Source organism: Bufo gargarizans, chromosome 2, assembly GCF_014858855.1.
Source record: "Bufo gargarizans isolate SCDJY-AF-19 chromosome 2, ASM1485885v1, whole genome shotgun sequence".
NCBI classification, from domain to species: domain Eukaryota; kingdom Metazoa; phylum Chordata; class Amphibia; order Anura; family Bufonidae; genus Bufo; species Bufo gargarizans.
Genome location: NC_058081.1, coordinates 492391683 through 492463771, shown reverse-complemented (window position 1 = coordinate 492463771; position 72089 = coordinate 492391683).

The window sequence follows — 72089 nt, the reverse complement described above, 5'->3', positions numbered from 1 at the left end:
CGCCTGTCTCTCAGAAAGGGGCATATCGCCTAAACGGATTTTAACCCCTTGTCTGCTGAAACGGTCCGTTACATGAGGTAGTCCACTATGTCGTAAGCAGGGCGAGTGCGCTTATCGGTCACGATCTCCCCTGCTGCGCTGAACGTCCTTTCGGACAGGACACTCGACAAGGGGCAAGCCAAGAGTTCCATGGCAAATTGCGCCAGCTCTGGCCACAGGTCAAGCCTGCACACCCAGTTGTCAAGGGGTTCCTTGCTTCTCAGAGCGTCCACATCGGCCGTTAACCCAATGTAGTCGGACACCTTTCGGTCTAGGCGTTCCCTGAGGCTGGATCCGGAGGGCAGCTGTCGATGGGTTGGCTGCAACAATGATCTCATATCTGAAGTGACCAAGACATCTTCAAACCGTCCTCTTCTTGCATGCGCTGTAGGATTAGTACGCGCAACTGTTTCTCTGTGGGTGGAAATTCCTCTGCCAGTGCCCACAACAGCAGAATGCAGCATCTCTCGAAGCAAAGCCTGGAAATGCTGCATTCTGACACCCCTCTGTGATGCTGGTAACATGTCCACCATTTTGTGTTTGAACCGGGGGCCTAAGTACATTGCCACCCAGTACTGGTCCTTGCCCTTTATGCTTTTTATACGATTTTATACTAGATTTTCCTAGTCTGCTGCAAGACGTCCTGGACCCCGGGGTATTTGGCAACGAATCGCTGCATGACTAAGTTCAGGACGTGTGCTATGCACGGCACATGTGTCATTTTGCCCTGTTTCAGCGCGCTCAGCAGATTGGCACCGTTGTCACACACAACTTTACCAACTTTCAAATTGAGCGGGGTTAGCCACTGATCAGCCTGTGACCGCAGAGCTGAAAGGAGTGCAGCACCAGTGTGACTCTTGGCTTCCAGGCACAACAGCCGCATCACAGAAGGTTCACCCAATGGGCAGTAAAAGTTATGTACCTTCCCTGCCTGTGCTTGCTAGACCACGTGTCTGTGGTCAGATGTATCTTGGCACCGACACTGTGTGCCAGAGATACATTCATTTGTCGCTGTGCCAATGGCCACAAATTTTCTAAAGACCTTCGAGTCCACCAGTTTATATGGCAGTAGTTAGCGTGCTAGCAGTTCGGACAAGCCGGCGGTCAGCTGTTGGGCAAGAGGGTTATCCGGCGTCATCAACTTTTTACGTTTGAACATTTGGGCCATGGGAGCCTGCCTTTTGCCAGATGAATGCGGAGACAGCACGGTGGAAGGTGGAGTGGAGGAGAGAGGAGAAGAGGCAGGATGTGGAGCGCCAGGAGTGTGGCTTTGTGGGTTCCGACGGTGTTGCTCCCACTGGGCTTGGTGATGGGAGACCAGGTGCATTCTTAAGGTGGTCATCCCTAGGTGAGTTTTGGGCTTACTGTGATTTATGCTTTGACATCACAGGCTGCAAATTGCAACACTATTGCCGGCAGTTGACACGTTAAAAAAAGCCCACACTGCGGAGCCATGTGTCGGCGGCCTGGGAGCGCAAGATGTTACCTTGCATGGTGGATGGCTCGCTCCAGATACATTTGCAGTCTGCTTTTTGCCTCCTGTGCACTGCAAGTTCTGCCTGTGTCTCCTCCTTCTCCCTATCTGCTGCTCCGTTTCTCCCTCTGAACTCCCCTCCTCTTCCTCTCTTGTGGGCAACCACGTGACGTCCATCGACACGTCATCATCGTCACCTTCACCACCACAGACATTAGAGATCTCAGAGTAGGCAGAAACAGTGGGGAACACCCTCCTTGGGCTGATCTGGGTACTGTCATCAGATCGCTGGGTGGTGGCTGTTGCTACCTCCTCTTCCTTATCCGATGCCAAGAACGGCTGTGCATTAGTAAGGTCTGGGAATGGATGGGAAAATAATTCCTATGACTTGAGTGGAGGGGCTATGGTGGTGGTGGTGTCTTTGGGGATGCACACAGCGGAGAGTGAGGAGGGTGCAGAAGCGGAAGGCTGAGTAAGCCTCAATCAGTATTTTGTGGAAGCAGGTATATCAAACCCCTTAATCAGTATTTTGTGGAAGCAGGTATATCGCACCCCTCAATCAGTATTTTGTGGAAGCAGGTATATAGAACCCATTGGGTGCTACCTACTCTTCCTGATTCGATGCCAAGAATGGCTGCACATCGGTAAGATCTGGGAATTGATGGGAAAATAATTCCTCTGACTCGAGTGGAGGGGCTATGGTGGTGGTGGTGTCTTTGGGGGTGCACACAGCAGAGAGTGAGGATGGTGCTGATACAGAGGATGAAGATGGTGCAGAAGCGGAAGGCTGAGTGAGCCACTCAACCAACTCCGTCCTTTGACGTAATCGCACGCACCTTCTCCAACTTCCCATCTCAGCAGAACTGCTCACAACTGCTGCACAATACAAATGCACTTTATAGAAATTATATTATAGGTATATCACACCCATGCCGTAATCAGTTTTTTTGGGGGGGCAACTGGTATATCACACCAGTTGCAATTAGTTGTTTCAATAGCATTTGTCCCTCTGTATAGCTACGGTATCTCAGCAGAACCGCACACAACTGCTGCACAATACAAATGCACTATATAGAAAGTATATTATAGGTATATTACACCCCTGTCTCAATTTGTTTTTTTTTTTGGGGGGGGGGGGGGGGGACTGGTATATCACACCAGTTGCAATTAGTTATTCCAATAGCGTTTTTCTCTCTGTATAGCTGCAGTATCGCAGCAGAACCACACACAACTGCTGCACAATACAAATGCACTGTAATATACTTTCTATGTTAGAAAGCATATTATAAGTATATCACACCCCTCTGTATGTCACACCTATCGATAGCACACCTATACCAGTCCTTAAAAGGACTTTTGTGGCCCTATTAGCTAGCGTTTAGTGTCCCTAACAGTCTGTCTCTGCTCCACACAGCAACCTCTCCCTACACTGGCAAAAGACTGAATGTAAAATGGCGGCCAGATCAGATTTATTTATAGGTTAGGGGGTGTGTCCATGTGCTGAAACATCTCAATTGGCTGCCCTGTCCCACCTGATGGATGTGTCATGGGTCAAAATTCTGCAGCGCCGGCGGACACCGACATATGTTCGCCTGTTCGGCGAATCACCACAAAACGACCGCCGGGCGAACCGCAAGGCCATCTCTACTCAGCAATAGTAGGCATTATCACAGACGAGGATGACATGGAATACAGAGAACTGACCTGGAAATTTGTGGATTGGTGCCAGCAGAACCACCTTAGGATCAATGCCAGGAAGACTAAGGAGATGGTTGTGGACTTCCGTAAGCACAGACATCCTCCTAAACCAGTGGAAATCCAGGGTATGGACATTGAGATAGTGAATACTTATAGGTACCTAGGTGTACTCCTCAACAATAAGCTGGATTGGGCAGATAACATGGACACAATATACAGAAAGGGCCACAGCAGGATTTACCTGCTTAGAAGGCACTTCTTAGTTCCTTTTTCAACTATGTGGTCGCATCAGCCATCTTCTCCTTTCAAACTGATTAGAAAGGCCAGTTCTCTCCTGGGGAGCCCCCTAAAACCAGTGCAGGTGGTAGGTAAGAGAAGGATACTATTCAAGCTGATCTCCATGCTGGAGTATAACTTCCATCCCATGCATGAGATGGTGATAGCATTGGGCAGTACCGTCAGTGACCAACTGCTTCACCCCAAGTGTGAGAACGAGCACTATTGGAAGACATGCCTCCCTGCTGCTGTTAGGCTGAACAACCAATACCGACTCAAGCGGTGATAGACTGCACTTATCGTCTATAGGTTCCTGTGGATATCACTCCATCCAGAGACTGAATTGTATAAGCTGTGATGTCTATATCCCTTTTACCATTTATTTTTAAAAATCTGTAATCTACTGTAATGCCTTTATTTTGGAGTTTTTGTATTCTCTGTGCTGCTGTAACACTGTGAATTTCTCCATGGTGGGACTATTAAAGGATTATCTTATTTTATAAGGTGTGCTTATTACCTATCCCTTGCTACTGTCGGGTGAAAGGGGCGATTTATAAGAGTTGCAAAAAGGTATGACTATTGTCTTTCAGGCCAAAAGTATTTCTGATATTGTGCAGTTTGTGAACTGTTTGTGTACTGCTGTGGTAAAAGTGTATCGTGAGTGGACAAATGGCATAATTGTCAATAAGCAACGTGAAAATAGCAGAGCCCCACGTGCTATTTGTGTGTGAATTAACACGAAAGACTGCAAAGTGCCATATTGTTTTATGCAACTGCCGCAAGTGTAAATAACCACTGAAGTTTGAGTTAAGAACTTGTATTTTGCCTCTGTACTGCGTCCGCGTACCCTTGTGAAGGCTAACCTGCAGCGGCGGACGATCAAGCGGACGATTACCTGACAGTAAAGGGTGAGATTCTGGCAAGACTGGGGGTGAATGTGTTGGTCCGGGCCCAGGGGGTGCATCAGTGGGAGTTTAACCCGGCTGAACCCACAAGACCTCAGTATTATGATCTATTACACCTATCTACATCTGTTTCAAAAAGGAGTTAATGGAATTTTTTTCCCCGAGTAGGACTACCTAAAGATGTTCTGACCGACCAGGGGACCCCTTTTATGTACAAGGTGATGAGGGAACTCTGTAAGTTGCTGCACATAAAACAAATACGGACGTCCGTTTACTATCCGCAAACAGACAGTCTGGTAGAAAGGTTTAACCAAACATAAAAAAGTATGTTGAAAAGGGTAGTGTCTAAAGACGGGAAGGACTGGGACCTCCTTCTGCCCTATCTTATGTTCGCAGTGCGAGAGGTACCCCAGGCCTCTACTGGTTTCTCGCCCTTTGAACTGCTATATGGCAGACACCCTTGCGGTCATTGGATATGGCCAAAGAGGCGTGGGAACAACAACCCACTCCACATAAAAGTGTCATTGAGTAGGTTACCCAGATGCAAGATCGGATAGAGACAGTGTTGCCTCTTGTTAGGGAGCATATGGAGGCAGCTCAGCGAGCCCAGAGTCGGGTCTATATTTATCTTTAATCCGGGTGATCAGGTTTTGGTCCTGGTGCTGACCATGGGCATTAAATTCCTGGCTAGGTGGCAGGGGCCCTACGAGGTACTCGAGAAAATTGGAGATGTAAACTACAAGGTACACCCGCCAGGGCGGCGAAAGCCGGAGCAGGTTTACCATGTGAATTTACTCAAACCATGGAAAGATAGGGAAACCTGTACTCAAGACAGCCCGCAGCCGGGTTTTCTAGGAGAAGAGGTTCTGGCCCCTCTGTCTGATGCAAGAGAAGCGGCTGCCACAGTAAAAATTGCCAACAGCCTCTCCTCTAAACAGCCTCAGGAGGCCAGGGAGTTCGTTAGTCGGAACATGGATGTGTTCTCGGACCTCCCTGGACACACTTCCATAATCCAGCATGACATTGTCACTGAGCCTCAGGCAAAAGTCCGGTTAAAACCATATCGGAGGAGGTACAGCTAATGTTGCAGTTAGACCAGGGGCGTAGCTAGAAATGACTGGGCCCCATAGCAAAAATAATTATGGGCCCCCCCTCCCGGATCTCCCACCCCCACATACCTATTGGACCTCCCACCCCTTCCAGAGCTCCCACCCAAACACCCCTCCAGGACCTCCCACCCCAACATCCCCCCCAAGTGTCGTCCACAGATCCCCCCTTAAGTGTCGTCCACAGATTCCCCCCCTTCAGTGTCGTCCACAGATCCCCCCTTTAGTGTTCTCCACAGATCCCCCCTTTAGTGTCGTCCACAGATCCCCCCTTTAGTGTCGTCCACAGATCCCCCCTTTAGTGTCGTCCACAGATCCCCCCTTTAGTGTCGTCCACAGATCCCCCCTTTAGTGTCCTCCACAGATCCCCCCTTTAGTGTCGGCCACAGATCCCCCCTTTAGTGTCGTCCACAGATCCCCCCTTTAGTGTCGTCCACAGATCCCCCCTTAGTGTCGTCCACAGATCCCCCCTTTAGTGTCGTCCACAGATCCCCCCTTTAGTGTCGTCCACAGATCCCCCCTTTAGTGTCGTCCACAGATCCCCCCTTTAGTGTCGTCCACAGATCCCCCCTTTAGTGTCGTCCACACATCCCCCCTTTAGTGTCGTCCACAGATCCCCTTTAGTGTCGTCCACAGATCCCCCCTTTAGTGTCGTCCACAGATCCCCCCTTTAGTGTCCTCCACAGATCCCCCTTTAGTGCTTTAGTGTCCTCCACAGATCCCCCTTCAGTGTCCTCCACAGATCCCCCCCCTTCAGTGTCCTCCACAGATCCCCCCCCAGTGTCCTCCACAGATCCCCCCTTTAGTGTCGTCCACAGATCCCCCCTTCAGTGTCCTCCACAGATCCCCCCTTTAGTGTCCTCCACAGATCCCCCCTTCAGTGTCCTCCACAGATCCCCCCCCTTCAGTGTCCTCCACAGATCCCCCCCAGTGTCCTCCACAGATCCCCCCTTCACTGGCCTACCTCATCTTCTGCTCGTGCAGCAGTGCGCCTCGGGCCCGCCTACTCCAGTCCTGACCTGACTACTCCTTCCTTGGCTTTCCCCCAGCCAGGCCCGAGCCGCCGACCACCCAAGCCCCGCCCACTACAGCCGCGGACCGCCCAAGCCCCGCCCACCTGGCTGCCTGGCTGTGTAAAAAAAAAAAGAAAGAAAAATGAATGCAGTCCGGGACGGGCCCCCAGTGGCGTAGGGCCCCATAGCCACTGCTATGGTTGCTATGGCTATCCCTACGCCACTGAGTTAGACGTCATTGAGGAGTGAACGGGACGTTGCGGTTTTGTAACGTCTTTCGTAAACTTAAAGGGGTTGTCCGGATTCAGAGCTGATCCCGGACATACCTCTATTTTCACCCCGGCAGCCCCCCTGACTTGAGCATCGGAGCAGTTCATGCTCCGATGCTCTAATTTGCCCTACGCTAAATCGCGCAGGGCAAAGGCATTTTTTGGAGATCCGGTGAGCTACCGGGCACTCTATGGGGCTGCCAGGAAGCCCGGTAAAGTCACTGGCACTGATGGGCGAGCTTTGGCTCTGCCCTAGCCAGTAGAACAGCTAGGGCAGTGCTAAAGCACGGCCATTAGAGCTGGTGACTTCACCGAACACACTGCCAAGTGGATGCTTCCGCCCGGCAGTGTGTGATCGTAAACAAAAGAGCCCTTGCCCTGCGCGATTTAGCGCAGGGCAAAGGAGAGCATCGGAGCATCAACTGCTCCAATATTCAAGTAAGGAGGGCTGCCGGGTGAAATTATGGGTATGTCTGGGTTCCGCTCTGAACCCGGACAACCCCTTTAATGATATTTCTAAGTTTGACGCACATTAGTCGAGAAGTTAGGACAAGCACGGTACTTTTCTGTTTTGGACCTCACAAAAGGGTACTGACAGGTGCCCTTAACGGAGGCTGCCAAAGAGAAAACTGCCATTGTCACACCTGAGGGGCTGTATCACTATAAGATGTTACCCTTTGGTCTGCATGGCGCCCTGGCCACTTTTCAGCGACTTATGGACATTGTGCTTCGTCCACATCGTCGGTATGCTTCAGCTTACCTGGATGATATTGTCATCCACAGTTCCAACTGGGAAAATCACCTACCTAAAGTGCAGGCTGTAGTGGACTCCCTTCGGAAGGCTGATATAACCGCTAACCTGAAAAAATGTGCGATAGGGTTAGAGGAGACTAAGTACCTGGGGTATGTCATTTGGCATGGAGTCATCAAACCCGAAGTAAACAAAATAGAGGCGATAAGAAATTGGCCTCGATATGTCACCACCTAGGCATGTAAAGTCATTCCTAGGAATAGTGGGCTATTACATGAGGTTTGTTCCCCACTTTGCTACGGTGGCCGCGCCATTGACAGGGCTCTTGAAGGGACACAAGTCAGTGATGGTTCACTGGGATGATCGGGCGGAATAGGCTTTCTCCGCTTTGAAGTCAGCCCTGTGTGGGTCCCTGATTTTGGTGACGCCTGACTTTAAAAGGGAGTTTATAGTACAGACTGATGCCTCAGAAGTAGGCCTTGGTGCTGTACTGTCTCAGGAAGTCAACGGGGAGGAGCATCCCATTGTCTTCCTCAGCTTTAAGCTCACCCCAGCATGTCCAAGTATAGTATAGTGGAGAGAGAGTGCCTGGCCATCAAGTGGGCACTCGAGACTCTCCACTATTATTTGTTGGGGAGAAAGTTCCGCCTGGTGACTGACCACTCCCCTCTCAAATGGATGAGCCTGGCCAAGGAGAGAAATGCCCGGGTCACCCGATGGTTTCTGTCCTTACAAAACTTTAAGTTTTCAGTGGAACACAGGGCAGATCGGTTGCAGGGAAACACGGATGCCCTGTCCTGTGTACACTGTCTGGCGTGTGTTCACCCCCTCGGGGTTGAACAAAGAGGTAGGATATGTGACACATTGAGGGGTTTTGTCTGGGAAGGCAGGTATTTTCCTCCCGACATGTGCGGCTGGGCTGGTTTCTAGCCAGGTGAGGTCAAATACCGGACCAGAGTTTAAGTGCTGGTCCGGGTTTTTGGCAGCACCTGGCTGTCCTTAAATAGGTAGCTGGGCTCAGCAGCTGAGTCTCTGTGTTGAGAACTGAGGACTGGATGGCTGAGACCCATGTGCAGGGGGAACAGGCCCCCTAAAGCCTGCTGTGGACTACTGGAGGCAGAACTGCTAACAAGATGACATGTGTCACGGCTGTTTGAGGGTAACAAGAGCAAACACGGTAAAAAGAGCTACTGACCGGACCCAAACTAGGGAAGATAAGGGGTGACCCCTGTCAGACCCTCAAAGCTCTCCCTATGCTGCTAAAGCACATGCCTGGATCCAAATGGTGGAAGGAGGCATGCCCACGTACCTCAGACTGATGGCCACTGTAACCCCTACAATAGTGGAAGGGGCACGGCCACCGGTGCCCTACTCAGTATATGGAGGGAACCGTGGCCACCTCAGATCCAGTCAGAAAATAATCAGGTAAACAACAATATCTGCACACTTAGCTGAAGGAGATGCAGCCGCAGAGAAGACGGATCCAAGGACAGCTGGCAATATCCGGAGTGCTTGCTGCAGCAGAAACCAGGTCCAGTGAACTGATAGCTTACAAGTGAAGTTACTCAAGCCAGAGCTACAACTGAAATGAGAAATATAATCCACGCCCTGCAACAGGAGGAGGGGTGATTTAAAGGCAGGAAAATCAACTGCAGGAGAAACAGCTGAGAGTAAAGACCTCATCCCAGGGGCGGAGAAACAGAACAGTGAGAACACCTCCAAGCTCTAAGTGACATCATCGCAGGGGTGGAGATACAGAGCTGTGAGAACTTCTCAAAGCTCTGGTAGTGACAGTACCCCCCCCTCTACGGGTGGACTCCGGACACCCAGGACTCACCTTCCCAGGATGAGCCCTATGAAATGCCCTGATGAGGCGAGTGGCTTTAATGTCCGACACCGGAACCCACATCCTCTCCTCAGGACCATAACCCTTCCAATGAACGAGGTACTGAAGAGAACCGCGGACAATGCGAGAGTCCACAATTCTGGAAACCTCAAACTCCAGATTGCCATCAACCAAAATCGGAGGAGGAGGCAAAGAGGAGGGTACCGGGGGCTGGACATATGGTTTTAAGAGAGATCTGTGAAATACATTATGTATCTTCCAAACCCGTGGAAGATCAAGACGGAAGGCAACCGGATTGATGACTGACAAAATTTTATAAGGCCCAATAAACTTGGGACCCAATTTCCAGGAGGGAACCTTCAGTTTAATATTTTTAGTAGACAACCACACCAGATCACCCACATTCAGGTCCGGACCAGGCACACGTCTCTTATCAGCCACACGCTTATACTTCTCACTCATCTTTCTAAGATTACTCTGAATCTTTTGCCAAATGGTAGACAAAGACGAGGAAAATCTCTCCTCCTCAGGTAAACCCGAAAGAGCCCCTCCCGAGAATGTCCCAAACTGCGGATGGAACCCATATGCACCAAAGAATGGTGACTTATCAGAAGATTCCTGACGACGGTTGTTCAAAGCAAACTCAGCAAGAGGGAGAAAAGAACACCAATCCTCCTGGTTCTCTGCCACAAAACAGCGCAAATATGTCTCCAGATTCTGATTGAGGCGCTCAGTCTGACCATTCGACTGCGGGTGAAAAGCAGAAGAGAAGGACAGCCGAACCCCCAGGCGAGAACAGAAAGCCTTCCAGAACCTGGACACAAACTGCGAGCCTCTATCGGAAACAATATCAGAGGGAATGCCATGCAATTTAACAATATGGTCGATAAAAGCTTGCGCCAACGTTTTAGCATTGGGTAAACCAGGGAAAGGAACGAAATGAGCCATCTTGCTAAAACGGTCCACGACCACCAGGATCACCGACTTCCCCGAGGAACGAGGAAGATCCGTGATAAAGTCCATGGACAGGTGTGTCCAAGGACGGGAAGGTATGGGTAACGGGAGAAGGGAACCTGAAGGTCGTGAACGAGGGACCTTAGCGCGAGCGCACGTCTCACAAGCAGCCACAAAACCCTCCACCGACTTACGAAGAGCCGGCCACCAAAATCTCCGAGCAATGAGATCAACCGTGGCTCTACTCCCGGGGTGACCAGCAAGAACCGTATCATGATGCTCCTTAAAGAGTTTGTGACGTAGCTCAGGAGGCACAAACAACTTCCCGGAAGGACAACGGGCAGGTGCCTCAGTCTGGGCAGCCTGGACCTCGGCCTCCAAATCGGAATAAAGAGCAGAAACAACTACCCCCTCCGCCAAAATGGGACCCGGGTCCTCGGAGTTTCCTCCTCCCGGAAAACAGCGAGAGAGAGCATCAGCCTTCACATTTTGATCCCAGGGCGGAATGTAACGACAAAATTGAATCTGGAGAAGAACAGAGACCATCTGGCCTGTCTCGGATTCATACGCCTGGCCGACTCCAAGTATGCCAGATTCTTATGGTCGGTAAAAACGGTGACAGGGTGTCTGGCCCCCTCCAACCAATGACGCCATTCCTCGAAAGCCAACTTGATGGCCAACAACTCCCTATCTCCCACATCATAGTTTCTCTCTGCCGGGGAGAGTTTTTAGAGAAAAAGGCACAGGGTCGCCATTTGGCAGGAGAAGGGCCCTGGGACAAAACTGCACCCACACCCACCTCGGAAGCATCCACCTCAACAATAAAAGGTAAGGAAACATCGGGATGCACCAAGATGGGAGCAGACGCAAAACTCTCTTTAATCTTAGAAAAGGCTGCAAGCGCCTCCTCCGACCAAGAGGAAAAATCCGCCCCCTTTTTTGTCATATCAGTAAGGGGTTTGACAACAGAGGAATAATTCAAAATGAACTTTCTGTAATAGTTAGCAAAACCCAGAAAGCGCATCAATGCCTTCTGATTCTCAGGAAGCTCCCACTCAAGTACAGCACGGACCTTCTCAGGATCCATGCGAAAACCAGAAGCAGAGAGGAGAAAACCAAGAAATTGAATCTCCGATACCATAAAAAGACATTTCTCTAGCTTGGCATACAGTTTATTCTCCCGCAGTATCTGCAGAACCTGAAAAAGATGATCCTGATGGGTCTGAACATCAGGGGAAAAAATCAAAATATCGTCAAGATACACCAAAACAAATTTCCCCATTAAGTGGTAGAAAATACTATTAACAAAATGCTGAAAGACGGCCGGAGCATTCATCAGGCCGAAAGGCATAACGAGATTCTCGAAATGCCCGTTAGGGGTATTAAAAGCCGTTTCCATTCATCCCCCTCTCTGACCCTGACCAGGTTGTACGCGCCTCTCAGATCCAATTTGGAAAACACCTTGGCTCCAACAATTTGGTTGAAGAGGTCCGGGATCAGAGGGAGGGGATAGGGATCGCGAATCGTGATACGGTTCAGCTCCCTAAAATCTAAGCAAGGTCTCAGAGAGCCATCTTTTTTTTTAACAAAAAAAAAACCCGCGGCAACAGGTGACTTTGAGGGACGAATATGCCCCTTCTCGAGACTCTCGGAGATATAGGTTCGCATTGCGATTCTTTCCGGTTGTGAGAGATTGTAGAGGCGTGCTTTTGGCAGCTTGGCGCCGGGAATGAGGTTAATGGGACAGTCAAACTCCCGGTGAGGAGGTAGCTCCTGAACACCGCTCTCGGAAAACACGTCCGAGAAATCAGAGAGAAATGATGGCACAGTTTTAGTAGACACCTCTGCAAAAGTCGCTGTGAGACAATTCTCTCTACAAAAGTCACTCCACTCATTTATTTGCCTTCCTTGCCAATCAATGGTGGGGTTATGTCTAGTGAGCCAGGGTAACCCCAAAACTAGAGGAGAAGGCAATCCGTTAAGGACAAAACAAGATATCTCCTCCACATGAGTGTCACCTACAGCTAGCCGGATATTGTGAACAATGCCTTTCAGAGATCTCTGCGAGAGTGGAGCAGAGTCAATGGCAAAAACAGGTATATCCTTTTCCAATGTGCAAACCTGAAAACCATGCATGGCTACAAATTGAGTGTCAATAAGATTGACGGCCGCTCCACTATCGACAAAAATCTCACAAGAAATGACTTTGCTCTCTAGCGCCACCCTGGCAGACAGGAGAAAACGGGAACTGCAGGTCAGAGGAAAAGCATCAATTCCCACATCAAGTTTGCCTAAAGTAGCAGATGAAGTAGAACTTGATGATCTACCTCTTGAGGTTTTTCTCTTATTATCGCTCTTAGTACAGTTCAGGAATCTCCTAGACGGACAAACATTTGCCAAATGACCTATGCCCCCACAACAAAAACACACCATATTCTGAGGACTAAATCCTCTTTTATCAGGGGCAAGTCGGCCTAGCTGCATGGGCTCCTCCTCAGAGGGGAGCGAGACAGGATGAGGCCCCTGCACACTGAATGAGTCCGCACCATTGCCCCAAGACTGACAATGGCTGGACAGAGAGGTCTTGTTTCTTTCTCTTAGACGTCTGTCAAGGCGTACCGCCAATGACATGGCAGACTCTAAGGACGTTGGTCTCTCATGGAAAGCAAACGCATCTTTCAATCTCTCTGAGAGACCATGACAGAACTGACTCCGGAGTGCAGCATCATTCCAACCTGAATCAGCTGCCCATCTCCGAAATTCAGAACAATAAAGCTCCGCAGACAGTTTGTTCTGGCATAAAGCACGTAAGTTCGATTCGGCCAGAGCAACACGATCCGGGTCATCATATATTTGCCCCAGGGCCACAAAAAATCTTTCCACGGATCGAAGGGAGGGATCCCCTGATGGCAGCGAAAAAGCCCAAGTCTGAGCATTGCCCCTGAGCAGGGAGATGACAATCCTCACCCTCTGTTCCTCATTACCAGAGGAAAGGGGACACAAGCAAAAATGGAGTTTGCATGCCTCTCTGAAGCGAACAAAATTCTCACTGCCCCCGGAGAACGTCTCCGGAAGTGAGACCTTTGGCTCGCAACAGACTCCATGAGGCGGAGCAGAGCCTAATGCTTGTAACTGAGTCATAGATTGACGGAGATCCGCTACTTCCAAAGAAAGACCCTGCATGCGGTCAACCAGGCCAGAAAGCGGATCCATGTCAAAAAAGGACGGTTTTGGTGGATTATAATGTCACGGCTGTTTGAGGGTAACAAGAGCAAACACGGTAAAAAGAGCTACTGACCGGACCCAAACTAGGGAAGATAAGGGGTGACCCCTGTCAGACCCTCAAAGCTCTCCCTATGCTGCTAAAGCACATGCCTGGATCCAAATGGTGGAAGGAGGCATGCCCACGTACCTCAGACTGATGGCCACTGTAACCCCTACAATAGTGGAAGGGGCACGGCCACCGGTGCCCTACTCAGTATATGGAGGGAACCGTGGCCACCTCAGATCCAGTCAGAAAATAATCAGGTAAACAACAATATCTGCACACTTAGCTGAAGGAGATGCAGCCGCAGAGAAGACGGATCCAAGGACAGCTGGCAATATCCGGAGTGCTTGCTGCAGCAGAAACCAGGTCCAGTGAACTGATAGCTTACAAGTGAAGTTACTCAAGCCAGAGCTACAACTGAAATGAGAAATATAATCCACGCCCTGCAACAGGAGGAGGGGTGATTTAAAGGCAGGAAAATCAACTGCAGGAGAAACAGCTGAGAGTAAAGACCTCATCCCAGGGGCGGAGAAACAGAACAGTGAGAACACCTCCAAGCTCTAAGTGACATCATCGCAGGGGTGGAGATACAGAGCTGTGAGAACTTCTCAAAGCTCTGGTAGTGACAACATGTTGTTCTGTGCCAATTAAACTTTCCATTTGTGTGTGAATTAACACGAAAGACTGCAAAGTGACGTTTTGTTTTATGCAACTGCTGCAAGTGTGAATACTGAAGTTTGATTTAAGAACTTGTATTTTGCCTCTGTACTGCGTCTGCTTACCCTATCTACCAGAGCGAAACCCCACAATACATGCACATGCTATTGAGCAAAAACAAAATCCATTCTGATGCCAGAATATGATTTAATAAATTTTGGCACTAGATTGCAGGAATGACTTTGACAAATGCTTTTTGTCAAGGGAATTAATATATCTTTCTTTCTGTCATCTCCTGCAGCCAATGACTGCAGCTGTTACACTTGCAGCTTCATAGAAATCTAACCCGCTCCCCCCGCTCCTAGGTCCCTGGTGTCAACATCGATGTCTGATGCTCATTTGTCATCTGCAATAAATCTGGGGAAGTGCGGTATGAGGAGACTATGTAGCTATGCTATTATGCCGTATTTGCAGTTATACTATTACTGGCACTGTATCCTCTTAAAAAATGTGCTGTACTATTGCATGTACTAGGGACTGCTGGTAGTATAAGTACATAGGGGATGCTAGGAGTTGCAGTCCTAGGTACTACTACTCCTAGCATCCCATATGTACTTATACTACCAGCAGTCCCTATGCAATAGTAAATTGGGACTGCGGGAAGTATAAGTACATAGGGGATGGTAGGCATTGCAGTCCTGGGTACTACTACTCCTAGCATCACCTATGTACTTATAACATATGCAGCGTCCCACTACATGTGTGTGGGCACTGCTTAAAAGCATTTTTTATATTATTACAAGCACTAGGTTGTCATGTGTAATTTTGCATTTGTGTAACTGCAAAATCCCTGTTAACAGGCCTATTAGGTGAAATTTATACATCCCACCACTAGATGGGGATAAAGTTCAGGTCATATATATATACTCAGGTCAGGCCTAGTAAGACAGATTAGTCAAGGCAGATCAAATTAACTAGGATGTAGTTCAGAAGTGAGCATATCTGAGGTAGTCAGATCAAGTTAGTGTTTAGTTAGTGTTTACTCAGATGTTAGGAGCAGAAGAGCGTTTTCCTTCTGTAGCTGGACTATAGACTTGCATCCCTGACCAGTGGGAGAAGAGTTCGCCTCCCTGAAAAAGAAACAAGCATTCCTAGGAATTCATCAGTAATAAGAGCCATTATTAAGGGCCACAGACACCTTTGCATGGTGGAGGTTTATAGCTTCAGGCAGCCACACCAACCTTCTGAGGGACGGTTGAGTTTTCCTGTGTACACATATTCAGCTTGTAGGGAAAGTCAAGGAATAGGATCCAAAGCATCTAAAAGAACCAGGTACACCTAACCCACTGCTCCGAAACCAACCAAAAACCTGACAAGCCTTAAACAGTGGATTTGCAGTATTGTCTCTGTACCATCTAAAGACTGCATAATTGTACTACAGCAACTGAAAAACCTCTAAAGTAAAAGTTGTGAGTTGCATCTTACCACTGTCTACCTCATTATTACTACCTATGGCTGTACCACCATTAACGGTACTGGCATCACGACAAAAACCATCAAAGGACTCAGCTGCAACAAGCACCCTAAGCACCCTTAACATCAAGGGCACATCAACCACCATCTTGGCTGATGCTTCCCTACCACAGAGTGTGCCCCGGAGGATTTTGTGCTGTCCACCTCAACACTGTGCTGCCGGCCCAGGGAGGCTATCTGCTAACCGTGAGTAAACTGATGAACTGTGTGTTATATCATTTGACCCCTCATCAGTCTACCGCGAACCTCACGTGTACCCCCTGCGACTGGCTGGCTGCACATACAGCATCTATGTATAAGTACATAGGAGCTGCTCATAATTATTGTTTTTTATTGCTGCACTATAAAAAAAAATTATACTCACCTTCAATGGAGTGCTGCCGACTCCCTCGCAGGCTGGCAGAATAAGGAGCAAACAGGAAGCTGCGAAACCAGCTCCTCCTATATCCAGGCACAGACCGGAAACCGGATCCAGCGACGCAGCAATTTCCAGAACACTTGGTAATGGATCTGGCATTAATACATCTCAATGGGTATTGTTCCGGAATTTTGGCCGGAGAAAAAAATGCAGCAAGCTGTGGTATTTTGTCCGGTCAAATACCGTACAAGTGACGGAACGGAAGACATCCTGATGCATGCTGAACGGATTGCTTTCCATTCAGAATGCATTAGGACAAAACAGATGCGTTTTTTACGTTATTGATACCCTTTACCGGATTTAAATACCGGAAAAGAATAACACTAGTGTGAAAGTAGCCTTAGCGCGTTAGGGCAGCACGGCTCAGTGGTTAGCACCGGTGCTTTGCAGTGCTGGGATCATAGGTTCAAATCCGACCAAGCACAACATCTGCATGGAATTTGTAAGTTCCCCCCGTGTTTCCTCCCACACTCCAAAGACATACTGATAGGGAACTTAGATTGTGAGCCCCAATGGGGACAGCGAGTGAGTGATGACAATGTCTGTAAAGTGCTTTGGAATATGTCAGCACTTTAGTAGTGTGTAAAATAAATAAATAAAATAGGGTTAGTGGGTTAGGATTCAGACTTGATTACTGACTCCAGAGGGACCAGCTCCATTCTATCTGTTATGCCAAATAATGCATGCAGTTTTTACAGATATATCAGTACACTACTGAATATGCTATATATCTGTTGTCAGGGATCGCCTTCTTCTCAGGGGGTCACTGAAAGGACCTCTACTACAACCTTGGTTTGAGACACTGACGTCAGGAGAGATGTTTCTCAGTTGGCAATAACAGAAACACACAGGTATCACTGAGAAATACTCTAACTTTATTATGCTATCACTTGGCCTTATATAGGCAGTAGAAAAGTTTGCATAACAACAGCGTTAAACCAATCATAAAAGATAAACATTGGTGCTCATACAGATACTACTGGAACATCCTTATATGGTATGTGTACGTGCAGTAAGCAAAAAGAATAGGTTTTAATCAGTCACATATAAGAATGTACGCAGTTGTGCCGAATGACCCTGAATAAGGCAAGAACGTTTGTACTAGGTCTAGGATATTCCCAGAATCTGTCCTGGGACAGATAAGCGAACCTAACTTCCAGCGGGGGAACTTGAAACAGTGCGTGGGTGAGATGTTATAACAATTCTTTACACATTTAGAGAAGACAAGATGGAGTCACATTTCTCTTCAGTCACACTCACATATATCTTCACAGACACCAGGATTTAAGGGCCAAACTGTGTTTTATTGCGGCACATCCGCGTAAACATAAACAGTTATACAAAATAAACTCCTGCCCGGCTGTGCTCTACCTAAACAGAATTATGATTTCCCTGACCCACCTATAATCTCATATTTATGCTCAGGGTCTCAGGCTCCAAGCCTCAGACGGTCCGCTCAACAAATACGGTTTCACACCGGAAAGTGATCAGGCATCGCATAGCCTTGTGGCCCCTCAGTCCTCCTGACTGAGACCACACACAGAGTCTCTGCTCCAGGTTCTCACACACTTCCCCCAGACTGACAACATGGGATGGGCTTTATGCTGCCTTCATTAGAGTAGGCTTCACCTGCGCTCACCTCAGGTATGAGGGAATACCCGTGCTGGAAGGGTGTGGACCGGCAGCTCCCATTACCAAGCCTAACTGCCAGTCCAAATAAAATCCAGCCCAGAATACAACGTAAGCAAAACTGTCTCAGCAAACTATCCTTTGCTGAGACCACTGCACACTTCTGGTTTTTAGTTATCTCACCCAGCTGAGGTATCTGGGTGAGATATACACGCCTTCCTGCACTGTACACTTTGCCTCACTGTATATATAATATATGTACCGCAAACAACGAAGAGAAACAGCCGGCAATCCACTATTCATGCATGGTGCACGTGTCAGAGTCGGTATACTGCAAATACACAAAGGAAAAGACCGTCACTCGCTGAAATAGATGCAATGCTTCTTTCTTTTTTATTGCCACATGGAGGAACCAAGTCAGTGACGCGTTTCGACTCTGTAATCGAGTCTTTGTCAAATAGGTGTACAACAAATAGGATTTAAATAGCCCGCCGGATCTGGCGTCATAGAATATAACGTCAGGTAGTCAAGGCAACATGTAAACAAAAGGAAACAATGATGGAGGCTGACAATACAAATAGGAATACACAAGGTTACACACTAAAAATACCAATGTTAAGTAAATAAGTACACTTGTTTGCTATTTTGTCAATAAAAGACACAACATCTGGTTAGTTGTTAAAGGGATAATGCACAATGATAAAAAACCTGGAAGAGTAGTTTCAATATTCATCACGTTTTCTGTAAAAAAAGAAAAAAAATCAAGAAAAAAATCTGTTTAGTGATAGACTCTCACCGTATAAATAATAAATAATAAATATTAAACTATAAATCCCTATAGGGGTTTATGAAATGTTAATGAAGTAAGGGGAAATTACCTCACAAAAATCTATTAAGCTCATATTCACGATTCAAGCCCTTTGGATCCAAGGACTGCAACCTATGGATCCAGAAGGCCTTGCGTTTTTTGAACATCTGGATCCTATCGCCATCCCTCCGTGGTGGCAATACTTGTTCTATAATTTGAAAATGTAGTTGGGAAACATTATAGCGACATTGCTCAAAATGAAAAGAAATTGGTAATAATAGAATCTTTTTCCGTATAGTTGACTTGTGTTTGCAGAACCTGTCTTTCATGTGAGTTGATGTTGCTGTTACACGTAAAAAAGCCTTTGATAGGAAATGTTTTGCCTGTATGTGGATGAGTGAGGTATTCTCCATTGATGACACTGCAGACAAGGAAATGTGCCCTTCCTCAGTGTGGATATTGTTATTTGTCTTGATAAGCTTTTACAACTCCCTATATCAGCTCTAATTATAGTGTCTCTAATATTTTTGGGCCTTCTATAACATATATGGGGGGTTAGCTCGTCGCCAGACACCAAGTTTCAGGTCCAAACATCACTTTATTTGGCACCTCAGCAAACCAAACATAAATGATACAAAATAAACACCTGCCCGGCTGGGCTCTAACTAAACATATAATAACCTGACTTACCTAAAGGACCGTTCACACACGGTCACAACATGCGGCTTTCTCAGCCCAATAGTCAAGCAGCCTCCAGGCTGTAGCAAATGCAAGTCTCTTTGGGGAATTGTGGTCCAGCAGTCCTCCTGACTCTGACCTTGTGCCGCAGGCGTCACTGCATCCCCCAAATTCCAGGCTGTCCCTTAGCCTCGGGGTCCCTCAGCCTAGCCCGGCTAAGACCACACAGACAGAGCCTCCAGGCCTCTGTCTACGGGTAACACACTTCCCCCTTTCTGACACCCTGGGAGGTGCTTTATGCCAGCCTGACTACATCCAGCTGTGGTGGAATTGGGGCGTGTACCGCACTTCCTTGCCTCCAACCTGCGTGAGACCTGTCACTGTCTCACACATACCATAGGTAGATTCTGAAATTCCTGTATTGTTGGGTATGCCTTCCTCATAATATCCCAATGCTTGTTAATGACACTCCTAAATTTGTTAATCCAGGGGTGGTACTTCCCTATAAAAGGTATACGTGTTCTGTTTGTTTGATGTTGTACTGATCCAGACACTGTGCTGGTCAATTTGTCACGTTCATGTTTTAGCAGGGATTCCGGGTATCCCCTTGCTAGGAATTCTTTTGTCATGTCCTCAAGTCTGGTCCCCTTAACAGTGGGATCTGAAACTATGCTGTCCACACGCCGAAATTGTGAGCATGGTAAAGATATTTTTTAACTGCAGATGGATGATTACTTGTAAAATGCAGGAGACTATTTCTGTCGGTTTTCTTGAAGTACAGATTAGTCTGTACCAAACCTCATTCATTATGAATGTTCAAGGTGTCAAGAAAATGTATCCTCTCCCTATCCCAATGTATGGTAAATTGGAGTTCTTCTTATATGGAGTTCAAGTAAGTGGAGAAATCAAGAAAGGATTTAATGCCGCTCCGCCATACGCCAAAAATGTCGGCGATAAAACGACGCAATAAAATGAAATGTTTCTTATAGAATTCATTGCCATAAATAAATAAAGTGTGTTCAAACCAGGCCACATAACAATTTGCGTATGGCGGTGCAGCATTCAAACCCATTGCGGTTTCCCGCTGCTGTTGGTAAAATGTATCCTGGAACAAAAAATTGTTTTCTTTCAATCCAATTTCCGAAAGTTGCATAAAAAACACCTTCTCTTGGGATGTGTAAGGGGAAGACTCAAAAAGCCATTCTACTGCTGTGAGACCCTTTGTATGTTCTATTGAGGTATACAAACTGCATACGTCAAAGGACACCAATAGATCGTCACAATGCACTGAAAGGTTCTGTATTTCTCTGAGGAAATGGCTAGTATCCAGCAAAAAGAAGGGTGTATTTTTAGTCAGAGGTGTAAGAACCTTTTCCAAAAAAATATCAGGTGGAGACAGAATAGAATTAGTGAACGCCACTATAGGACATCCTGGGGGATGTGTCAGAGATTTATGAATTGTCGGTAGGGTATAAATACCGGTGTTATTGGGTGTTGGTTAATTAATAAATTACATAGTTTATCATCTAACACATCCCTATCTCTGAATTCTGTTACAGCATCAGTGAGTTTCTGTTAAATACTGTAAATTGGATCTTGTGTCAGAGGCTGAGAAGTGTCCCTTTCTGCTAATTGACCCCAAATTTCTGTGACATAATAGTCCTTATCTATTAAAACAAGGGCACCCCCCTTATCCGCCGGTTTAAAAATCAGTGAGTCATCATTCAACATGGAATGTTGTGTATCTCTTTCAGGCAATGTCAGATTGTGCGAAATGTACAGATTACCTTATTTACAATCATGCAATAATTGTGATATATCCCTTTGAACCAGTGATATAAGCTACTATACTGGGTGGTGTGTTTTTGGTGGTTGAAAATTACTTTTAACTCTGAGATTAAATTGTTGTAATGTTAGTTTTTTTGTATCCACCAATGCCACCCGAGGAGACATCTCATCACCTGGTACCAAAGTGTGCCTTCAAATGAACATTGCGAAAGAACCATTAACAGTCCATTTCTAGTCCAAAAGTATCTAGATGTCCTGTTGGACTAAAAGATAGTCCTTTTATTGGGTAAGACTCATATTTTTTCACGAAATATTGAAAACCAAAGTCTCTTCTATACCTGGGACCGTGTTGTCCTCGGATTGTTTATACCTCCTATAATGGCGTCCTTCCCTTCTAGTGCTCTTTTTATGTTGTGCTGCTTTTTCCCTAAAAAAGAGGGTTGATGGCGTGCGCCAGAAATATAGTCTCTCCCAGAGCCAGAAGACTAGGAATCCATTCGCCGTGTTTGGCGTCTGGGTAAACAAATTGCAGTTCCCAAGGAGTCTTATCATTTGTATACTCTTTTAGTTTGGTAATCCTCAGAGTCTCTGGCAAATTTATGGCGCTTCGTGTTCTCTATGTCCTTTTTAAGGTCAGAGCAAGTTTTCTCTACTTTAGACTTTAAGGCAGTAAGATCATCTGCAGTTAATGAGTCATGTAGCTGCTGTTCATTAGATGCAATATTCGCTTTAGTTTCAGTATTAGCGTTAGCAAGGTGTTCGATTGTAAGGACCATCAAATCATATAAGCACTTGTTTAAAATGCTGGTAAAATGAGTACAATAATCAACATTGTCACAAAAAATGTAGGTCCACGTGGTATCTTCCGGGTTCTGCAGTACTCTGCCAAAGTAACTTTGTGTAGTTCCCACAAAACCAGCTTTCTGGATTCCCTTTCCAATTCGCGACTCCGCAGTTCAGCGAGTGCCGGTCTTTTGCTTTGTATATGTACCGTAAAGTCATGTTAGGCTACCCAGCTACCCCTGGTAGTTTGACTCGTAGGGCAACTACTCCTCTTGGCCCCCCACACTACACCACTGTGGCTCAGTGCAACTTCTAAGTAATACAAAGTTTTAATACAGCAGGGAATGCAGTTTATGGGGCCATAATAGGACACTTTATGTTTCCAGTTTCATACATTTTTACCATTAGAATCCATATTGCAGTGCTGTTTGAGGAGATATAGGTACCAGCTACAGGGACTCCACTGTATAGTCGTATAGGCTGTGTGCTTGGAGCCTTCAAATGGTTTTCCAGGATTACTATGTATTTCCTTACCTCATGTACATGATTTTTATGTATACTCTCCTGACCTGTTTTCTCCATGTAAATAAATCACTCATCTTGTATGTAGAACTTCCTGTTGCCGTATCCAACCAAACCCATGATGCACTTCTCCTTTCTGTACCACAACTCTAGAACAGCCCTAACAACGCCCAGCTAGTTTTGTGTAGCCTTAGATAGTCAGTAGGTCCTGTTTTTATAAATTATAGCCAGTATATAAATGAGCCAGTCCTTCAGAAAAGAGTTTTCTTAGAAGAGTTATATAGTGTCGCCCAAGCAAGCATGTTTATATCAATGGGGAAAGCCATTACCAGACTCCTGTGTCCCTTTCAGATCCCTTTCACAGTAGCTTATCTAAATTAACAACTTTTTTTGATAAGAAAAGTGTTGGAAAAAAATACCAGGTCCAAGCTGATGTTTTTAGGCTTGTGATATAGCATTAAAGAGAGTGTGCGTCATTATGCAGAATATGGTGTGAACTTCACTGCGTGAGGTTGCCCCGGTTTCTATACATAATCATGTTACAGGGATGTTTTATCAATTGAGTATTCTAATTCTAGAGGTGGAAGCTTCTGGCACATGAGTTTGTGCCTTGATGTATTCTTAGGAATTTGTCTATGACATAATAGGCGAGAGTATTACGGTTATGTTTATCATCTACTTAATGTTTTTGATTAATGATGTCACTATAATTAAATGTCATGCGGAACGTACGGAAAACAAAAGACCACCAATCAATTTTCAGACCCATAAACAGTATAGTAAAAGAAGTAAAGTGAATTTGTCAGCTGAGAATAATTTAGCTCATTTAACTAGAGCTAATAATTCTGTCTACCCATGATTAAGATTAATGTTGGTGAAAGGACTTGCTGTTAACTCCTCAGTATCAAGATTAAAATCTTTCTAGAAACCCTATGACAACAAAGAAATTAATATATGACCATCTTCTTTTGCCATAGATATCAGATGTTTTCTGACTAGATCTGGCAGACCTTCACTCAATATCTACAGAGAATGACCATGTTTTCTATGATTATACAGATATTCAGTGATATTGAAATCCTTAAATATGGCCATACACATACCGGCCATGCATCTAATGTGTTTGGAGGCAGAATTTCAACTACCCGATCCTTTTGTTCTTGGACGATAAGCTGCCGCCAGAGTTGTCTAACAGCAGCTTTCTGCTTGGTCAAGTGTGCATGCGTATGAAGGAGGGGGGTCTGTAGAGAGAGCTGTTGGCCAAACGAGCATTTGGCTGGCAGCTATCTGTGTTTGGGAGGCTGGATTTCAACTACCCGATCCTTCTGTTCTTGGAAGATAAAGCTGCTACCCCACCAGATTTTTCTCTCTGCTTTCACTCCTCTCCTAACTAAAAACAAATGTATGCTTGGTCAAGTATGCATATGTATGGAGGACAGGGGTCAAGAGAGAGAGCTGTCGGCTAAACAAGCATTCACTGACAGCCATCTAATGTGTATTGTGAGCCTTAGACTTTTGATGTCGGAGGAGCAAAAAAAGAAAACGGGTCTAGGATAGCAAACAATGTAATTCTGATCTTAGCTATGCGGCATCATAGCTGAGGAGGAGGGACGATCTTAGTGCCAGGAGATGCTTTTTATTCCGTTTTTTGAGAGGCAGAATTAACAAAAAACTATGATTCTAGGATTTATTAAAAATGTTTATGCCCTTTACTGTGTGGCATAAATAATAATTTTAAAGGCTATGGATACCTTTAGGGGCATTTTTGAAATTATTGCATTGTACTCATTTTGAGCTACAATCATTCATTTAATTGCTCTTTATTAAAAATTTCCAGCCCCTTTCTCTGTACAGCCTTAAGATTCTCTAGTACCAGGTTCTGTGTTTATATTGTTTCCTGTCAGGCAACTCAGCCTATCTCTGCTCCCCTGGCCTCATAAACACTCATTATAGCTTAATATGTATCTTACTGCTAAGAATATGGCTTAAATAAATATTTATGAGCTGTTTTCTGTTCAAGCGTAAGGGATATACATAGCTGGCAGAAAATGTCTTCAATTGAAAGTAGGTGCTCACACCTAGGCAAATAATTAACTCTTTATGACAAAAACTGCTGAAAACTTTTAATAAAAAAATATTTTTTAGCCCAAAAGGAATAAAATGCAATGATTAAAAATAGCCCTGAATGTGTTCATAGCCTCTGTGGCGCATCTCTAATTAGGCCATGTGAGGCGGTGGCCTCAGGTGGTGCTGTGCTAGGACAGCAGGGGGGTGACAATTTAGACTCCAGCACTGCATTCCTGCCCAGACATCTGTGTCTTAGGGGATTACTGTGCATCAAAAATATACCACAGTTTTTGCCAAAATTCACCTTAAAACCGCGACAAAACCATAATGTACAATGACCCCTGGGTATAGGACCTTTTGGATTAAAGTAATGATAGGCTAAGGGATCTTTGCTAATGTCATCATATCACATGATTGCAGGTCCTTTAGCCTCTAAAAGATGCCAGAGAAGGAGGATAACGGGGAACCTGTAGCCTGTAAGTAAATAAGTCTGTGTACTTGTGTGTATGCGTTTATCTGTGTGAGTATCTGTATATAGGAGTATTCTGTATATAGGAGATAGCACCAGTATCCTAAATATCTGGATTTAAGTAGTATATACAGTATATATATATATATATATATATATATATATTAAAAATTCTAGGAGAAGGACCCCGCTTCTCCCGGGTATATTTCATCTATTTCATTTAATATTTGTGTGTGTGTCGTTAAAAGATATCGAAAGTATCCAATATAACAGTGAAATATACCTCCCCCTTTAACAGTGACCTCCACAGTGGCCTGCCCCCTTAACAGTTACATCCACAGTGCACTCCTCTTTAACAGTGACCTCCACAGCGGCCGCCCCTTTATTAGTGACCTCTACAGTACCCTATCTCCTTAACAGTGATTTCCACAACACCCCGTCCCATTAACAGTGACCTCTACAGCAATCTGCCCCTAAACACTGACCTCCATAGCGCTCTGTCCCCTTAACTGTGATCTCTACAGCAGCCTGCCCTAGGGTGGCCAGAGGTACGATTTTAAGCGGGGCAGTCTGGATTTCAGACTCCCTGTCCTCCGTCCAGAGCAGGGCCTTTACAGACACAGGAATGTCCTTTTGAACAGCTCACTCTCAGACAGCAGCACTGTGCTGTCTGAGCGTGAGCTTCAGGGAGAAAGTCACCCTCCCTCCCACCCCTGCAGCTGACAGAAGTTGCTTTTTACCTTCATTTTTTCAATCCCCGTCGGCTGCGGAGTGGAAGGGGGCGTGGCCTAACTGGGTTGGGTGCGTGGCTTAGCGGGACCTGGTGGCAGGGTTTTAAAGTCCGTCTTTTGAGGGTGGCCTGAATGGCCACCGTACCTCTTCCCTGACATCCACAGCACTCCATTCCCTTAACAGTGTCATCCACAGCGCCCTGCCCCTTTAAAGCTGACCTATAGCAGTGAAGAAAATGTCTGGGTTGTTATGGAAACCTAGTGTAAAACTGTGTGTATGTGGAGACTAAGGGCCTGTGAGCTTCTATTGACTGATAAGGGTCATGTGACCAGGTTTCTATTGGCTAATGTATTTTTGGGGAATATCTCAGGAACAGTACATGCTAGAGAGCTGAGACCTGGTCTAAAACCTTTGCAGACACCTGATGTACCTGTATGACAAATTACGTGATTGTAAATGTGATGGCGTGGATTCCTTTAGCTGACATATATACACACATACTCTCAGCTTTATATATTATATACACTCACCTAAACAATTATTAGGAACACCATACTAATACGGTGTTGGACCCCCTTTTGCCTTCAGAACTGCCTTAATTCTACGTGGCATTGATCCAACAAGGTGCTGATAGCATTCTTTAGAAATGTTGGCCCATATTGATAGGATAGCATCTTGCAGTTGATGGAGATTTGAGGGATGCACATCCAGGGCACGAAGCTCCCGTTCCACCACATCCCAAAGATGCTCTATTGGGTTGAGATCTGGTGACTGTGGGGCCATTTTAGTACAGTGAACTCATTGTCATGTTCAAGAAACCAATTTAAAATGATTCGAGCTTTGTGACATGGTGCATTATCCTGCTGGAAGTAGCCATCAGAGGATGGGTACATGGTGGTCATGAAGGGATGGACATAAAAGAAACAATGCTCAGGTAGCCCGTGGCATTTAAACCATGGCCAATTAGCACTAAGGGGCCTAAAGTGTGCCCAGAAAACATCCCCCACACCATTACACCACCACCACCAGCCTGCACAGTGGTAACAAGGCATGATGGATACATGTTCTCATTCTGTTTACGCCAAATTCGGACTCTACCATTTGAATGTCTCAACAGAAATCGAGACTCATCAGACCAGGCAACATTTTTCCAGTCTTCAACAGTCCAATTTTGGTGAGCTCGTGCAAATTGTAGACTCTTTTTGCTAATTGTAGTGGAGATTAGTGGTACCCGGTGGGGTCTTCTGCTGTTGTAGCCCACCTTTCTTTCCTATTCTGACATTTAGTTTGGAGTTCAGGAGATTGTCTTGACCAGGACCACAACCCTACATGCATTGAGGAAACTGCCATGTGATTGGTTGACTAGATAATCGCATTAATGAGAAATAGAACAGGTGTTCCTAATAATTCTTTAGGTGAGTGTATATATATATATATATATATATATATATACACATATATATATACACACACACACATTATATATATATATACAGTACAGACCAAAAGTTTGGACACACCTTCTCATTCAAAGAGTTTTCTTTATTTTCATGACTATGAAAATTGTAGATTCACACTGAAGGCATCAAAACTATGAATTAACACATGTGGAATTATATACATAACAAAAAAGTGTGAAACAACTGAAAATATGTCATATTCTAGGTTCTTCAAAGTAGCCACCTTTTGCTTTGATTACTGCTTTGCACACTCTTGGCATTCTCTTGATGAGCTTCAAGAGGTAGTCACCTGAAATGGTCTTTCAAAAGTCTTGAAGGAGTTCCCAGAGATGCTTAGCACTTGTTGGCCCTTTTGCCTTCACTCTGCGGTCCAGCTCACCCCAAACCATCTCGATTGGGTTCAGGTACGGTGACTGTGGAGGCCAGGTCATCTGGCTCAGCGCCCCATCACTCTCCTTCATGGTCAAATAGCCCTTACACAGCCTGGAGGTGTGTTTGGGGTCATTGTCCTGTTGAAAAATAAATGATGGTCCAACTAAACGCAAACCGGATGGAATAGCATGCCGCTGCAAGATGCTGTGGTAGCCATGCTGGTTCAGTATGCCTTCAATTTTGAATAAATCCCCAACAGTGTCACCAGCAAAGCACCCCCACACCATCACACCTCCTCCTCCATGCTTCACGGTGGGAACCAGGCATGTAGAGTTCATCCTTTTACCTTTTCTGTGTTTCACAAAGACACGGTGGTTGGAACCAAAGATCTCAAATTTGGACTCATCAGACCAAAGCACAGATTTCCACTGGTCTAATGTCCATTCCTTGTGTTCTTTAGCCCAAACAAGACTCTTCTGCTTGTTGCCTGTCCTTAGCAGTGGTTTCCTAGCAGATATTCTACCATGAAGGCCTGATTCACACAGTCTCCTCTTAACAGTTGTTCTAGATATGTGACTGCTGCTAGAACTCTGTGTGGCATTGACCTGGTCTCTAATCTGAGCTGCTGTTAACCTGCGATTTCTGAGGCTGGTGACTCGGATGAACTTATCCTCCGCAGCAGAGGTGACTCTTGGTCTTCCTTTCCTGGGGCGGTCCGCATGTGAGCCAGTTTCTTTGTAGCGCTTGATGGTTTTTGGGACTGCACTTGGGGACACTTTCAAAGTTTTCCCAATTTTTCGGACTGACTGACCTTCATTTCTTAAAGTAATGATGGCCACTTAGCTGCTTTTTTCTTGCCATAATACAAATTCTAACAGTCTATTCAGTAGGACTATCAGCTGTGTATCCATCTGACTTCTCCACAACACAACTCATGGTCCCACCCTCATTCATAAGGCAAGAAATCCCACTTATTAAACCTGACAGGGCACACCTGTGAAGTAAAAACCATTTCAGGTGACTACCTCTTGAAGCTCATCAAGAGAATGCCAAGAGTGTGCAAAGCAGTAATTAAAGCAAAAGGTGGCTACTTTGAAGAACCTAGAATATGACATATTTTCATTTGTTTCACACTTTTTTGTTATGTATATAATTCCACATGTGTTAATTCATAGTTTTGATGCCTTCAGTGTGAATCTACAATTTTCATAGTCATGAAAATAAAGAAAACTCTTTGAATGAGAAGGTGTGTCCAAACTTTTGGTCTGTACTGTATATATATACAGTCATGTGAAAAAATTAGGACACCCTTTGAAAGCATGTGGTTTTTTGTAACATTTTTAATAAAAGGTTATTTCATCTCCGTTTCAACAATACAGAGAGATTAAAGTAATCCAACTAAACAAAGAAAACTGAAGAAAAGTCTTTTCAAGATCTTCTGTAAATGTCATTCTACAAAAATGCCTATTCTAACTGAGGAAAAAGATAGGACACCCTCACATGTATTCCCTCTTAAATTGGCTCAGATCTCACACAGGTATATCACACCAGGTGCACATAATTAGTAGATCGTTACTCTGCATGTTGAATGAGGCTTGCCCTATTTAAACCTCAGACATTTAGTTTGGTGTGCTCCTGACTGTTGAAGTGAGAGTGAGCACCATGGTGAGAGCAAAAGAGCTGTCAGAGGACTTCAGAAAAAAGATTGTAGCAGCCTATGAGTCTGGGAAGGGATTTAAAAAGATCTCAAAAGATTTTGAAATCAGCCATTCCACTGTCCGGAAGATAGTCTACAAGTGGAGGGCTTTCAAAACAACTGCCAACATGCCCAGGACTGGTCGCCCCAGCAAGTTCACCCCAAGAGCAGACCGCAAGATGCTAAAAGAGGTCTCCAAAAACCCTAAAGTGTCATCTCGAGAACTACAGCAGGCTCTGGCTACTGTTGATGTAGAAGTACATGCCTCTACAATCAGAAAGAGACTGTACAAGTTTAACTTGCATGGGAGGTGTGCAAGGAGGAAACCTTTGCTTTCCAAGAGAAACATCGAGGCCAGACTGACATTTGCCAGAGATAAAGTTGACAAAGACCAGGACTTCTGGAATAATGTTCTTTGGACAGATGAGTCCAAAATTGAATTATTTGGACACAACAGCAGAGGACATGTTTGGCGTAAACCAAACACAGCATTCCAAGAAAAGAACCTCATACCAACTGTGAAGCATGGAGGTGGAAGTGTCATGGTTTGGGGCTGCTTTGCTGCAGCAGGACCTGGTCAGCTCACCATCATAGAATCCACGATGAATTCTACTGTGTATCAGAAGGTGCTTGAAGAACATGTGAGACCATCAGTTAGAAAATTAAAGCTGAAGCGGAACTGGACCATGCAACATGACAATGACCCAAAACATACTAGTAAATCAACCAAAGATTGGCTGAAAAAGAAGAAATGGAGAGTCCTGGAATGGCCAAGTCAAAGTCCAGATTTGAATCCCATTGAGATGCTGTGGGGTGACTTGAAAAGGGCTGTACGTGCAAGAAACCCCTCAAACATCTCACAGCTGAAAAAGTTCTGCATTGAGGAGTGGGGTAAAATTTCCTCAGACCGATGTCGAAGACTGGTAGATGGCTACAAGAACCGTCTCACTGCAGTTATTTCAGCCAAAGGAGGTAACACTCGCTATTAGGGGCAAGGGTGTCCTATCTTTTTCCTCAGTTAGAATAGGCATTTTTGTAGAATGACATTTACAGAAGATCTTGAAAAGACTTTTCTTCAGTTTTCTTTGTTTAGTCGGATTACTTTAATCTCTCTGTATTGTTGAAACGGAGATGAAATAACCTTTTATTAAAAATGTTACAAAAAACCACATGCTTTCAAAGGGTGTCCTAATTTTTTCACATGACTGTATATATATATATATATATATATACACTGCCTGTCCCAAAAAATGTTGCCACCTGGATTTAATTAAGCAAATAGTTATGAGCCTCCTATTGTATAATTACTGCATGGGCGATTATCTTTCAGCTGGCAATAAGTTATTTAACCCCAACTAGTGCAATGAGTTGCTTCTCATTTCTTAAACAACCATGTCGAAAGACACATCTCGTGGTCGTGGAAAACATGTTAGTCTGTTTGAGAAGGGTCAAATCATTGGCATTCTTTAAGCAGAGAAAACATCTAAGGAGATTTCAGAAACTACTAAAATTGGGTGAAGAACTCTCCAACCCATTATTAAAAACTGTGGGGGCAGTGCTATGATCTGGGGTTGCTGCAGTTGGTCAGGTCTAGGTTCAGTCGGACCTTGCGCTCCCGTAATTCGCCCACGGGCTCCTGGTATTGCCCATACGGCCCAGGTATGTTAAGCATTGGGTCCCGAGCTACTTGAGAAACCTTGGAGCGGTGCTCGGGCTCAGACTTGTCCTCCAAGCAGGATATGTTGGCTAATTCTCAATTTTACACCAGTACAAGGGTTCGTAAGACCGCAGAGTGCACCTGTCTTTGTTATATTATTTTTACAGGTCTAGGTTTAGCAGGGGTATGTGCTCCAAGAATGAGGTCAGCTGACTACCTGAACATACTGAATGACCAGGTTATTCCATCAATGGATTTTTTCTTCCCTGATGGCACAGACATATCTTAAGATGACAATGCCAGGATTCAAATTGTGAAAGACATTTTCACACATGGATTGGCAACCACAGAGTCCAGACCTTAACCCTATTGAGAATCTTTAGGATGTGCTGGAGAAGGCTTTGTGCAGCAGTCAGACTCTACCATCATCAATGCAAGATCTTGGTGAAAAATGAATGCAACACTGGATGGAAATAAATCTTGAAAAATGTTATTGGGAAATACACATATACATTACATATAGCAGCAGACATGGAAAGAACTGAAGAATGACAAATATACTAAGCTCCAGACTAGAGGGCTTAGTACAATTATAGATAGCAATGTAAACATATATTAGACTCGGTATATAACCATACATTAATATCATGCAATTCACCGCTTATGGTAAAGACTGGTGACAAACATCTGTGAGGTCTAATACATTGTTACTAGCAATAATCATCAAGGTTACTGACCCAATCTGGAACGTGCCGCCCGACGATCGTTTCGCTGTGCGCTTCCTCGCGGGAACTGTGTGTCATCTCCTTTGCAGCGGCGGAGTAGTGTAATTACAAATACTCGCTCGATTCAAGTGAGTACTTGTCATTACACTGCACCTCCCAGATGACAGGCAATGTAAAAAAGAAGAAGTAGCATGGAGCGCTGCCTCCTCTTCAAACAGCTGATGAGCGGGGGTGCTGGGTGTAGGACCCCTGCCGATCAGATATTGATGACCTATCCTGAGGAGGAGGGTGTGCGTGCACCATTTCAGTTTTCACCTCAAACAGCAGAAAGGCTAGCTGCAACCCTGCATAGCCTTTAAATAGTTCAGACTTTTACTGATATGGCAATTCCAATTACCAATATGTGTATTGTTTTATATATTTTTTTATGTTTGACATTCTTTTCAAATGAAAGATCTTTGTGTGTCTTTTATTTACATTTTTTGTGATTATATTCTTCAAGTCTTTCAGTAGGAGACTTGAAGTAGTGATCATTTTTCTAATACATTGCAATTCTTCTGTATTGCAATGTATTATGTCTGGCAGTTTTATAGGTTTCTGTACATGGCAGATCTGGAGACCATAATTCGGCCACCGACTGTCATGGCAACTCATTGGTATACTGCACAGTTGCGGGGGCCAATGAGTGACTCAGGGAGTCCCCTCCCTAAGAAACCAGTAGTCCAATTTCTAAGATATACGAGTACCTACCGAGTACCTAATAAGTACACCTGTATAGGGCTTATTCTTCTGCAGTGTAAAAAAGAATTAGGCGCCGTTTGTGGCTGCCGTGAAAACCTGCATTTGCTGTCACTGCATATTTAACCGAGGTATATTTTTTTCTCAATCTATACTTACTGTAATACAACAGGCATGGGGATCATAATGGAACAAGAGGCACACAAAATCTGACAGGACAATAGAACTACATAGCAGGCTGAACTGGATGGACAGATGTATTTTTTCAGCCTTCCAAACTATGTTATAATGTTACATTATTATTTCACTTCTTAAGAAAAAAGTTTTCTTATTTTCCATAGTTGAAGTTAAGCTATTGAAGACAGCTAAAGTTATAAAGTTAAATATGAAACCTTTCACAAAATAAACAGTTTAATAGCCTCCAAATAGGAGATGACATGCTGGGAATTACAATTAAGGATACAATGTGCTGAAAACTACAAAGTAAAAATGGAAGAAAGAGATTTAAAAAGAGAACAAATCTAGCATTTAAATATCTCTTTGTCAAGTACTGTCATTATACCAATTATCACATATGTTATCCCAATTTCAAAGGAACTATTCACCATTTGACTGGCCAGGACAATGCAAGCATATCAAATTGAACATGTAATGTAACCCCTGGCCACCCACCCACACGCACCGTTATATGATTTGCGGTCTTTAATGCCTAGAGCGGATGGGTAGAAGGAAGGATTTAATAGATATCCCTTGTTTATGGCTTGTTCTCTAGCTGAAAAGGACAGAATGCGACTTTTCTAGTTTTATACATTTGAAAAAGATAAATGGATGTGATTAACAGCGGACAAAAGCAAAAAAAGAAAAGAAACAGGAATGACTACAATAGGATATTAGAGAAACTGTAATTCTAAAAACAAGGTGCAAAATTCAATGCATAGAAAACAACTAAAAACAAATCTTTGACTCTGTGATTGTACCCTCTATACCCCACCGTGAACAGGTTGCCACTGTATATCCGTGCCGTTATATACTGTATACCCTCAACTCGCCCACATTATATAAGTATATAGCAATGTTTAATGTAGTAAAGTTATCCAGATTTAGAGAAGCAGCACCTCTTGTCCACGTGGTGTGTCCAGTATTGCAACTCAGCCCTACAAAAAAGGTTTTCTGGGAGTTTAATATTGGTCATGTTCATCGGTCACATGGGCTGTCCCATGCAATCCCAAGCCCAGCTGATATACAATATGGCACTGTGCTTGGCTAGCTGTGCGGAGGCCGCAGCTCACTAGAGCGATGTAGGCTCTTCAAACCTGTGATTGTCAGGAGTAGCGGGAGTTGGACCTCCACCGATCAGATAAGGATGACCTGTCCTGAGGATAGGCTATCAATATTTAACTCCTGGAATACCCCTTTAATGTAAATGGAATAATCAGATGCTTTTTGTAATCTTGCAAAGTTCTTTAAAAATGAGTTTATTTCTTCTATGGAGCCCTTATATTGGGAAGTCCCGCATAGATGGCCTGTATAGTAAAGCTAGCCATCCACATTAGATGTATATCGACTGAAACCGCCAATTTTGGCAGACTAAGCCAATCATCTAATGTGTATGGGAACCTCTCTACTCTCCCCCGATGTCTGTTGGCAGGGGAGATAAGGATGGGACAATTTGGATTCAATTGTCTGATCCTTTAGTTCATGGGGAGATAAGACACTACCAGCGGAGTCTGCCAGCAGTTTTCTCACCTCTCCTCACTACATCCAAGCAGAGCCGAGCACGTATATGTGTGGAAGGATCGGGATATATAGCTATCTAATGTATGGCCAGCTTATCTAACCACTAGATAACAGTAATGATGGCAGTTTGATCATATAAGTGCTGTCCCAAGATTCAGAGATGATTGCTGTCTATCTTAGCACAAGGGATAAGGCATGTAAGAATACAAAACCGGTTCTCATTGAAATGAATGGACCCGTCAACAATTATCATGTGTGTATGGTCATCTTTAGACTAATAGTGAAGAACAACGACATTTAAGGTGGATTAACATAGTCGAATGTTTGCTTATTCCCGATAATCTGCCCATCTAAAGGTGCTGCAGATCACCTGACGAATTAGTGAAATGTTTGTTCATCGGGTGAAGTGATTCGTGGTACGTACACCTCAATCATTGTTCCCGGGAAGCAGATAATGCGGGCTAAACAGCACTCTGCTGCCCAGCAGCAAGGATTATGTTTGGGGAAGACAGATACCAGTAGCCATCATTTGTCCTCATACTATGGAGGTGATCACTGCATGGAAATACAAGGCTTCACCTCCACTTAACAAACAGCCGAATGTCGGGAAGGAACCCTTCCTTCTCGACAATTAGCTGCTCATCGGATAAGTGTAAATGCAGCTTTAGGGAAATGTGACATTTGTACACTGAGTTTTGGGGCTGTAGTTAATTGCACCAATTTATCATTGCCCTAGTTTTGATTCAGTTCCCATTTAGTCTCAAGCAATAATAGTAAAATAATAGGGTTTGTACTTACCCCTAAAGGGACCCTGTCAGCTCCCTTATGCTGCCCAAGTTACGCTCTGGCCTCCTCTTTAGCTTGATTCATATTAGACTGTTATGCCCCTTATGACCACATGGGCAGTAGTATACTTTATGGCAGAATACAAAAATGTGCTAAAATGGCATATTATTGTAGTATATACAATAAAAAAAATACATTTTATATTGAAACAAAATGGAACATAAAAGTGGAATTGATGTAAATCGCCTCTGCAGTACTCAGCAACACAGTCCTTTAACCTGGTTGGTTTCTTACATCGCATGAGTCAAGGTAATGAGTCAAAAATGACCTTTAATCAACACTGGTTGTTAGAAAAGAAAAGCGTAAAGGGTTAAGCTGGTTGGTGTGGTTTGAAGCACCATTTAACGTTAGCACCCTGCCTGTACACGGTAGAATATCTAAATAGATTGTGATTGCATCAATAGTCAGCGAACACTGAGCATTCAGCACAAAATCAAAAAATTTAACAGAATTTAGAAATTAGAGGTGGTTGTTTGGGGTCAAGAAAGGAAGTGATTCGGGTAGAATTGTAATGTGGACAGCTGTATTAAGGTCCAGTGAAAGTTACAGCGACCTTTTCGTGACTCCAGTTTGGCATATTTTCATACAGTTACTAGGGAGTCAGGATCATAGGTAGATTCTTCTTGAAGAATAATGATAGAAAAATACATCCAAAAAGTGCTTTTTCTTGTATGCTGCAGATATATTATGTACTATGTGGTGAAGCTGATCTGGGTTCCTTTAAAGTGGTTTTCTGTTTAAAAATAAAATCATACTTCTGTTCCTACACTTTCCGGGCCCTCGCCAGTCTCTACTTCCTGGTTCCTCTTGGCACACAGGAAATGGCAGGTTACCGCTACAGCCAGTGCTTGGCTGAACGACTGCTTCCTGTGCATCAAGAGACACAAGGAAATATTAGCCGTCAGGCAACAGGGAAGGATCGGAACAAGAGCGGCAGGCTATAAGGAAATTGAGTATCATTTAAAAAATTTAACAGCATCCTGAGGGTTAAAGGGGCTGCCCAGTTTCACTAGCAGACTTTTGTACACAAACAGACTTGTGCTGTTTCCACCAATGACTGGCCTCGGTGGTGACATGTCCCAAAGGGCACATCACTGCTGGGTCACGTGTCGCCTGGGAACATGTCAATGCTGAGGTCAGTTATTGGCTGCAGTGGCTCACATGATCCTGTCCATCAGGAAGTTTATAGATGCAGTGCACTGAAGAAAAGGGAACTTTGAAGTCTGGCTATTTGCCTGTTTCAGCTACGCAAAGTCAGCCACTGCAATTTGGCATCACAAACAGGATACTGCCTAGTGCTAGCAGCACACGTCATCATGGATTCAGACTTAGTGGATAAAGACAGCCAGTGGTGACAAGCGGAATGTCCCAGCCTATATCTGAGGTGAAACTGCCACATGTAAGCATCTGTAAGTGTTCCCCTTGTGACTGTGCTAACAAGACTGTATACTGCATTACTCGCTAGTGAAGAACTGCTGTCGTAAAGAAAAGTCTTCTTTGGAGATGTAGAACGTTCTTCTGTGATGCTGTCCGGTCTTGCTGAGGACGCTAAAGATTTCTGTGTATCTTTTAAAAAAACACTGTCTTGCTGCAAGCTATCCAAAAGTACTACTACAACCTATTTAACCATCTAAAAGATGGAAACAATGTGTGACTACAATAATGATACCAAAAACCCACAAAGGGGACACACAGTACATATAATATCTTTATTGGACAATAATAAATGACAAACAATGAAGCAGCAATGCAAGTAGGCACTGCGACAAGCAGCTCACCTGCTGTACCAAGAACAACAGATCACCACCATCTGAAATGCTCGCTTCAATAGTAAATGAAGGGGCGCTAGTAGCTGTAATATCGCAAGGTTAATTAAAAACCTTTCCCCAAAATCCTAATATTAGATGCCACTATAAGCTAGTCATGAGCCCAAAAAGTGGACTAAGTAAATTAATTGATTAGAGACAAAGTATTGTAGTGCAAAAATACCTTGATAATCAGCCAAAGGGATCCGATCTCTGGACAGCAGGGAGCACACCTCGACGCACGTTTCGCTATCGCTTTCTCAGGTGGCCTGTCTGACCACATCACCCCACCATCATATATACCTCAAGCATTAATTAGAGCAAGGGGAGACACCTGTGTAGGAACCAATGGGTATATGCCGCTGTATTCACCTTAGCCTGGGCGTAGTCTCGCGAGAGTGCGTCAACTGTGACGAATGACGCCCAAGTCTCGCGAGAGTACGCACATAAGGGATCACATGATGGTAATCACGTGACCGCACCATCGTCGCGATCCCAGCGCAACATAGCGTACCCAGTATAAAGGAATCCTTATCTCAGCCTGACAACACACGTGAGCAATCAGGTATCTATGTTAAGATAAGATAATCACTAGTCTAGATACAGGAAGAAGGGGGGACCTAGTGGCAATGTTAATAAATCTGAATACATAAAGCAGCAAAAAATGAATCCATATTCATCCGTAAAAAAACTGTTTTATATCTGCAACATGATAAATATAAATAATATTAAATCACAATGAATCAGATCATATGCTGAGTATATAAATAAATAGAAACACTGACTAGAACACATGCTATACAATATTCATTAGGTATCAAGATCCATGATTGTGATAAATAATTACTATAATGTGCTAACCCAATATATATCATCCTCTAGTACGTAGATGAATCTTCATCCAGTAACCAATTATAATGATAAAATGTACATACAATATCATCTTAAAATACATGAATATTAATTCATAATTATATTGCTAAAGTGCAAAAAGTGCTAAAAAAGAAAAGGAATGAAAAAATAGTAGTGAGTAACAGTGATAAAGTGACGAGTGCTCTGTGACCAAGTGACATGCAGTGATTAATGAGAAATTAAGTGTGACAATTAGTGTTAAAAAAAATATCACTAAGTTGCCTTCGACATCTTCATTATTACTATTACTAACATTTGTAATACAATGTCAACGGCTAATTTAATTGTATGCTATATAACAAACATATTTTATCTACAGGGAAAGGGTCAAAATTCTGTCTTCAATTGTGTTATTCAAAACCAAATGACCCCCATCTCAGTCAGTATTCCCTGAAGACCATCTTCATCCCTGTCTCGGTGTCACTCACATCAAATCCAAAATAACTCAACGATCTGAAATATATATATAATTTATATAATTAGGCAGAGGTGATATGTAAATATGTGTATACACTGTTAAAAAAATATATATTTATAGTTATAACATAAAAACAACAGTTAAAAACAACATAATTATAAAGCCAGTGAGGACAAACCGGCCGCAGGAGAACACATACATGAACCAGAAACACAGACAGAGTCACCATACAGACAAAAAAGGGTATGAAAAAAGGGGAATCGGGGTTCACACTATAAAAATGGGGCATAACTTATGCCCTCATTTAAACCAAGAGGTGAGTTGGTATCGAGGAGAAAAATCAATTTCGTCTCCCACTGAGGCAACATTTTCTTCCAATTACCACCTCTGGCTGAGATGATGACTCAATCAATCCCCCTGACCCTCAGCAACGACCCATTTGAGTTGTGCTTTTCTTTAAAGTGCCTTGCTAGGGTTTTTAATTGTGTGACATCCTCCTCTTCTCCTGCTGCATTAATTGATAGGACATGTTCTCTTCTTCTTCTTAGTTGACGTGAGGTCATCCCCATATATATGAGGCCACACAGACAGCTTGCCCAACAAATGACTCCAACCGCCACACAATTGATGGTATGTGCGATCATAAAAACCTTTTCATTGTAATTATGAAAATGAGTTGCTCTTTCCATGTTGGTACAGGCAACGCATTTTTCACATGCCTTACTCCCCCATGGGGTCCCTCTAGTTCCAAAGGGGCTCGGCACCTTGGGGGCATAATAGCCCTGGACCAAATGGTCTCGTAGGTTTTTTGCTTTCCGAAATGTTATAGAGGGATGTGAGGGCATAACATCATACAATTGAAGATCTTGCAATAAAATATCTGTCACGACCCCTGGTCATGGTCGTGACTCCTTGGGAGCCGCATGCAGTTATCCGCGGTCTGGTGTTGTCGCAACCGCAGCTGGGGGCACTTAGTGGTTTGCCTCAGGTGCGGTTGCCGCGAATAACAGGCATGCGTGCGGTTGCCCTTGGCAACGTGTTTTGGTGTGCACGTCCTTCGTCTGTGTTTGTGTGCACTTCCTGGTCTGTTTGTTGTGCACGAGGTTGTATGCACTTGGACACCTCCCTTCACCTGCGGTTGTCCGTGGCAACGTCTGGTGTTGTGCATGTGGTGGCAGGGTCTCTGCCTGCTGGTTGTTCTGCAGGACACGGTGGCCACGCATGCCGTTGCCAGCGGTGACAGGTGAGTGAGTGTGTGTGCTATTCCCCTTTAAGTTGGTGTTTTCCCTTCTGTGGTGTAGGAAGGGTTAACTCCCTTCCCAGTGTGTGTGTTGTCACTGGGTGTGGTTGACTGGTGGGTGTGGCCTTTAGGCCTATAAAGCCTCAGTCCCTGGCTTGGTTCAGTAGGTTGCTCTCAGCCATGCTGGCTGGAGCAGCCTCCTGTCTCCTCCATCTGCCTGGTGGGGACCATCCTTCTGGTCATAAAACCTTGTTAGTAAAACCTTTGTTACCTTGTCTGATGTTATGTTTATGTGTATGTGGTTGCTGGCTTGTTGCACCTTATGGTTCCCTGGTTCCCTGTGTGATGTATGGTGTGTGCTGTTGTCTCCTCCGTTGTTGTAGACAGACAGCACTTTTGCATGGGTTCCGGGCGGTGTGTTTGTGGCAGGTAGGTGAGGTTGAAGTTCCACATACCTGCCACTGCCATAAGTGGTATTGGATTCCCTTTATTTCCAGCTTGGCCTTTCTAGGCTCCTGTTCCTCCGTGTTCTGGAGGAACAGGTAGCCTATCCAGCTCCTAGCCTAGGGACCTGCGGAGGGATAGTAGGGACCCGAGGTTCCTGCGCATGGGTCCTCCTACCCTAAAGGTCGGCCCATGCAGGTTAGGAGTTAGGGTCAGATCAGGGAGACTTTAGGAGGTGACCTGCTCCCTGATCCTGTGGTCTTGCAGCGACCAAACATCTCCGGGTACCGCACGGCTGGGGGTTTCCCCCACCGCCAGCCGTGACAATATCCCAATATTTAGATAATGCACAATTTACCTCTTTCCACTTGTGTCACGGATGGTGTTGCAGAAAACTAGAAGACAACAAATGAAGATCCGACTGACTTGATCCCAAACTAAGGAACATAAGGGTGAACCCTGTAAAAACCCTAGCTCTCTCCCTGACTTCTCAGCCCATGCAACGATCTCTATGATAGATAATTGCATGCCCTCGTGCCTCGACTGTATGACACCGGAACACCCTATAATAGTGAGGGGACACGACCACCGGCCCCCTACACTTAATACGGAGGGAGTCAGGGTCACCTAGGACCAAGCCAACAGGAAAACACAAATAAAGGAACAGACTTATCTGTAGAAGCATCAGTTGCAGCATGCGCACAATCCAGGAAGTTGTATAAACCGCAAAGTGATGCAGTATGGGGGGGGATTTAAAGGGAAGCAATCAGTGCAACTAGATGACAGCTGAGAGAGGGAAACGAGGTGACAAAATGAAAGCAAAACAAAAGAACCTCAAGCAAGAGGTTCTGAAGAACATCTGTCAGAGCTTCTCAGATATCTGGCGGTGACAACTTGTTGTTGAAGCCAGTAATGAATCTTATTGGTTGCATCTTCTGTGTTTCTCCATTTTCATATGAAGAAGATCTCTTCTCTTTGCTATCTTCGCTTTTGTAAGCTCCTTCAATACAATGCTTTTCATAGCCCCTCTGTTCAAATCTATTTCTCAAATCTTCCGCCTGCAATTGAAACAGATCGTCAGATGAGAAGATCCTTCGAGCACTCAAGAACTGCCCCACCGGTATGTTTTTTATTAAATTATCAGGATTAGAGGAGTTGGCATGTAGTACATACAGCATTGACCAATGTCTCCTTTCTATACAGATTAGTTGTTATCTGTCCCCTTGAATCAACCTGCAGCTTCACATCCAAAAAATCAACATTTGTGCGGGCCACCTTGAAGGTAAGTTTGATATTGTAATTATTATGGTTCAACAGGTCAACATATCGTCCAAATACTTCAACAGACCCCTGCCAGATAATAAGGATGTCATCAATATAGCGTCCCCAATATTGGATACCATTGGCCTCTGGCAGGGGATCTGCCTGGAGGATCCTCCTCTACCACAGCCCCAGGAATAAATATGCATATGAGGGCGTACAAGACGCCCCCATTGCATTCCCCCGGAGCTGTAGGTAAAAGGACCCCTCAAAAAGAAAGAGTTATGTGCCAAAACATAATTCAGAAGGGATAAGATGCTGCTTTTCTTCCTATTCATGTTGGTACTTTTCAAGAAGAAAGCCACCGCCTCTAAACCATCTTGGTGTTTAATCGATGTATATAAGGACTCCACATCACAAGTGGCTATGAGCATGTCAGGCTCAAGATGGATGTCCTCCACCTTCCGTAAAACATCCATCTTTATGCACCTTGGGTAAAAGATACAGAGTGGGTATAACAGGATATTCTGGGACTAAGTAGGAGCATTGCCTTGTTGAAATGAAGCCCTCCTCAACACCCGTTTCAAGAATTGACATAAGTTACTGGTTGACGATTCATCTATGTACTAGAGGATGATATATATTGGGTTAGCACATTTATAATAATTATTTATCACAATCATGGATCTTAAAACCTAATGAATATTGTATAGCATGTGTTCTAGTCAGTGTTTTTATTCATTTATATACTCAGCATATGATCTGATTCACTGTGATTTAATATTATTTATATTTATCATGTTGCAGATATAAAACAGTTTTTTTTATGGATGAATATGGATTAATTGTTTGTTGCTTTATGTATTCAGATTTATTAACATTGCCACTGGATCCCCCCTTCTTCCTGTATCTAGACTAGTGATTATCTTATCTTAACATAGATACCTGATTGCACACGTGTGTTGTGCAGGCTGAGACAAGGATTCCTTTATACTGGGTACGCTATGTTGCGCTGGGATCGCAACGATGGTGCTTACTCTCGCGAGACTTGTGCGTCATTCGTGATGTCACGGTTGACACACTCTCGCGAGACTACGCCCAGGCTAAGGTGAATACGGCGGTATATACCCATTGGTTCCTGCACAGGTGTCTCCCCTTGCTCTAATTAATGCTTGTGGTATATATGATGGTGGGTTGATGTGGTCAGACAGGCCCCTTGAGAAAGCGGTAGAGAAACGTGCGTTGGTGTGTGCTTCCTGCTGTCCAGAGATCGGATCCCTTTGGCTGATTATCAAGGTATTTTTGCACTACAATACTTTGCCCCTAATCAATTTATTTACTTAGTCCACTTTTTGGGCTCATGACTAGTTTATAGTGGCATCTAATATTAGGATTTTGGGGAATAGTTTTTAATTGATATTACAGCTACTAGTGCCCCTTCATTTACTATTGAAGCGAGCATTTTAGATGGTGGTGATCTGTTTTTCTTGGTACAGCAGGTGAGCTGCTTGTCGCAGTGCCTACTTGCATTGCTGCTTCATTTCCAATCAATGTTTTAATTGTTTGTAATTTATTATTGTCAAAAAAAGATATTATATGTACTGTGTGTCCCCTTTGTGGGTTTTTAGTATCAAGCTATCCAAAAGGCTACATACTGGTCAAATTCAGTTAGGAAGTCTGTTATATTGCCAGCTATGATAAAATGGAAAAATGTTAAAGGGGTTATCCAACCCCTATAATGACCCCCCTATAGGTTATACTTACCCTGCTCCCCGGCACCCGCGTCGCTCCTGATCCCCGCACGGCTGCTGCTGCATCTACTAATCGTGTGGTCAAAAACATCTGGCGATGGGGGAGCAGCCAATAGTAAGCTGTGATGGCTTATGAGCCTCCCTAGATGCTTGGATAATCCCTTTAGGGTCAATCCAATAAAGGGTTAAGTGAAAAAGGGTCAAAATGATGCTTGGTATAATGACCACTTTGAGAAGGGGCTTATTCTCATGTACACCATGTAAATTGTACACGATGACTAAGTTGGTGGTACTGTTTGGCAGTCCAGTTAACAATGTCCTTTGGAGTCTTTTTGCTGAGGCGCAGATGCTATCTTGTTTTGCCCCAGCGGTGACCATTTAAATGACCTAAAGCCCACCAACTTCCAGGTTGATGACCACAGCAGTGACTACTGATAGCCAGCTTGACATCTACAGCCTTGACCAGCCACTTGTATCCTGTCCATGTGCATCCCACATGTCCCATACAACCAGCTGTATGCATCCTCATTTGCCAGACAGAATACAGCATCAACAGCAGAAAAGAGAAAGAGACTTATGCCAGACTGCATGGGTGACCAGAAGAAGATGTTGAGATTGGAATAATGAGCCACAGATCATGGGTCACCAGTAGGGATGAGCGAATCGACTTCGGATGAAACATCCGAAGTCGATTTGCATAAAGCTTTGTTCTAATACTGTACGGAATAGGAGCTCCGTACAGTATTAGAATGTATTGGCTCAGAGGAGCCAAAGTTATTGCTTCGCGAAGTCTCGCGAGACTTCGGGTAATAACTTCATAAAATAATTTGTACTGTAAATAACCATTTCCCAAACCCGGTTTGGTTCCAAGGTACCATTTGGAACTGAACCCGAGTTCAGGAAATGGTGAGCCAGGGAGCTGGAACCTGTTTTTCATGTCAGCACTTTCCTTCCCCTGTTCACACCACTGCATCCTGGCAGGATATCTACATGCCAAATATTCTGTTTTCCTAAGTCTTCGACTGGGTTTTCTAACCAAACCCAGCATGTTTTGCACTGTAATGTTTCTTAGGATGTGCTTTGCCTACATAATATGCAGAGGGGAAGTGTGGGGGTGTGACGACTGCAGAGAGAACAGTGTTGCACATGGAGCAAGCCCTGACATTACAGAGCAAAGCATGCTGGGTTTGGTTAGAAAACCCAACAGGAAGCAGATGAAAACAGGATGTTCTGCATGTAACATCCTGCCAGGATGCAGTGATGCTGAGAATAGGGAAAGGTATATAATACAAAAAATGTGTTTGGGATACTCAGGCTAGATAAAAAAAATGCCATTATGAAACTAGATAACCCCTTTAAGGCTCTGTTCACATCTTGCTATTTGAATATGTTGAACGTATACATCAGGAAAGCCATATGCCAAAAGAGTGTTCCTTTGGTATACATCAGTTTTCCCTCTCCAGTTCCACCCTCCTACTGCAGTGAGACTACAACTTTCTTTCAAAAGTCTCAGTGATAAATCTGGAGTGAAACTCATTAACATAGTTAGGGTCCAGTCACACGTCCGTGTGTGTTTTGCGGACCGGACATTGCCGGCACTTAATAGAAAATGCCTCATCTTGCAATTGCGGACAAGAACCAGGACATGTTCAATTTTTTTTGCGCAAAATGCGGAACAGAATTGTGGACGTGTGAATAGACCCTAAGGCTACTTTCACACCAGCGTTTTTGCTGGATCTGTCATGGATCAGCAAAAATGCTTCCGTCATGATAATACAAACGTCTGTATCTGTTATGTACATACTCAAGACGGATCCGTCATGAACACCATTGAAAGTCAATGGGGGGACGGATCAGTTTTCTATTGTGTCAGAGAAAATGGATCCGTCCCCATTGACTTACATTTTGAGTCATGATGGATCTGTCTTTCTTCCGCACCACATCGTGGACACAAAAACGCTGCTCGGGGATGCAACCAAACGTAACGGAATGCATTCTGGTGCGCTCCATTTCGTTCAGTTCAGTTTTTTCCCTATTGACAATGAATGGAGACAAAACTGAAGCGTTTTCTTCCGCTATTGAAATCCTATGACGGATCTCAATAGCGGAAAGGGAAAGTAGCCTAAACCACACCCACTCTCCTACCCATATTTTAAAACCGGAGTGAGGATGGAAAACTGCATACAGTCACAAATTTTTTATTTAAGGAAGTCCAAAAAGTCACAAAAGCCCCACTTTACAACTTTTGAAGACAGAATTCTGGAGTGAAGGCATGAGAAATCGGGCCAATGTTTCCTTTTAGGCCTCATGCACACGACCGTTGTTCGGGTCCGCATCCGAGCCGCAGTTTTTGCAGCTCTGGTGCAGACCCCTTCACTTCAATGGGGCCGCAAAAGATGCGGACAGCAATCCGTGTGCTGTCCGCATCCGTTGCTCCGTTCCAAGGCCCTGCAAAAAAAAAATAGAACATGTCCTATTCTTGTCCATTTTGCGGACAACAATAGGCATTTCAACAATGGGCCGCCCGTTCCGTTCCGCAAATTGCGGAAGACACACGGGCGGCTTCAGTTTTTTTGCGGACCGCTAAAAAACTGAACGGTCGTGTGCATTCGGCCTTACAATGAGATTCGAGAGGCTAAGTGTGCCACTATTTGCCTATAAGGTGGTATAAGCTGCAGTCTCCTGTTGGAGGTATACATCAGGGAATACTCCAAATAAAGGAAAAAACAAGAGGTGAACAGAGCCACAAAATGTATAAAGATGTGACCCTACTAGTTACTTTAAAGCTTTGTAAAACTCTCACACTAGATTCATCAGGAATACTAGTAGGCTCAGGCTAGGGATGATTTTTTTTTTTCTTTTTATAAATTTTTTATTTAAAGGCAGAATGGAATACACAGAGCACGCAAAAGCCCCAGGCATTATAAACAGTAAAAGAACACATGTACACTGCAGAATACAAGACAAGGAACAGAACAAATTAAATCATGGAAGCCTCGGGTTCTACCAATTTCCAGCACCACTGAGTTTTCAAACTAGTAGAGAACAAGAGACCACAAGAAAAGAAAAAAAGGAGGAAAAAAAGTAATATACACCAAACACAGACCAACAAACTGCCAACAGATACACAGGAGAGAAAGGAAAAGGAAAGGGAACTCAGGGAGAGTGCAAGCAAATAGCAAAAACAAAGCCAGAGAGCCATTTAAACAAGCTCTCACATGTAGGTAAGGTATGTATTGGATTACTGGATTTCAATCCAATGCTGTCAAATCTTGAAGAATCGGTCAAAGGAATCATTTGTGGAAGAATTCCCAATTTCCATATGCATGAAATCATTCACCTTAGAGAACCAGAACAAGATCATAGGACAGAGATCAGCAACATCCGGCACTCGAGGTGCTCCGAAATGACAACTCCCTGAATTCTTCTTTTACTTCTATGGGAGTTACAAAAACAGCCGAGTTAGGCTACATTCACACAGCCGTATCCATTTTGCAGTCTGAAAATGGCGGATCCGCAAAATATGGAAGGGTGCAGGACGCACACGAATGAGGGCCCCATTCAAAAAATGCTTCTTCCTGTCCACAAAATGGACATGAATGGGACATGTTCTATATTTTGTAGTATGGCTGCACGGAGGTGGACAGCACACGGGGTTCCAGAGGTTTGGTGAGCGCAGTCGGCTGCTGGCATCTCTCCCAAGCACAGCGCTCTACATAGTACAGAGGCTGTGCTTGGTATTGCAGCCCAGCCCCATTCACAGTGAGGGGGAAAGACGTGGAGACCATGTGGGACGCCACGCCGAGGCACAGCACTCCGCTCCTCAGCACTAATCATCTAACTGTGAGTAATACACTGTGGACATTATTGATCTATTCAGCTGGAAAAACAGGATACTTATGTTTTCGGATTATATATTGGATAACACCAACAGTCATATGAATAAGACATATTTCTAACCTAAACGAACAGAGTGAGATTCGTCTACACAACTTGCACCAGCTACGGACTGATTCACACATTTACTATCTGGTCCGGACAGACTTGTTATTAAGGGATTAATATTCGATTCCCTAATATAAGTGTCAGTCCTTTGCCTCACTACGGTGTTTAAATGTATCCACTGCGATATCGTCTTATTACACTGTTCATCAGTGAGGTGGAGTGATTGGGATAGCCTCACTATTTGCCATATTATCCGCTACCCTAAAAATCCTATCAGTGGATTTACCACAGACAGGGTGAGTCAATTCGAATAGTGCTCCCTATCCTTTACGGTCAACAGGGGAGCCACCTTATTCTGCTTTATTCAACTACTACTTTCCTTCATTGTTTACCTGCTCACCACCGACATCGCAACGGCGAGAAGGTGTAATTACAAGAAGCCATCCCATCCACTTGAATAGGAAGGAGCCGTTCAATAGAAGTTAATGGGATGGCTTCTTGGAATTACACCTTCTCGCCACTGCAAAGTTGACGGAGAGCCGGTAAAAAATTAAGGGAGGGCAGCGCTCACACAAGCGCAGCCTTCTCTTTAACCAGCTGATTGGTGGGGGTACCTAGGGTCAGACCCCTGGTGATCAGATATTGATGACCTATCCTGAAGGTAGGTCATCAATATTAAAATCCCGGAAAACTCCTTTAAGTGCACTGGAGGTGGAGCTTCACTGTGAGGTGCATTCTGCACTCAGCTGTTTCACAACCCAACCATCTAAGTGACAGCTGTAGCATCCAACCAGAAGACTACTTACAGCTATGACTCAGAGCAGAGGGGAGGGGCTATGAGAGCACTTCACAATCAAACTCCGCCTCTATTGCACCTATTCAGCAGAATATAGCAAAATAAAATATTCTCACAACATCTGATAAAAACTCCACTAAGGGTAGGTTTGTTCTGCTCTTCCCAGCCTATACTTGGTGTTGTCAACAATTTTGGCAATGTCAATACTTATGACAGATTCTATACCACAAATATAAGCAATTATATTTGATCATTCACAACACGTTTCCACAATTAAAATACTCCTTCTCATAATCTAATTTTTACATCCTTTTTCTCCGGCCCTTGGCCATGCTAAGATACTTATCAAGTATGTACCAGCTTCAGCTGCAAAGCTGTAATGCAGAAAGCATCTCATTACTCCAGAAATTGGAGACAGACTTAAACACCAAAGTGATCTTTTGAAAAATTGATGTCATAGTTTCTCCAAGACTTCACAGGTGAAGGAGATAAAATTGTAAAATCCTATCTTGGTAGTATTATTGTCAAGTAATTATTCATCACATGGACCCATGCACATTTGAAATGTGATTGTATTATGGAGAGAAGAGTCGACACATCTAGTGGGGATCAACAAAGCAATAGAGATGGGAGATGCTGTTTATAAAATTTGAAACTTCAACCCAATTTTTTCAAAAACGTATGATTCTTTTTTCTAATTTTGTATGATTTGAAATTCAAAAATCTCTAAAATCTCTAAAAAGATCCAAACACTTTTGGGATAATATCCTCCATATTTTCTATGCAAATACCAAACACTCCCCAGACTAAAACTCACTGAAAAAAGTGGCTTAAACGGGTGGAAATGCTCCAAACCCAGACACTGTAGCGTGTCTATAACCGGGTGAGCAATTCCTCCGCATGCGGTCCGCAGACAACGGCAATCCCCAGCAAAAAATGCGTACAATGGAGGATGCCGGGGCGGACCGCATGCACCACAAGGACATCTTACACAAAATGATACAAAATGATGAAAAACTATACATACAAAAATCACTGCAAAAAATGCACCAAAATGATACGCAACTGACAATACTAGCTAATTCCTCAGGCCGATGTTAAAAGCTGAGAACTTTGCCAATATCTTCCAGTCAGGAACATATCGGAGCCCCTCACCCGATGAAGGCTGTTCTCGGAACTGCCTGGTCCCTGTGACCGCATGTGTTTCAGAGCGGCTCGCGGCGCAGGCACAGGTAAGGACTTACCTATGCATCGCCGGACTTGGGAATAAAGATGGCAGATCACATTTGTTCATCGGCGAACACTGCGAACTGGCCATCACTGATTAGAAGACTAATGTGGCTCCCTCTTTCTGTCAATGATACTCAGAGTTGCACAGCATCATAAGGATGGAGAACTTGATTCTTTTCTCTTCCCTTTCTCGGGGAAGGCCTCACTTTCTCTTCCTGAAGGACACATTCATCCTCTCTCCATCTTCAAAAGGCTCAGAGTGCACCCTAATTTTCTCCAGCATATTGATACTTAAAGGGGTTGTCCCACGAAAAATATTCTACAGTTCTCAAACTATCACCTGGATCTGAATACTTTTGTAATTGCATGTACTGTAGTTAAAGGATAACTGTCACACTTAGACCCTAATTTCAATTTTTATATATGTAGTTACTAATAACATGATTGTGCCGGCATACATACATAATTCCTCTGGGTAGCCATCTTGAATGCTTCTGGCCTATGTAAAAAAACTGTGAACTCTCATCTTCCTGAAGCCTGGGTCACCTATGATATAGATCAAGCATGTCAAACTCAAAGGCTAACATGGGCCAAAAAAACAAAATTTAAGTTTATGTGGGCCGCATCAAAAAATAAAAATTTTTTACAATATAATGCAGACGGATCCGTTCTGAACGGATCCACCGTCTGCATTATATGAGCGGATCCGTCTCAGGCGGATCCGCTCTGAACGCAAGTGTGAAAGTAGCCTTAGGGGCGAGAACCTGGGATCTTTCATCCCTTGTCCTATTCAGCTCTATCAGGGTGAATAGGACTTCACACTGTCCCTGCTGCTCTGTGCCTTGTGCACACAGCATCAGGGATGTTACCATGGCAACCAGGGCTTCTGTAGCATCCTGGCTGCCATGGTAACTGATCGGAGCCCCAGGCTTACACAGCTGGGGCTCCGATCAGAAGCTGCCACTGCACCACCAATGAGGGGGAGGGGAGAGGTTCCTGTGGCCACTGCCACCAATGATTTTAATACTGGGGGGGTTGAGAGGGGCTGGCGCACTGTGCCACCAATGATTTTATTGGGATGGGGGGTTGAGGGGGGAGGCACACTGCACCACCAATGATAAATTACCCCTTTATACAGGAGGCTGGTACTGGCAGATCAGCAGTTAACCCCTCAGGTGCGGCACCTAAGGGGTTGACTGCCTCTGATCGCAGCTCCCTGTCAGCGGCAGGGTGCCGGCAATGCGATTCTGCTGCCGGCACCTGCCTCCTGTATTGTGTTAAAGACTGCCTTTCACTATCAGGCCACACAGAGCGGCGCCCAGCGATGTCTCAGCACTCACCATTAGTCCTGGGCGCCGCTCCATTCGCCCGCAGTGCTCCATTACTGTCTCCTCTCCTGCTCTACATGCTGCTGATTACTATCGGAACGATGGGAGGAGACATCAGCTTCACTAGTGGGCGTTCCTTCTTCCTGGCTGTAGCGCTGTCCAATCGCAGCGCAGGGAGAAGGAACGCCCACTAGTGAAGCTGATGTCTCCTCCCATCGCTCCGATAGTAATCAGCAGCATGTGGAGCAGGAGAGGAGACAGTAATGGGGCACTGCGGGCGAACGGAGCGGCGCCCAGGACTAATGGTGAGTGCTGAGACATCGCTGGGCGCCGCTCTGTGTGGGAAATGGGAATAGTCCTATCATTGGTGGCTCAGTGCGCCCGCCCCTCCCCCCCTCTCTTCTCATTGGTGGCATCGGCAGCAGCACAGGGGGAGGGAGGACAGCTTCCTTCTCCCTGTGCTGCTGAGAGAACATGAGCGCGCCGATAGCAGCGCGCTCATGTTCAGAGATACTAGACTGCCGGGCCGCAAAGATATTCATTGCGGGCCGCATGTTTGACACCCATGATATGGATGGACACTTTTATTACCACTGCTCTGTGAGGCCGGCTATAAAAGGTCATAAAGGCTATACCAGGCCCAGCTCATCCTGTCCTTTAAGATAAAGATCAGCTCGCTGTCAAGCCTGGCTGGAGCATGACGTCATTAATTTCCAGGTCTGGTTTGAGGAGAGCCAATAGCCCTTAACCCTTTCATGACCAAGGGTCATTGATGCCCCAGTGTCCAGGTCAAAATTTACAAATCTGACATGCGTCACTTTATGTGGTAATAGCTTTGGAACACTTTTACTTATCCACGCCATTCTGAGATTGTTTTCTCGTGACACATTGTACTTCATGATAGTCATATATTTGAGTCAATATATTTCACCTTTATTTATGAAAAAATCCCAAATTTACCAAAAATTAGGAAAAATTCACAATTTTCCAAATTTCCATTTCTCTGCGTCTAAAACAGAAAGTGATACCTAATAAAATATTTATTACTTAACATTCCCCATATGTCTACTTTATGTTGGCATCATTTTGGAAATATAATTTTATTTTTTTAGGGCGTTAGAAGGCTTAGAAGTTTAGAAGCAATTCTTACAATTTTTAAGAAAATTTCCAAAACCCACTTTTTAAGGACCAGTTCAGGTCTGAAGTCCCTTTGTGGGGCTTACATAGTGGAAACCCCCATAAATGACCCCATTATAGAAACTACACCCTTCAAGTTACTCAAAACTGATTTTACAAACTTTGTTAACCCTTTAGGCGTTCCACAAGAATTAAAGGAAAATGGAGATGAAATTTAAAAATTTCACTTTTTTGGCAGATTTTCCATTTTATATATTTTTTTTCTTTAACACATTGAGGGTTAACAGCCAAACAAAACTCAATATTTATTACCCTGATTCCGCGGTTTACAGAAACACCCCACATGTGGTCGTAAATGGCTGTACGGGCACACGGCAGGGCGCAGAAGGAAAGGAATGCCATACGGTTTTTGGAAGGCAGATTGTGCTGGATTGGTTTTCTGAACGCCATATGTTTTTTATTTTTCTGCCGATCGTCTTGTGCAGGGGCTCGTTTTTTGCAGAAAGTGTTGAGGTTTTTATTGGTATCATTTTTGGGTACATAGGATTTTTTGATCATTCTTTATTACACTTTATGGGGCAAGGTGACCCAAAAATTGGCTGTTTTGGAATAGTTTTCATTTATTTATTTTCACAGCGTTCATCTGAGGACTTAGGTCATGTGATAGTTTTATAGAGAAGATCGTTATGGACGTGGCAATACCTAATATGTATACTTTTTCTTATTTATTTAAGTTTTACACAATAATAGCATTTCTGAAACAAAAAAAATGATGTTTTAGTGTCTCTATAGTCTGAGAGCCATAGCTTTTTTATTTTCTGGGCGATTGTCTTAAATAGGGTATAATTTTTTGTGGGACGAAGTGATGGTTTGATTGGTACTATTTTGGGGGTCATAATCCTTTTTGATCGCTTGCTGTTGCACTTTTTGTGATGTAAGGTGACAAAAATAGCTTTTTTGGCACTGTTTTTTTTTAAATTTATTTTTATGGTGTTTATCAGACGGGGTCCATCACGTGATATATTTATAGAGACGGTCGTTACGGACGCGGTGACACCTAATATGTGTATTTTATTTTATTTTTTCATTTTTTTATAGGAAAAGGCAATGTCTTTTTTTTTATTTACATTTTTATTTATTTATTTTTACTTTTATTATTTTCACTTTTTTTTATCAGTTCCCTCTTGGATCTTGAAGATCCAGTGGGGCTGATAGTTGTACTATACTTTGCAATGCTCTTGCATTGCAAAGTATAATACTTCCAGACTGCCTGTAGGTGGCAGCACTGGACGCCTTTGCCATGGCAACCGGACGCTTTTGCAAAGCGTCCGGTTGCCATGGCAACCATCGGGTGCTGCAATCACAGCGCTGCAGCCCCGATGGTGGAGAGAGGGAGCCCCCTCCATTTGTTAACCCGATGGATGCCGCAACCGCAGCATCTATCGGGTTACAGGAGAGTGTCAGCATAGAGCTGACACTCTGCCAGAAAATTAATGCAGGGGGCGGGGAAGGGGCGGACCGCATCAGGGCAGGAAGGACATCAGCGGCGCGCAGCAGGCACAGATCGGCGTGGCAGAGGTGGCACAGGTCAGCGGGGCACAGATGGGGGGACCACAGAGGGGCACCAAAGGCTTGGAGGATCGGGGGGCACGAGGACACCTTACCGATTTCAGGCTCTGATCTGCAGAGCGCAGATCAGAGCCAGAAACCGGCATTTTAACGCTGCTGCGATCCGATTGGTTAGTCTGCACAGACTAACCAATCGGATCGATTGCCGGCAAGGGGCCACTCTGATTGGTCCCTTGCCGGCATTACTGCACTGTATGCTGTCCGTGACAGCATACAGGGCAGGGGCAGAAGCTTTAATCCAAGCGCTTTGCAGCGCTTGGATTAAAGAGCTGCCAGAACGTATATATACGTGGTAGCTGCACGGAGTATGCTGCCATTAGCTGACAGGAGTAAGTCCCCTGCCCATGGGAGAGTTCATAAAAATCCATGCACAAGGACAGAGGAGAGAGACCCATGGAACATCACCAGACACTTAATTGGACATTGACGGCATATCCCTGTATCAGAAGAACTTTGAGGGTCTCCCCTGATACATACTGAAAAGGGGTTTGCAAGGATTCAAAAAGGACATATGAACGACCATCTGAAACCCTCCAGAGAAACTAAGTATTCTTTCATCTTTTTCCCTTTCATTTGAACTGTCCTGATTATTTATATTGTTATTATTATTTGGTAGATTTATAGTCATTTTCATTAGACTTGTATGCACTGCTTTTTACCGCTTATTAAAGATTATAAAATCTAAATGGCCAAGTCTTCCATATTCTAAGCTGCTGTACCTTGCCTTTGAAGAGACGTTACCAGGTAGTTAGTTAAATTGCATTTAGGAATTGTAGCTGGGGGTGATTGACTGCGGTTGGTCAGTAAGTGATATCCGGTTCATCCACTGATCTGTGTTATAGTGAATGACCCGGATAGTCGGCTCGTGGACCGGGAACCCACGTGGTGGCAGTTACTGAAGTGTAGTGGGGGGGTGTTAGCCAGATGGTAATACCCCGGTCACGTGAGGTCTCTGTGTGTGCGCAGACTCCGTCACAGACCACTACGTCACAGCTGTGGGATCCGGAGTGATCGGATCCATAGTTCGTGACAATGATATTCCAGAATCAGTTACTATTAGACTGACTTACCCCATATTTAATAAGATTCAGCCCTTAGCAACCAGTCTGCATAAAACTGCAATTTCACTATTCAGTTAAGATGGCCGCCACTGCCCTCACCCTGAGGCTAATCCCGCCTGCTCTCACTAGCCAGTAACAATAGCCCCCCAAAAGTGTCAGTAACCAGAGCCCTCCCCCTAAAGGGTTACTCTCCTGCAGCACAAAGGGGTCCTCTTACCACATGTTGCTTTCATTTATACACTGAGCAGACGGCAGATCTCCCTTACCTGGTCTGCGCTGCTTCCACTCTGCATTGTCCCAGTTTGCAGAGTGAGGGAGCGTCTGCCAAGCGCAGGGACAGGGAGAAGTGCACACAGCCCAGGCACTGTTATCAGCTGCTGGGGAGGACCTGGCTCTAATCATTTACTTACAGTCCATGGCTGTCTGTAATCTGACCTTGCACGCTGCGTCCTCCGTCCTTTAACACATAGACGGACCATGCATAGCAACCTGATTTTAAGCAGAGGTAAAAGTAGGCAGTACAGGGAACAAAACTGTGGAATTAAGGGGTTATTGAGTACACAGTGAAAAGTTTAAATAGGGCCACCAAGGAGATATTAATCACCACAATCCAATACTCCCAAAAAAATAATAATATGACAGTTATACTTTACATTTTTTGCATAGCCACTGTTATTCAATAAAATGTATCTGTATAGCGCCACCAGTTTTTTTTCTTATTTCTTTGTCCTGCTCACTGAGATGGCCGCACATGCTCAGTTTCATCTTTCAACTGCCTCCTGAGTTGTGATAGGGAGAGCATGGACACGCCCCCTGTGCTGCAGCATAACAGACACTCCCCTTGAGCTGTCAGTTTGATATATATCTAGCAGAGCAATGGATGTGGAGATCTCTGGATCCATGTGAGGTGCAGGACTGGTTCTAGCTTTGTAAGAAAGAGATTTTCATGTACTGTATGATATCTGATTTTAATTTTTTGCACTAGTCATGTGATAACCCCTTTAAGTACCTTCCCCTGGGGCAGGGTCGCTGAGCAATAGGTTTACAGCTTGCTAGTTGTGCTGTATTTGTTTGTTTGCCCATGTACCAACTTTTGCCTGTTTCATGGATATTGACATTCCACTGCCTGACCTGACTTGTGCATTACCTCTGTATCGATCCTTTGCTACCTGCTCGGACCTCGGACTGTTTATCAGATTGTCCGTACTTTGTCTGCCCTGACCTCAGCCTGTCCCTGACTACAGTTTTGCCTGATCCCTTGGTGCCCTACACCAGTGTCTCTGAGATCTGTGGGTCATCTGTCAATCATACAGAGACTACTCCAGGAGGCAATGGACTGTTCCCCTGCAGCAAAGTCCAGATCCCTGGACAGGGGTTAAAGGATAAAAAATTGGGGATTGCCAGAATAATGACCTTAGGAGTAGGCCAAAGGCAAATCTTTTGGTTGACACAGTGTTTCCATACTCACTGCAGTAACATTAGCATGCCCTCACACCTACAAGGAGAAATCTATTAGTCCTTCCTAATATAGTTTTTGACTACTGGATTCTTATAATGAAGCTCCCGCCACAATAGAAATTGTGATTAATACAGCTCCTGAATAAGCATCTGGTTACTTTGCTACTTATGTTATGGGACTATACAAACTGACTCAACACATTGTTAGTTTGTCTGTTGTCTTTTATAGAATGTACACCAAAGTGATATATTGCAGTAACACGTTTTAGCAATTTTTCATTAAAAACTAATTATACATTTAAACAGATAAGTATGCTAAACATTTTAAAGTTTTTGCTTCAACACATACGAAGAGGCATCATTTTCCTTTTCTGTTAACATACAGTGGTGCTTAGAAGTTTGTGAACCCTTCAGAATTGCCTATATTTCTGCATAAGTTTGACCTAAAACTAACTACATTAATCTTGTTGGTTAACCACTCCTAGGGAGGGTATTAATGGTCTTGAATCTCCTCCATTTGTACACATTCTGTCTGATTGTTGATTTGTGGAGTCCGAACTCTTTAGAAAAGATTTTTTCAACTTTTCCAGCCTGATGAGCATCAACAACGCTGCTTCTGAGGTCCTCAGTAATCTCCTTTGTTTGTGGTATGATAGTCTATGCCAGAATAAAGTTCACTTATATTGTCTCCCTAGTAGGTGCCCCAATAGTCTGTGCCAGCATAAACTTCACTTATATTGTCTCCACAGTAGATGTCCCCCATAGTCTGTGACAGAATAAAAAATTTCACTTATATTGTCCTGCCAGTAGATGCCCCCATAACGCTCCTTTCCCCTTCCTCAAGTTGACCAAACTGCAGGGTGCCAAATAAAAAAATAAACACACATACTTACCTCCATGGCACTTTCAGCGATGCGATGCAGGCCTCTTCTAGTGTCCGCTGTCTGCTGCCCGGCGCGATGATAATGATGTCATCGCGCCGCCTGCGCCAGCCTCTGTTAGGCTTCAGGCCTCGTGCCTGTAGCCTATCAGAAGGAGCGAGGCAGGGAGACTAAACTACCGTGCCCTGCTGCAGCCTTCAGCTGTATCGCTGTCCTGAGGACTTAGATCCAGGGCCGCGCCGCCTGAGGTGATCGCCTCACCTCGTCTAATTGGCGGTGTGGCTCTGGTTCTCAGCATACATAGGCTGGCAGTTCTTACACAGATTGCAATTTCAACAGACCTTACAGTTCTCACTGCTGCAGAAGTAGTTGTTGCCAGTTTCTTTCTCTGGAATACTCTTCCTTACACTGCACTTTTCTCTTTAGTTTTAGCATCCACAAAATAGGGGTGTAAACTTTTCTTGCTGCTCTCTGCACATACACACTTCTCTAACTTTGTTCTTTACTCAAAATGCACCACTACAGGTTTCCTCTGAAGGATGTAGTCCCTGGAAGATCCTCCATCTGCCTGTAAAACTTGTCCAGTCTCCCGAAGCCTATCATCGACACAGTCTTTTGTGCTCACACCTCCTCTCGACACCAGTATGCTCCACAAAATGTTAATTTGCTCTTGTTCTCAATTTAAGCAGGTTTAACGCTTTCTCTCTACATCTTTTGCTCCTCTCTGTCTGGTTCTTTCCCATGGGTGTTTTCTCCCTTTGCTCACTTCACTGTCACTCTCTGTTGTGACCTACTTCTTCCTATGGGGAGGGGGAGGGTAAAAATAGCCCCAACTAATAATGGCTGCTAACAGCCTATTAAAGGGGTTGTCCAGGTTTAGAACTGAACCTGGACATAGCTCTATTTTCACCCAGGCAGTCCCCCTAGGCCACGTTTTTTTTTTTTGAGATCCGGTGTAAAACTTCTAGGGCAGTGCTAAAGCCCACCCATCAGAGCTGGTGACGTCACCAGAAACACTTCTATGGGAAAACCTTCACCTAGCATTGTAATAATATAAACAAAAAGCCCTTGCCCTGCGGGATCTAGCACATGGCAAGGGAGATCATCCTCCGATGCTCATATCAGGGGGGGGGTGTGACACAGTGAGAGGTATTTTCCTCCCAGCATGTGCTGCTGGGCTGATTCACAGCCAGGTGAGGTAAAATACCGGACCGGATTTTAAGTGCCGATCCGGATTTTGGCAGCACCTGACTGTCCTTAAATAGGCAGCTGGGCTCAGAAGCCAGGTCTCTGTGTTGGGATCTGGGAGCCTTGTGTCTGGATAAAGGCTTGCGTGAAAACAGGTTCGTGCTGCTATGGTCAAGGACTCTTTGAGGCAGAATTGCCGCACGGTGTGAATTATCACCAACACCGCAAGGTGACTTTTTGCTTGATTATGACTGCGTGTTTTGTTACTTTCCTAAAGTGTGAATAAAACACTGAACTGTTTGATCCAAAGAACTTGTTGTTGCCTCTATACTGCGCCCGCTAATCCTGTCTACCAGAGCGAGTCCCCACAGGGGCCAGAGGGTTAAAAATGGGGTTAACTCCTCGTGCAGTTTACATACACTTCTCACTAGCAGTGGGATGCTGCAACTACATTTCTAGAGGTGCCCAAACCAGCAATCTTACACAATCATTGCATGGCATTAATGACATATTCAATTTAATGTACCAAATATGTATATTTTATGATTCATCTCTTTTATTCTATGACTACTATTTTCATAAAAGTTCTTTAACTATTTGTTAATTTTTTTTCCCACTAGAAGAATTTTATTGCTGATATTTAGGTTAAAGTCACAGTCACATGTCGAAGGGGGTTAAACATTCAGCATCCGAGTAATCTCCACTCCTAGCCAGTACCATGGGATGTTAGTTATTAGTTACAGGTCAGATGTCCAGGCACTGATTCATCCACAGCTCCTCTGCTGGCACCATCACTGTGCTGAACATTATTATGGCCTCCATCCCTACCCAGTTTTCTGCTATAATATAATATAAGGGTAAAATGAATCGCACATGGTGTGTTGTGGTCCTCTTAAAAAACTTGCATTGGCACCCAGAAACTTTACGCCTCTGATCTCTCCCATAATGTGGCATACTTCTCTGTCTTTAATAAAATATTTCCTTTTCCATTATACAGAAGAACAATTCCTAATGCTTTCAAGTTGAATATTTTTCATACGTCTACTCTAACCACTACATACTTTAGAGCTGCCAGATGGCAACATAATGTAGCCCAATGTAGAAAATAATCCTTTAACCACAGCATCCTAAGAATGTCTCTGGCATAGGCGGAATGTAAGGAGTAAAGTGTGCGTCCTATCTATTGACTCATACTATATTAGTCTATATTAGAAACCTGAGAGATGCTATTAAAGAGAAACTATCCCCCCCAAAAAATTCTCATATTAACAGCTTATATGTGAATATTCATTTTTTTAGCCACTCCATGCATTCTGCTTCCTGTACTGGCTCATAAACGTCCTCTTTGTATGGACTTTTAGCACAGAAAACAGTCTCACTTGACTTTCTCAGGGATAAGGTAGAGGGGGGGGGGGGGGGGAAGGGGGTGAATGAGTTAATTAAAACATCACATGTTACACTGATAACTACAATGCTCTTCTGTGAGCATCTTTTTCTAGGCCTGAGACGTCAGGCAAGGCAGGACACGGCAAAACAGGAACACTGAAACTTTAATGCAAGGTAAGAGAAGCACATGACAATGACAAACGTGCCGCAGAGTACTGATACAGATCAGCGGCTGAAAACCCACTCACGGTATGTACCCTGAAGGGGTGTGACTGAGCAGCTACCTGGACTTCACTAGAACGCCTGATGGTGGGGATAGACTTTGCCGTTAGGGTAGCTGCCAGGTGCCACTCCAGAGCCGCACCCATACACTAGCAACTGGGCAGGAGGACCAGGAGATACCTACGGAGGTGTCTACAGTAGTACAGGCATGACAGAAACCAGGAATATTTTTATAGAAGAAATCCCAGCAGTCGTGTCTTGATAGTATGATATCATACTATCAAGACACGACTGCTGGGATTTCTTCTATACTACTTGTGGAGATTGCTCCTATCCCATGAAGGCTGAAAGCTGGATCCTTGAGATCTGAATAACTACTGGAACCCAGTCATGCAACAATAACCCTACCACTGCCTTTTCCCTAAACCAGTGGTCGGCAAAGTGCGGCTCGCGAGCTCTTTAGACACTTCTATGCGGCTTTTTGGTGCGCAATAATCAAATCGCGAATAATCGAATCACGAGTAATCAATAAATACGATTTGCGGACCCGAAAATTATATATGAAGGGGCACATAACTGGCTTTGTGTGTGAATTTTTTTTTACTACTGTCTGAACTCTGAAACAAGCTTTCTCCTATTGATAAAATGGCCAGCCTCTGTACTCACTATGAATGTACTGCAGCGAGCGACTTCCGGTGCAGCTACATCACTTCCGGGTACAGACTTGTCCGGGTATAGAAAAGTGGCAGAACTCCGGCCGGCCCGCTGCAGTGCATTCATAGTGAAAGTGAGTACAGAGGCTGGCCATTTTATCAATAGGAAAGAGATTGTTTCAGACAGTAGTAAAATACTTTACACACAAAGCCAGTTATGTGCGCAGTTTAGGACACATGAGGGGACACATAGGGCCATGAGGGGGACCAGCATAAGATGCTATATGTGTGTCTTATACTGGCCCCCCTCATGGCCCTATGTGTCATAGCACACATCCCCTAACAGTGCCATCCACAGATCCCCCACATAACAGTGCATCATCCACAGAAGCTTTACAGTGGTTAATCCACAGATACTTAGCAGTGGGTCATCCACAGAAGCTGAACAGCGCATGCACTACTTTTTTGCGTTGCGGCGGCACAGCCAGAAGCACCACGGAAGCACTCTGTAGCACTCATATCCCGGATCCTGGACCCATTGAAGTGAATGGGTCCATGATGCGGGCTGCATGCGGCCGTGTGCAGCCCGCATCATGGACCCATTCACTTAAGCATGCGCTACTTTTTTGTGGTGCGGAGGCACAGCCAGAAGCACCACGGAAGCACTCTGTAGCAGTCGTATCCCGGATCCTGGACCCATTGAAGTGAAAGGGTCCATGATGCGGGCTGCACGCGGCCGTGTGCAGCCCGCATCATGGACCCATTCACTTCAGCATGCGCTTCCTTCCTATATATTTTAGGTTTTAAAAATGTGTCTCTCAAAAGAAATTTCAATCGTGGTTTTGGCGATATTTGGCTCAGTTGACAAAAAAGTTTGCCCACCACTGCCCTAAACCACAAAGTATAGAAACATACATAGAAATATAGAAGATTGACAGCAAAAATAGATCAGATCGATGGGGGTCCGACTCACAGCAAACCTACCGATGAGCTGTTTGAAGAGACCGCAGCGCTCGTACAAGCTCTGCCTTCTCCTTATTGTTTACCTGCTCGCTGCAGGTGTAATTACTATTCAACTGAATAGGGAGGAGCCTTTCTATTGAAGTATATGGGATGGAGTGATGCTGCTGTGATAGCTCGTCCCTATGCAGATTCACTGATTTTGGACAGAAGATCCCTATTCACACAGGACGATCTGCTTCCCACAAAATAATGATTTTGGTTTCTGCATCAATAATGCTTTCACCCAATGAATGAACACTGGGACAACTTCCAAATAATTTCCCTAATCCTCAGCCCATGTAAAGGGGACCACCTGAGGGCATCATTCACAATTGAAAGCATTTCTAAAGCAATGTTTTATGGTCATTTAAATGATGTTTCAATCAGCGTCAATACTACTTGGATTGACACAGGCTCATATAGACTCAATCAGATTCTGTCTTGCATCTGTGCTGTGTCCACAGTGGTCTGCTTCTGTATCCATTTTCACCTGTGGATGAGGTGGATGGTCATGAAGAACTTGGTGAAGAGCATTCAGAAGTTTTTGCCTAGCAGTAACATCTAAATGAAATTACGTTCACAACATTGGTCCAGAACACAATGAGGAGACCTTTGTTGGGTAAAGGTGTCAGAATAACAAGCAATAGATTGAGTACATTCATGGTTCTTATAAGGGGGTTTTGCCGAGACCACAGATTTATACTAAATGCTGTGTTAAGAATAGACATGAGTGTTTTCATGTAACTGTCAGTAGATATCTATTCATTTCATCCTTTAGGCAACTTCATCGCTACCAGCCAAAAGAGAATGAATCTGACATCCAATTATTACCTAGATGTTTCACACACAAAAAATGTGCTGGATTCCCCAAAGGCAACAGGATCATACTGTGATCCTAGATTATTGTTCCAAACTGCAAAACATTTGCTCTCTTCTGACCAGCTGAGAGAGATTGAAGGGAAAAGAAAACCTTTAACTTTGTTTTTAGATATAAATAATTTATAATTTCCATTTATTTATTTACAGTGGCGGAAATAATTATTTGACCCCTCACTGATTTTGTAAGTTTGTCCAATGACAAAGAAATGAAAAGTCTCAGAACAGTATCATTTCAATGGTAGGTTTATTGTAACAGTGGCAGATAGCACATCAAAAGGAAAATCGAAAAAATAACTTTAAATAAAAGATAGCAACTGATTTGCATTTCATTGAGTGAAATAAGTATTTGAACCCTCTAACAAAAAAAGACTTAATACTTGGTGGAAAAACCCTTGTTTGCAAGCACAGAGGTCAAACGTTTCTTGTAATTGATGACCAAGTTTGCGCACATTTTAGGAGGAATGTTGGTCCACTCCTCTTTGCAGATCATCTCTAAATCCCTAAGGTTTCGAGGCTGTCTCTGTGCAACTCTGAGCTTGAGCTCCCTCCATAGGTTTTCGATTGGATTAAGGTCCGGAGACTGACTAGGCCACTCCATGACCTTAATGTGCTTCTTCTTGAGCCACTCCTTTGTTGCCTTTGCTGTATGTTTTGGGTCATTGTCGTGCTGGAACACCCATCCACGACCCATTTTCAGTTTCCTGGCAGAGGGAAGGAGGTTGTCGCTCAGGATTTCACGATACATGGCTCCGTCCATTTTCCCGTTTATGCGAATAAGTTGTCCTGTGCCCTTAGCAGAAAAACACCCCCAAAGCAAAATGTTTCCACCCCCATGCTTGACGGTGGGGACGGTGTTTTGGGGGTCATAGGCAGCATTTTTCTTCCTCCAAACACAGCGAGTTGAGTTAATGCCAAAGAGCTCTATTTTGGTCTCATCAGACCACAGCACCTTCTCCCAGTCACTCTCTGAATCATTCAGGTGTTCATTGGCAAACTTCAGACGGGCCTGCACATGTGCCTTCCTGAGCAGGGGGACCTTGCGAGCCCTGCAGGATTTTAATCCATTGCGGTGTAATGTGTTTCCAATGGTTTTCTTGGTGACTGTGGTCCCTGCTAATTTGAGGTCATTAACTAACTCCTCCCGTGTAGTTCTAGGATGCTTTTTCACCTTTCTCAGAACCATTGACACCCCACGAGGTGAGATCTTGCGTGGAGCCCCAGAGCGAGGTCGATTGATGGTCATTTTGTGCTCCTTCCATTTTCGAACAATCGCACCAACAGTTGTCACCTTCTCTCCCAGCTTCTTGCTAATGGTTTTGTAGCCCATTCCAGCCTTGTGCAGGTCTACAATTTTGTCTCTGACATCCTTGGACAGCTCTTTGGTCTTTCCCATGTTGGAGAGTTTGGAGTCTGCTTGATTGATTGATTCTGTGGACAGGTGTCTTTTATACAGGTGACTAGTTAAGACAGGTGTCCTTAATGAGGGTGACTAATTGAGTAGAAGTGTCTAACCACTCTGTGGGAGCCAGAACTCTTAATGGTTGGTAGGGGTTCAAATACTTATTTCACTCAATGAAATGCAAATCAGTTGCTATCTTTTATTTAAAGTTATTTTTTCGATTTTCCTTTTGATGTGCTATCTGCCACTGTTACAATAAACCTACCATTGAAATGATACTGTTCTGAGACTTTTCATTTCTTTGTCATTGGACAAACTTACAAAATCAGTGAGGGGTCAAATAATTATTTCCGCCACTGTATGTTTGGTGGATGAAAACAAAGTAAACTATTAATTATAGTCTTGTTACTGCTATGATGTTAAAGGGACCAGTTCCCTGCATAGTCCTCTTGTCTGGCTCCGTCAATCAGGAAGGAGAGGGAAGGGCTGGCAAAGAAAGCAGGTGGAGCAGGGGTGCATAGGGTGGCTTGGGTCCAACCTCAGTGCACTTAACTACTCATTATTATATGGTTTAAAAGTGCTTTTTCTCCAGAACGAAGCAATGGTCATTGACCGGTCTGTAGAAGTCAAATATTAAACCTTAAAGAGGTTGTCTCATCTCAGACAAAGGGGGCATATTGCTAGGATATGCCCCCATTGTCTGATAGGTGCGGGTCCCACTACGGGACCTGCACGTACTTCAAGTAAGGAGCCCCGAAAGTGTTGGATGGCGCACTGTGCATGCGCAGCCGTTCTCCATTCATTTCTATGGGGCGACCCAAAATAGCCGAGAGCTGGCTCGGCTATTTCTGTCTGGCCCATGGAAGTGAATGGGAGCGGTGGCAGGTCATGCGCTGTGTGCTCCCATTCATTTCTATGAAGGAAGTGCTTGGTGGTGGCCGGACCAGAGTCCTCCAGCCACCACGTTGCGGGGCTCCGTTTAGGAGATAGATGTGTCACAGTCTCTCCCATGACAGGTGTCAGAAGATCTAAGAGACTTGCTGCACGTGATGTGATCTGACAGCCTCTTTGGTTTCACTTGTTTCTGTGTTGTTGCTGGTTATGACCACACCTCTTGTCTCAGGTGCAGCTAAGGTGGTCATTCCAACTCTATTTAGTCTGGTCTAACCATCAGGCTATGCGGTTGATAGCTCCTTTCTGGTTGTGGAAGTGCTGGTGTTTGGTTCTCCTCTGAGTTCCTGCTCGTCCACGTACTTTGGAATTAAGTGTCTTTTCCCTATTTCTTGTTTTTTGTATTCCCCTATCTTTTGGTATTAGGCCTGAGGGAGTCTCCTGTTCCTTCAGCTAGGGTCATCTTTTGTCCTGACACTATTTCCAGCACCCTTTAGGGTCAGATAGGGCTATAGGTTCCTGCGTATGAAACACTCCTACCATCGAGGACTGTTTATACTGATAGTAGTCAGGGCTCGGTTTAGGGATTCACTAGGTGGTGACCTTTCCCCTTTCACTGGTTTCCAGGCCTAGTACCTTTTCCCTTCTCTCTTGTGTTCGGTGTGGAGTTTACTACCCACGCCGCACCGTGACAAGGTGCAGGTCCCGCACCTATCAGACAGGCAGCATATCCTAGCGATATGCCCCGATTGTCTGAGATGAGACAACCCCTTTAAGTCTGCTGAGATATTAATTTGAAATATTTTATATTGTATGTCATTCTTGGGTGATTAGACCTGTGCAAGATGAGCTAACATTCTTAAAGAAGTTGTCCAGTTTTAAAAAAAAGTCCCTATTGAAGGGAATCTGTCACCATGAAAATGCAATGCAAGCCACGGGCAACATGTTACAGAGCAACAGGAGCAGATTGATAGTTTTACTAAATATATGGAAATGTTCACCAACCAGCACAACATGGTTATAGTCACGAGCTCAAGTGGTTACTACCCAATTGCATAAAAAGAAAGCGAGATTAAATGAATTATTGGCTCATAGTGACCATAGTGATAATATTAGTTTAATTTAAAATGATAAAATAGGTGTATAAACCAAAATGTTATAGACTATAATATTACAATCGTGGTCCCTCTAGGTAGCCGTATGTGGGCTCCTAATCTTTAAAAACAACACAAACAATAGGTTAAGTCCAATGCTTCTGGGGGTTATACAAATACATCTCCTCCAATCTGCACAAGCATTTCTATTCATGCAGTAATACATGCAAAATGTACCATCACTGTAATGTTCTCGAAGCAGTAGTGACATCCAATCTCATAGTTATGTTGCTGCTTCAAGGCAGATGAACAGCATCCCACAGCTTTCAGGTAGTGCTGCTTCTTATAATTCTAATGAATCTCTGATGTGATCATTAACACTCAAGAAAGCAATGCTGATATACATAAACACTTTCCGTCCTCTGCTAAATAGTTCCAACGAGCAATACCAGATTAGATAGCTGTATCACCCATAGTCTTTAGCACAAGGCCTCGTGACTTAATAACAGACTTAATAGTATTAGCTCTCAGTCCTGTTTTAGAACATTGTAGTATAACAAACTGAATGGCGCTCTGCAGAGCACTTCACCGCCCACCCCGGTTCGGTCTTCAGGTGGTGCTGCATCCTGTGATTCCACTGCAGATCGTTTCCAAAGATAGCTATTCTGGCACATGCACCTACTGTATTTTCAGATGCCAAATCCTCCTGGTAGTGCACCTACATTGGTTAATATAAGATAATGTGGATTACCGGAGGAAAATCATATGGACACATGGTATGCTTGTCATGCCAAACGTGTTTCGGAACTGCCTCTGTTCCTTCGTCAGTGGCTGTGGAGATATATAGTATATTTCCTATATCTCCGCCTCACATTTATATAGGGACAAAGGTCCTACATAAATCTGGAGTGGACTGTTACATCATTGTTACAATGAAACCCTATGTATTGGTAAACATCTCAAAGGTGTATTAAATTATAATATAATGTACAAATTTATAAAAATAAAAATTATAAAGTGATAACCAAAGGCCTACAAAAAATGATCCAAGATCATATAAAAACATAATATATATAACCAAAATGAAATACGAATCAATAAATAAATCAAACACAGACTGTGGATGCATATAGTGTGAATGTGTGACTAACTTTAGAAAGTATCAGCATATGAGAAATAGCCATAGGCTGGGTGCTAAAAGTCATGTCTCCCATTGCCAAGCCCTTTATGGAACAAATGGAATTATCTACATAGTGGTGAATGCTTATATATGAATATGCACAGTCATAGAGAGAAGGGAGGTCAGTCGATGATAGGACCTCCTTCTTGACTTCAAAGCACAGAGTAAGCAAATTATAAGTTTTACTGAATCTTTTCCCACATACTGTTACTATACATCAATCTGCTCAGCTCCTCCTTTTCTATAGCATGCCACTTGCAGCTCAGAAACCATATTCAACATGACATATTCGTGTTGCCCTCTCCATTCCACTGCTAGTGCATAAGAAACAATAACGGTAAGGCCCAGTCCCAACGAAAATGGAGATCATACCTTTTGTTGCCAATGTCAGGTTTCATAGTTAAATATGCCCATGTCCGTACTAATAACATGAATCCTAAGCTGGCCTTATTAAACCTGCTTCTGGCTCTATTAGCCAAAAAAAAAAGGTTTTTATAACCGGTCAATCGCCTACCTAAGGTGCCCAAGGGGACGTCAGTTAATACAGGGTGCCCGGCCGTCTGGTGCTCAGCGCCTCCTTCCCAGTCTTAATCGCCGGCCTCCTCACCTCAGCGCCACCTCTGCCAGATCTGGCGCCTGCGCACTATGCTCAGCCTGATGCGCCGCAGACTCCTGGCAGCGGCTTTGTTGAGCGAAGTGCGCATGCGCCCGTCTGGTGCGCATGCGCACTTTGCTCAACGAAGCCGCTGCCAGGAGTCCGTGGCGCATTAGGCTGAGCATAGTGCGCAGGCGCCGGATCTGGCAGAGGGCCGGCCGGATCTGGCGGAGGCGGCGCTGAGGTGAGGAGGCCGGCGATTGACCGGTTATAAAAACCTGTTTTTTGGGCTAATAGAGCCACAATCAGGTTTAATAAGGCCAGTTTAGGATTCATGTTATTAGTGCGGACATAGGCATATGTTTAGCTTATAGGGCTAAAATCTCATGACAGAATCCCTTTAAAGAATATTTACTGGATTTATAAAATGTAGGGATGACGTCATGTCAGCGCGCCTTGTGGAACAACAAGTAGTGGGGGTCGTCTGAAACCAATGAAGGGACTTCAGTGAAACAGCAACATGCAAAGTTTACATTTCAATTATTTACCCAAAACGGATATGTTAAATATTAGAAACCCCCTTTAAGTGTTTTCCCTCTATTCAAGGCCTTGTGGCTGATCAGATGTGGGGCAGCTACAACCCCCATCATGCTGAAAGATTAGTGACCAGAGCTTTAGCTACAGCAAAGCAAAAAGTAAAGGGGTTTTTAAAGTTTTTAAAACTGATGACCTATCCTTGGAATAGGTCTCCAGTATCTGATCAGTGGGGTCTGCAAGGGGTCCCTTTAAGATGGGATAAGTTTTTCCTGCGCTAGTTGCAATGAAGCAACAACGGGAAAGAGTCCCATTAAAAAATGGTATTGGTACCCAGGTGTAGGAATGGCCGAGTGATATAGGATGGCCTATAATGTCCCTTAAAGTGTTGTTCATGTGTCATGGTGCTCCTACCTGGATACGCTGGAACCACAGGCGTTGGCTCTGGAGCAGACAAAGGGGGTAGTTGAATTTTGGGCTGAAGAATAAATTGAGTCCAGACCTTGTGATGATGGTATAAAGCAGCTTTACTTTGCATAAACGTTTCTCCAAACGATTTATAAACATTTTCTTGGTTCCCAGCAGGCTTTAGCATGTAACTCTGGCAGGAAAACTCCTCCCTGCGACATCAGTTACTCTCTGACTCTGCTGTGCTGACAGTCTTAAATAGAGTCTCTGCTTCTGCAGGATGCTGCAACGTCTCTCAGTAGTCTGACTCTAGCTTAATCCAGGGAACTTTTCCTCCTGACTCCTGAGGCTCCAAGCTGTGGTCTCTATATACAGCAGAGCTGAAGGTGCTCTAGTTGGCTCCCTTTGCTTGGCTGGGGAGTGTCCAGCAGGGACATGCACCTGTTGCACAGCCTCCCGTGGCAGGGGGTAAACTAGACTGCCTTCTAAGTAACTAGTCCCCTCCCCTCCTTAGAGAGAGAGTTAGAATGTAAAGAAGGGTTCCATTCTCTGTAACTGTAGCACTGCCATGCTTGCTGCCACCTATTGGTGAACTAGGTCAACTACACTTGAACATAACAATTTCATACATAGGAATGCACATTGTAAAGGACCTGCAATAAATACACAGATTACATGATATTAGCCCATTAGAGAAAGTAGCAGGGTGCAGAAGTGGTAATGCCACTCAGGGGTATTACAATGGCACCCCTGCCGATCAGCAGTTTGTCAATGTGCCACGCTCACCTCTTACCAAGCACAGCGTCATCCATTGTATAGCGGCTCAGCCACACTCACTGTGGCCACACTCATGTGACCAGTGAATGTGAAGTCACTGGCCTAGGAAGGGGTCCCAGTGCTCTCTGGATCTCTTCAAACAGCTGATCGCCAGGGATGCCGGGAGTCAGACCCCCACCGATAGGATCCTGAGGATAGGCCATCAGTATAAAAGAGGACCTTTCATAGGTGCGGACATTATAATATAACTAGTGGATTCTGTGGAGCATACTTATGGAGCGTCAAAGCCAGGAAGATAAAAAGCTACCCTTCTCCTTGGCTGTGACGCTCTCCACTGCGATTGGACAGCTCACAGCCAGGGAGAAGGAGACTCCCCCTGAGAAAGGCTGGTGTCTCCTCTTCCCTGTACTGATGGTATGAATTTACATAGCAGGCGGGAAACCAGAATGGGGGACACAACAGGCGAACGGAGCAGCACATACAGAAAATAGTAAGCGCTGCAATATGCCATAAGTATGCCCCACTGAATCCACAAGTTATAATATAATGTCCCGATCCGTGAAAGGTCCTCTTCAAACACTTGGACAACCCCTTTAAGGGTGCATTATAGTTATATATAATAAGTCATATTTTCCCTCACATTTTGTCCATTTATATCAATTACTGTAAACTACCTAGAATTTACAATGCTGTCAAAGGCTTGCAAATTCTATTTTCAATATGTGAATATGGATGAGTTTGTGCGGCGAAGGCCAGAGGCTTAACCCTGGATTCATTTGTTCCCATGTGACTGAGCCAGGATTTTCAATCCTATTTTGGGTAATGCAATCTGGATATGCAACATATTTCAAAGTGGAACTTTTATGATAAGAAAAGCTGCACAACAATTAGATGGTTTTGGCAGAAATGCTCCATCAGCCGCTCAAGGAGAATTGAACTGATCTTACCTAAGTCGCTGGCACCTGGCCCTGCACCAGCTTGTAAAGATCAATGTATGCATGACTCTTTAGCCATGATTTAACTGAAGACGAGACCGTTCTAAGTATCTGTGTCATCAGCGCTTCTTCCCTTGAGGAATTAAAAGCACCTGCAGCATTTACGCTAAGGCAATCTCCCTGCAAAAATAGATGTAACAGCTCTCATCTGACAAGCCATACGTCCTCTGTCTGATATCACAATGCCGTCTGATTGTTTCCGAAGTCACTATGGGCGCCTGGCAACTACATTATTCAGATTAGACCACTTTATGCTCCATGGCTGTTTGATCCATTATTGATAGGTATTGAAGATATTTTTTAATCTAGTAGAACAGCTTACATAAAATATCTATTGTCTCATATCATCTTGCTGTCACCATTAATGAGCGGTCCACTGTATATTGTAAGATGTCCACTAGGATAATGAGTGGAGATAAATCATATATTAGTCAGTGATCCATGATGCACATTGATTCTAGAAGAAGTGTAATGGTGGTTGCTGGCCTCAATGTCCCCCTACTCACTGCCGCGGTCCCGGGCTCCGGATTTGGGTGAGCACTGTCATCTCTGGCAGCCCTCGTAATTGTCCGCGTCCAGCCGCAATGCGAGGCAGGTAGAGGCAGAGGTCAGCTGCCAGTGTCTAACCCCCCCCACCTTGCGCGCTCCCAGGCTCTGTCCTTGCAGGTGTCATCCTGCCCGAACACCTCCACCACAGTTTCCTTCAAGCCCCGGGCGCAGCATGCCTTCCTGCCTGTTCCCTGTTGAACAATGTTTAAAGGCTGGCATGCGTCACTTCCTGTGATTTAAGGGTTAAGCACATGTGACCTGTGCTGACCTTCTGACCAATCTCAGCCTTCCTGCGCCTATATAAGTGGTCCAGCCCTCTTCCCAGGTGTCTGAGCATCAAAGGTCCTGCTAAGGTTGCATGCCTATGTGCTTCTGTTCCTGAACTCCTGACCCATGTTTTTCTTCTGGATTCTGCAACTTGTCTGATCCTTGCCTGTTCCCTCTCATCTCTCCTGTTGGTGACCAAGTTTGCCTGACCTGTACCTGTGCCGCCTGCCCTGACCAATTGCTTGCATGACTTTACCTCTGCATCCTCCTTTGGTCTTCAACTGTCACTCCTGGTAATGACTCGGCCTGTTGACTACAGTCCACATGGACCAGCTGCTTTGTGTGCCAACTCACCTCAAGAGGCAGTGACCTGGTGTTCACTTTGGGAAAGTCTATCTCCACCATGAGGGTTCTATAAAGAACGGGGGGTTCACTTAGACAATGCCCTTACATAAGGTTGATCACATGGTACATTGGGTACACACCCTCTTGTTTGTGACAAGGAGATTTCCGGGTAATAACAATATATGTCACCTGCAGTTTTCAGTTCTTTTAGCGGAGAGGACTCTCCAGATCTCCCATCCATTTGAAACATACTCTACTTGAAACTTTTGCAAGGGTGTCCCTCTCAAGAAATATTTACATTTTGCCAACCAATATATGAAAATGGCCCGGCTCTAGCTGTTGCAAAACTTGGAGTTTTAAGGTTATGCTACCGTGGCCACAAAATGCTGTGTGTTTTGAAGGGTAAAGTGGGTATGTTATGCTGCATAATACAGTCCTGATCAAACGTTTAAGACCAGTTAAAAATGGCAAAAAATCATATTTAGCATTGCTGGATCTTAACAAGGTTCCAAGTAGAGCTTCAACGTGCAACAAGAAGAAATGGGAGTGAGACAAAACATTTTTTGAGCATTCAATTTAATGAAAACAACGAATAAACTGAAACAGGCTGTTTTTCAGCTGATCAAAGTTTAGGACCACACCTTCAAAAAAAAATAAATGAACTCAGTAATGAGTAGCTCCACCGTTATTGTTTATCACTTCAAAGATTCGTTTCGGCATGCTTGATGCAAGCGTTTCCATGAGGTGAGTTGGAACATTTCTCCAAGTGGTGAAGACGGCCGCACGAAAGTCATCTACTGTCTGGAACTGTTGTCCATTTTTGTAAACTTCCCTTGCCATCCATCCCCAAAGGTTTTCAATTGGATTTAGATCAGGGAAACACGCAGGATGGGCCAAAAGAGTGATGTTATTCTCCTGGAAGAAGTCCCTTGTCCTGTGGGCATTGTGTACTGTAGCGTTGTCCTGTTGAAAAACCCAGTCGTTACCACACAGACGAGGGCCCTCAGTCATGAGGAATGCTCTCTGCAACATCTGGACATAGCCAGCGGCCGTTTGACACCCCTGCACTTCCTGAAGTTCCATTATTCCACTGAAGGAAAAAGCACCCCAGACCATTATGGTCCACTGTGGCGCGTAGAAAACATCTCAGGTGGGATCTGCTTGTCATGCCAGTAACGTTGGAAACCATCAGGACCATCAAGGTTAAATTTTTTCAGAGAATAAAACTTTCTTCCACCTTTGAATGTCCCATGTTTGGTGCTCTCTTGCAAAGTCCAAACGAGAAGTTCTGTGGCGTTCAAGGAGACGAGGTCTTTGAAGACGTTTTTTGTTTTTGAAGCCCTTCAGTCTCAGATGCCGTCTAATGGTTATGGGGCTGCAGTCAGCACAAGTAAGGGCCTTAATTTGGGTTGAGGATCTTCCAGTGTCTTGACGGACAGCCAATTGGAACATCCGGCTCAGTGCTTATGAAATTTTTTTGGGTCTTCCACTGGACTTTTTTGTTCCATAACCCTCA